The 72,089-nt window shown below is 35.1% G+C and overlaps 1 long non-coding RNA gene across 1 annotated transcript; it reads left to right on the top strand.

Annotated features, from left to right (window-relative positions):
- Positions 1-21,980: 21,980 nt before the first annotated feature.
- Positions 21,981-61,555, top strand: LOC149550565 (uncharacterized). Its single transcript, XR_016354533.1, has 2 exons — positions 21,981-22,086; positions 61,082-61,555. It is a non-coding gene; the product is annotated as an uncharacterized LOC149550565 (long non-coding RNA).
- Positions 61,556-72,089: the final 10,534 nt, after the last annotated feature.

The following is a 72,089-nucleotide window of genomic DNA, read 5'->3' as shown; positions in this document are numbered from 1 at the left end:
GTTTAGATATATGCTCTATTATATAACAACATAAGTGTGAGTGTGTGTGTGTGTGTGTGTGTGTGTGTGTGTGTGTGTGTGTGTGATGTTCCTTTTATATAACAATACTACTATATAGTACACATAAACGCACAACAAATAATTTAAATGTTCAATGAAAAAATAATATAACCAATAAACAATTAGGTTTGAAGTAATATGAGTTGAGACTAATGCATGTTAAAGAAAGGGTATTTCTTAGCTATTCCAAAGTGACTATTGAAATTTCTCTTGAATCAACAAATGTATTATGAGGAGTGATATAATCTAAGGCTTGATATTAAAATGATGTCAAATTATGGATTTATATTAAATTTTTTTAGCATCAAAGATGTATATGTATTCACATTCTATTTGCCCCAACATGATAGTGTCCTTCAAGTGTGTTCCTATTCTCAATACCTACCAAATTTGTAAAGTTGTTTGTGTTTTCTTCTATCTATATCAATAATGTATTGATCTAAATGGATATTGAAAAATGACAATTCAAATACGTGATTTTGAGTTGATAGTCATTTGATAGTGTTGTACATAGAGAGAAAATCATAGAGAATGCACCATGATTCTACAAGTCTCTTAGAAAATATCATACCTACAAAAGTGTCTATTGATATCTATAATATGTCAAGATCCAAACAAACTATTTATTGTTTCTATCTTATCAAAAAAATATTATTGGGCATAGGTGGTGCAAGAGCACCTAGGGGTTACATGTTTTCAACCCTCAAAATTTGGTTTGTAAGATCCAATGAGGATCATGATGTGAATAAGGGCTAGTCAAGAGTCCTCTAAGTGAAGTTTGAAGGTTTAGAAGTTTTTTATTTGTGTTTTCCAAGGTCAGGAAAATCTTGTCAATATGTTGGCAAAAAGTTGCAATGTAAGCCAAACTTGGCCTAGTGTAGGAAATGGCTCAAAATGGTCTAGAAAGCCATGATTTAGATATAGACAGGTTTGATAGGTGTTGAGACATCATTCTGTATCATTGGAGTGAAAATGTGTTGAAGGAGACAAAAATTTACATTGATAGCAAGAATTTGTCACGATAACTTTTACATTTTGCGATGTTTTCATGACACCATTTGAACAACATTATGCATTTCACAATAAATAGTAATGGGTTTGAGATAATAGTTGGGACATGATGGGATGACATATATAAGGCTTAAAAGGCATTGTATAGAGGTTGGATGAGATTTTGAAGTTTGATAAATATAGTTGCAAGCATTCTTTTCTGGAAATTTGGTCATAGTCTCATTGCAATTGGTGTAATTTGTGCCAAATGGATTGAATCCTCAAGTTTTGCATTGTAAATAGCTAGAGTAGGTTGTTTTCTTTTATTGTGTGCTTCGATGTTGGATCTTGTACAATTTTTATTGACTAAATAAAAAATCAAACTCCTGATCATTGTTCATTGGTTAGTTGAGGGTTTGGTCTAGAATAATACCTTAAATCTCCACCACGAGAATTTCATGGCTATCGGAGGTCTGAAAGTGGGGCCTATGTACATAATGCTCCTTTTTGTTGGAGTCCAAAAAACCATGTTTGCTATTTTTAAGCTCTAGTCTTAGGCGAGCTCTACCACAACCCGACTAGGGAAGAAGAGTAACGAAAGTCAAATACTTGCAAGAGTTGATTGGATTTATCAATCAAATGATGTTAGTAGATGTAATAGGTCCTAATGAATCCTTGGTAAAGACTAGTAAGTTGTTTGAATCCATTTGAGGAATTTTTCAACTTCAAGATTGGTTGCTAGTCTATTTCCTTTGCAAATCACCCATATTAGGGTTTGGTGTTGCACAAATAGTCTAAAAATAAAAACTTCAAAAATATCAAAGAGAATAAAAAAAGGGTATCTTGAATGGTAGTTTTTATGTGGTTATTTGGCATGTTTTCAAGCTAGAGGCCAAAAATCTAAAATAGGGGCCTAATTGTTGTCCTAAAAGGGCTAGTTGACCTAAAGAGAAAAACCAAGAGATTGGTAAGGAAAAGGTTGTGGAAGAAAAACAAATTGAGTGTTTCATGTTTGAATTGGTTAATTTGGAAGCCCTAGACTCTTGCAAGGTAAATGTGGAAGGGATAGTAAGTGAATCTTTAATTTATTATAGTGAACTTGAAGAATAAGGGATTGTGTTTTGAATTGATAGAGGAGCTTTGAGAGGGGAGGGAGAAAGTAGGTCAAGCCTCCTAATCTCTAAGGAAAAGTTTGAATTCTAGACAGAGCCATTCTGTACAGAAAGAGTAGTCAGCAGTTGGACAGAGGATCCTCCAGTAGATAAAGGAAAGTTAAAATCTATCATAGTGGTCAGTCACAAGGAGTATCCAAAATTGACAAATGATTTAGATTCCACTAAGAAACAAAAATCTAAAGGGAAAATAAAAACATCAAAAATAAGTAAGGGCTGGAGCAAGAATGGAGACAGAGCAAATCAAGGTCCATAGGAACATCAGATATATAAAGAGAAGGAAAAAGGAACTCTCAGCACTACTACAACCAAGCATAAGAAGGCAGAGGCTACACCTAATGATAAAGACACAGAGTTTAAGATATTTATGCTAGCAAAGATGTCAAACAAAGAGAAAAAGTTTAGCAAGCAAAAGCTACACGGGATAATCAAGAGGGCAATATAGAGGAAATTGAGAATTCTTTGATATTTAATTCAATTGGGAAAAATGAAATGCAATTCAATATTTAGAAGGAAATGGGACAAATGAAGCACTATTAGCCTCAGAAGCCTAATAACAAAATGGAAACTCCAATCACAAAAAACAAGTTCTGGCAAACTCCTGGTGCCACAATAAGCTCTCCATTTACACCCATCAATATTCAGCAAAATAGAGGAATGAATACAAAGAGAGAAAATAAGGTGCCGATAAATGAATTTTATGACTTCTTGAACAAGGATAGTACTTTGGATACTATAGTGGAAAATTTGAGTGTTTCAAATCAGAAGAAGCTAGCCTGAACAATCTAACTAATGAATTGATCCAAGTGTTTTATTTTGAAAATATCGATAAAAGCACTAACGTTCAAAAGGAAGAATTAATGTAGAGAATCCTCAAGTTAGTTGGGAACAATTATACTTATGAAGATCTAAGAAAAGATTTATTAAACATTGCAAGTGAAGACAATAAATTGAGCCAATCCTAGATGATAGAGCTTGGTACAACTACGGAGCAAGAGGGGAATGATATTGTTGGTTTGATTTTTCACAGTATAGAAAAATTCTAAAAATTTGGGTGAAAAATCATTTAAGTCTTTGAATTAAGTAGATTAGGGTTTTCATTCCTCATATTTTCAAATTTTTAGGTTACCCTAGTCGTGCTCTGTTTCATGTGTTGTCTTTTCCTTTTAAATTCTCAAGGTTTGTCTCTCAGCTTAGTCATTAAAATACCCTAAGTGTGAAAAACCCTAGGTCTCTTTTTAAATTTTTGAAAAGATTTGTAGAGCGCTTAAAATTTGCCTTTTACGGTCTTTTGGTGTAGGGTTGAGCAAGTGAGCACAAAGGGTTTGAAAAGGCATTCCCGGGCATATGCTTAAGGTGATTTGCGAGTAAGCGTAAGGGTTTTAAAGGAAGACGTTATATTTCTTTATGGGGATATGAGTAAACAGTTGAATGAAAGGGCAGAGAGGTATTGAGTTATGATTTACACATATATGTTTCAATGGATAGCGTAAGGGCGTAATACCCTGACATGGTGTAAAGCATGATTTGAAAGGGTGCATGAAAGGTTTTATGGTTCTACGGGTAAAAGGATTCCATAAGAACAAAAGTAAAGTTCAAATGTGATTACGTGCATACATTTTTTGAGCTCGTGGACAATCGTAAAGCCATGTTTTAGTAATAAAAGTGTCGAGTGGGACCTTTCGAATTGTTAGATGGGCCCTGGTGCAACCGAATCAGATGAAGACACGACATCCATGTCAGATGGGTCCAGCCCGCGTGGCATACAACTTAAGGTTTGAATTTTGTATGTGCACAAAATCAACTGCGATGTTATTTTTTAATTTTTTGAGATCAAATCTGGGTCGTAGATACTTGAAAAGGGAAGTTTTATCATTATGCCATTACGCTTGCAAGCTAAGTGTATGAACAAAGAGCCTTTTTATCCTTTCTCCATGGTTACGAGTTGAGTTTCAGCATATAAGTGTTGTATGCATGAATATTTGGCCTCTTCTAACACACACACTTCAACACGGTTATTGTATGCGGATTCATCCCGAAATGAACATTAGATTGTTCATCCAAAAATTAGCCTGCAAAGGGACCTATTGTCTTCTATCTAAAGAGATTTTGCCTGTTAATATCCTCAGAATCAAGGTGCAGGCAACTAGACCCTGTAAGAACGAAGGATTTGAATGCAATTTAAGCTATATTAATATGCAAGTAATCTAGATGAAGTACAAGCAATTATTCTAAGAAATAAAAGACATTAAACTAAAAATGCATGCATTATTAGGCTAGATGAATCTAAACTAAGAATGCAAGATGTATGTAAAAATATGAGCAAATGTGAGTATGAATTCTAGCAGTAATTCAACGCAAATTCTCCAAATTCATCCTCCAAAATGAAGAGATGAGGGTCTCTTAAATAGACTTTCCTGAAATTCATCAACGGTTGAGATCAATTCGGATCAATGGTCAGGATTGAAGATGAGGTTCAATCATAAAGGGAGATTCCCAAATTAAAGGGAGTTAACAGATTTAATTTGAGTAAAATAAGGAGTTAACTGATTTAATTTGAGTAGAAAAAGGAGTTAACTAATTTAACTCATTTTTAATCAATAGTGAACTGAAAATTTCCCTTTTTGAACTGAAGAGAGATTTTATTGAGATATTTAAATTAATAAAATGAGATATGCTCTCATAATTACTTTTTCTATTTAATTAAATAATCTTTAATTAATTAGAGACACTTTTCTTATTTAATTAAATAACTTCATTTACTTAATTAGGAATGGCTTCCCATTTAATTAAATAACTTTGTTTAATTAATTAGAAGTAAGTACTCCATTTAATTAAATAATTTCATTTAATTAATTAGAAATACCTTTCCCATTTAATTAAATAATTACATTTAATTAATCAAGATAGACGTATTTATTAAATTAAATAAATTTAATTCCATAGTAAATTAGCCTTAGGATATTATTTAATTTAATTTAAGTATAAATACTTAATAATTAAATTATAATTAAATCAAGTAGGTTTAATGCAACTAATATGAGTATGTACTATAGGAATTAAATAAGAAATATGATGAATGTAGATTAGGGTTTTTCTGCATCTGACAATTAAGTCAAGTAGCGAATAGCAGAATGAGAATTGCCTATTAGAATAGGACTTAGAAATTATCAATTCAAATGGACCAGAATTGGTATAATGGCAATGAGCCAATTTTGGGGTATTACATTTTGACCCTCTTTGAATGAATGTACAAGCAACACGTTCAATTAAAAGATAATCAAAAAGTATGATGCAAACATGAGATTGGTTCCGAAGGTGATGATACAGAGACCAATTGATAAGCTTTCAAGGACTATCTCTAGAACAGAGCTTAATCCTAAGGAATCCAAGTAGAGCACTTAGATACCTAAGATTGATAGTATTTTAAAGATTATCTCCAGAACGGAGCGTAATCTTTAAGGATCTAGACAAAACATCTAGATACCTAAAATTGATAAGGATTTAAAAGGTTTCTTCAGAACAAAGTCTAACCTTTAAGGATCTAGATAGAACATCTAGATACCTGAAAATAATAGCATTTAGAAGAATATCTCCAGAATAGAGCGTAATCTTCACGGATCTAGATAGAACACCTAGATACTTGAGATTGAAAGCATTTATAAGACTATCTCCAGAACGAAGCTTAACCTTCAAGGATCCATATAGAACACCTAGATACCCAAGAGATTGAAAAAAAGATAACAAGGTCCAATCATGAGTCATAGAATCATCCCCAGAACGAGGCTTGATCCTTAGGAGTCAGGGTTTAGATTATCCCAATATCCGTCTATCGAACTTTGAGAAGAGTTGCTATAAGGTTGATCAATTGATGAAAAGATAAGATACATGGCAAAGATGCTAGATAGAAGGGAACAAAATGCCCCGAGTGATGAGATGCCCCAAGTGATAACGACATAAGATGGGAACCAGATGCCCCAAGCAATAGGTATTCAATGATGTAATCATCCTCCCTCCTCGGGAGTGAAATTGAAAGATGACACACCAAAAATAGATGTGAAGCAATATATCATGAGATATAGAAGAAATTTGAGATTCAACAGAATGTAGAAGAGATCAGAATGATCTGAAAAATAAAGAAGAGATCAGAACGATCAAAAGAAATATGAAGAGATCAGAATGATCTAAAGAAATATGAAGAGATCAGAATGATCAGAAGAAATATAAAGAGGTCAGAATGATCTGAAGAAATATAAAGAGATCAGAATGATTTGAAGAAATATGAAGAGATCAGAAGTGATTTTGAGATCCGAAGGACCAAGTTTGAGTTGAAAAGATACCAATAATTGCAAAGTATCAGAAAGATTTGGATTGCACAAAAAAAATTAAAATGTATTTTGAGCCACTTAAGTCAATGCAGTTCGCCTTGTAGAGGGATTGTCTGCTACGGTTAACCCTCTCTAAAGGTGACCGACTCACAATATTGTATCACAAGGGGAATTAGCTTCCAAATTCAAGGTTTTGACACCTTTTCACTTTTAGCCCAATCAAAGCAGACAGATTAATCCGACACGCTAAACTAAGAGTATCTCTTAAAGACCTATGATATCAACTCCCAGTGATCTATCAACCTCTCCAGAGAAAGGATACCTTAATCAACAAGTTGAAGATTCATCTATCTACGAGATGCTCAAAGTATCCTCCCCGCCTACAAGGAATCCATCTTAGAGAGGAGTTTCACTAGGAACCCACTCCCTCAAGATCCACGAATAGTGTTCATGGGGGCTTAATTACTATGTGTGTACATATGTTAATTCCTGAAAACAAATCTATCCAAAAGCAATAAAAAAGAACAAGGTGGTACACTTAACGCTTTAACTAATGTGAGGTGAGTCCAAAGATGTGGAACATTTAACCTCTCACACAAGCCAAAACGAGTCCACAAATCAGAAATTAGTGAGTTCTAGAAAGCACAAAAGGGTTGCCTTGTGGAGCCTTTAACGCTTATGTCCTGTAGAACTCTCCCCTATTTAATGTGGTGTTGAGCTTGCAACCGTGGGGTGGAACGAGGGGCCGACGGATTAGCGAGTCCAATAACCCAAGATAGCTAATTAGATCTATCACTAAGACGAAGCCTGCTAGATGAAACTAATAGAGATCACAACCTAGTATCAAATTATGCATGTGTCGTAAAATGAGAACATGAAAGAAAATACACACACAAACTTGACACAAGAGATGTTCATTTTAGCTCCAAATGAAGTGTTATCAATCAAAAAGAATTACCTAGTAATCCTCGCAACGTGCTTAGTAGATGTTTACCTATTTCTGACAACTTTAGCATGCTTTTCCCATTGTCCTGCAAACCGTTGTTATGCTATTCCAAAAAAAATCAGAAAACATAGAAACACGAGAAACTGCGAACAGTCAGCAGAAAAACCAGAAAACACGAAAAATAATGCAAAAAATTGTCTCTGTCAGTAGAGTTTCGCGCGAAATTCTTGACAATCCACACGCAGAAGTTTTACGGCCCGTGCGAAATTAAATTCGGCTCACGCGAAATTATATTCGGCTCGCGCGAAGAAACAGGTTTCACGCACCAATGAACTTTCTCGCGTGATGCGAAAAAAATCTTCGCGCGAAGATTCTTGATTCTCACGCCAAAATGTATAGTCTCGTGTGAAGATTCCCGAATCTATATGGAACAGTATGGACAGAGAACAAAAAATGATTAAAAAAATACAGAAAGAGGCTAGAAAAACTAATTTTTGAGCCCTACGGTGGGCGCCAGAAATGTATGCGTGAATATGTGGCCTCTTCTAACACACACACTTCAACACAGTCATTGTATGCGGATTCATCCCAAAATGAACATTGGATTGTTCATCTAAAAATCAGCCTACAAAGCGACCTGTTGCCTTCTATCTAAAGGGATTTTGCCTGTTAATATCCTCAGAATCAAGGTGCAGGCAACCAGACCCTATAAGAACGAAGGATTTGAATGCAATTTAAGCTATATGAATATGCAAGTAATCTAGATGAAGTACAAGCAATTATTCTAAGAAATAAAAGATGTTAAACTAAAAATGCATGCATTATTAGGCTAGATGAATCTAAACTAAGAATGCAAGATGTATGTAAAAATATGAGCAAATGTGAGTATGAATTCCAACAGCAATTTGATGCAAATTCTCCAAATTCATCCTCCAAAATGAAGAGATGAGGGTCTCTTAAATAGACTTTCCTGAAATCCATCAACGGTTGAGATCAATTTGGATCAACGGTCAAGATTGAAGATGAGGTTCAATCATAAAGGGAGATTCCCAAATTAAAGGGAGTTAACAGATTTAATTTGAGTAAAATAAGGAGTTAACTGATTTAATTTGAGTAGAAAAAGGAGTTAATTGATTTAACTCATTTTTTATCAATAATGAACTGGAAATTTCCCTTTTTGAACTGAAGAGAGATTTTGTTGAGATATTTAAATTAATAAAATGAGATATGCTCTCATAATTACTTTTTCTATTTAATTAAATAATCTTTAATTAATTAGAGACACTTTTCTTATTTAATTAAATAACTTCATTTAATTAATTAGCAATGGCTTCCCATTTAATTAAATAACTTTGTTTAATTAATTAGAAGTAAGTACTCCATTTAATTAAATAATTTCGTTTAATTAATTAGAAATACCTTTCCCATTTAATTAAATAATTACATTTAATTAATCAAGATAGGCGTATTTATTAAATTAAATAAATTTAATTCCATAGTACAATCGCCTTAGGATATAATTTAATTTAATTAAAGTATAAACACTTAATAATTAAATTATAATTAAATCAAGTAGGTTTAATGCAACTAATATGAGTACGTACTATAGGAATTAAATAAGAAATATGATGAATGCAGATTAGGGTTTTTCTGCATCTGACAATTAAGTCAAGTAGCGAATAGCAGAATGAGAATTGCCTATTAGAATAGGACTTAGAAATTATCAAAAATAGACCAGAATTGGTATAATGGCAATGAGCCAATTTTGGGGTATTACAAGCGTAAAAGGGTAGATAAAGGAGATGAAGAGAAGGCTTTACACTTCTACGAGAAAGGGTAAACGTAAGAGCAGGATATCATCTGAGAAGGCTCTTCAAGGTTACGAGGTAAAGGCAACTCGTAAGGGCGTAAAGGAGAAATAAAAAGGGTAAAAGGAAAGCCTTAGCAAGGGTTTTATGCTCATACAAGGAATAGTTGAATCTTGAGATCAAAGGTGTCAGTAAACAGGTTTTTGATGTTGCGGTGTAAAGGGTTGCATATAGGTGTAAAGGGTGAAGAAGGCTATGATAAGGGTTTTATGCTTATACGATGAAAGTCTAAATCATAAGAACGAAAGTATCAAGTGAAAAGGTTTGAGGTCATAGAGGGTAAAGGTCATCATAAGAATGTAAAAGGGATTTTCAATATAGTGCCAAGACATCATTACGTTCTTACGATTAGGGTATGTTGAAGCGTCTTTGAGTGAACGTAGAAATTCATCAGGGGTATCTCCGGTGTTACGAAGATTGAAGTTTGACTAAGCGTAAGAATGGGAGACCATAATTTGAAAGAAAGCAGCTGATGTGTCATGCCAAGTAAGCAGGAAAGACAAAATCGCCATAGCCAAGTAAAATAGAGCTTTGAAAAGTACATCAGAATCAAATTCCGTAGCTGATATACCTTGATGACAACTTGCATGAATAGTTTTAAAGCTCGTGCATGCCAAATTTATTAACAAAGCTAGTAGTTGCATGATTAAAACATCAAGGGTTTAATTAAATAACAAAACATTTGCGACTTCGAAGAATTTGTTTTCTGTTCCATTCTGAAATCTACCAGTTGCAGAATTTTGTGTATCCTGTGTAAAGAGTCGCGAGCATACTTATAGAGAAGATGGCAGACAAGGAAGTTGAAGAAATGCATGAAGAAGAAGTCGAAGTTGAAGACGAGGGTGACGATGTTGTAGAGGTCACACTTGAAGGAAAAAGGAAGAAATCTACTGCTAAGACTAAGAAGAAGACAAGGGTTAGGAAACCAAATAAGCATGCTGAGGATTGGCTAAAAATTCTCCCAGGATCATCAAATGGGATTTCAAAAAATGATCATGTTTTCCAAGACCCATATATTTTTGTTGGAGATGCTAAATTCCCTAGAGTGACTGGTTATGATATTTGTATGTACTACTATTAGAATAGAATAGAAAATGTGCCAGTGTGTAACCCATGAAATAGAAGTATGGAAAAATTGATATTTCTAGAAGTGTTCATTGATGTTGATTTTTTGAAAGCCCTAATGAATTCCTACAATACAATAACCAGAACATTCCATAAGCATAATGGGAGTATACTATGCATGTTGGACAAAACTTCTTTTGTTGAGGCCTTTGGATTAATGGGACAAATGGATGTACCTATTGACATTGCATATTTACAAGGAAAGTTTGACAAGAATAAAACATACTTTGTGAACAATGTTATGCTGCCACATATTCCTTACAAGGTAAAAAAGGCAGGGTTACTTCCAAAAAAGGTGGGGGATTTTCTACCTTCGAGTAGATTTAAGAATTATTTCAAAAACATAGTGTATGGGTTGCACAAAGTGATGGGAAGTGATGGTGCAGAAGATTGTGTGTATGGTTTCGTTTTTCTGATGGCATGTGATATACAAGACCCTTTCCACTACAAGGAGTATGATTATGTAGCCTTCATCATTAATAGTATGCATATGCAGATTTGTAATGCAAAGAAGGGAGAGATGAAAGACTTCAAGTTCCACCATTATTCACTGCTGATGCACCTTATCTTATATAACAACATTGGATACATCAGCGGGGACTTCATTGATCAAATTTTTGATGAATTTGGTGAGTTACCTATGCAACTCTGGACTCGTATTCGGCATAAGGATTTCTATTATTCAAATGCCCTTGTGTTCTTTAATTTTTTTAGTTCTATTATTATGAGGATGGTAGACCATACCTTTTTCAGAGCACCAATTGTTTTAAGACCTTTTCTTAGACCTACTTTCCTAGATGAGAAAAATAGGATAGATCATAATTGGGGGGACATCTTTTTGTTTAAGGAGTACACATCATTTAGGGTATATGCATGTCCATAGCATCCTCACATTTTACCCAAATATTTAGCCCCCAGATTGGCCATTATTGAATTCTTTTGGCAATTTCTATTGATGAACAAGGAAATGATCCCCCCTACCTTACACAAGCATGCATTTGTTTGTAGAACTTTTAGAATAGGGGATTTTGAAATTGGGAAAAATGCATATGAGTAATTGAGTGAGTATTTCAGCCAATATAAATTTGCTACTGGGCCATATAGGATGTCTGACCCTAAAAATTATATTACCAATGAGGTTAAGGCCATTAGGGGATATGTCCTGCCTCCAAGCAAACCTACTGTTGAGGATTTGATTGCAAATATAGTAGCAACAGGAGAGGCTAATGAGCTACTTGAAAAGTATGGTGAAATTAGGAAGGTAGAAGAGGCTTTGAGGAGAACAAATCCTAATTTTAAGGGTTTTTACACATAAGTGCCCTATCCTAAAAATTTAAAGAAAATGGTGGAGAATTTTGACTACATAATATCCCAAATGCCACATGAACCAGAAGGAGAAGAGCCCACTGTAAATAGGGAATCACCTAAACTAGATGTGTAGCTGAAGGATGAGTTAGAAGAAGAACAACCATCAATCTCAACATGGGTCCCTAAGGGAAATAAATGACAAAAAACAATGCATATCTTGGAGAAGGTAGTGAGTAGAGCTTTGCAGGTAATCCTAGGAAATGATGAGTATTTTTCTGAAATTAGGCAAAATTATCTATATCAACAAGCTACTAAAGTAGGAAAGGCTTCCACTAATTTACAAATTGCAACTTCAAGATTGGATGACAGGCTCATCCGATTTGACAAATTATAGAAGATGGTGATTTTATTAAATCATCAGAGTTTAAAAATTTCTTGTATAAAATAAAACAAAATGAGCACACTTTGAGCCTTATGCTAGGAGAAGACCTTGAGAAGAATAAAGAACCGGTGGACAAACTGCTTGCATATGATCCTGAGACTGAAAGAATGACCCCTGCAGAGGCTAGGGAGTGGTATGATTCTTATACCACATCGGGATATTGAAAGGGCATTTGTTTTGGATCAAATGAGAAGACAAGACAAAGCTATCAGTTATGAAGCCTCTAGCAGTGAGGGTTTTAAAAGAGGGCCAGGGTTTAATATAGACAGAAAAACCCTAGCAATGTCGACTATGGCCCCTAACACTAAAAATCCCAAAGTGATGGATATAGAGGAAACTCCACAAGGCAACATGATTGTGTGGACCTTGGAGAACACTACTGGGAAAGAAATCTCTAGCTTAGTCAAACACTTTGCTCTCATGAATGAAGTAAAGGTGGAAAAAATTGAAGACAAGCTAGCTTCATTGTATAATGAATGTTTAGATATAAGGAAGTTGTATGAAGAAGAGCTCATGATGAGCCATTTGCAAAAACAAAAGATAGAAGAGTTGGAGGGGAAGATATAGAATTTAGAAGCAGAAATAGTATCCCTCAAGGAACAACTCAAGGTAGCTTTAGAAGTAGAACATGCACCAAGGCAGGAAATAGAAGAAAGGCACACTGTAGAAGTAGAGGCCCAAACAAAGGAGATATCTATAGGGGTAATAGTGCCAGTGCCTATGATTAGTGTGGAGACAGGAGCTTCCCAATCTAACAGTGCCACCAAGAAAAATGCTTTGATAAATGTATTAAATCATAGAATAAGCACTCTGAAAAGAATATCTCAAGATGCTTATAATGCATTCATCAATCTACAATTTGTAGAACAAGTATGCAAGGATGCAATTGGATGGCTTGAGCCTATTTTTCAACAATGGGGGCCATATATGCAATTCTTTGATAGGTTGATACCCTTGTTAGCCAAGAAGCTAGATCTCCTAGATAAAGTTATTACTATGAAGGAAGGTATGGATAAACTGAAAGAATTATTGCAAATTTTCACAAGGAAGATGGCAGTAATTCAAAGCAAAATGAAAGTGCTGACAAATGGTTTTTATTCTTTAATTCTTCTTGTTACTAATTCTAATGACAAAATGAAAGATTTCAATGAATGGTCTAATTATTTTGACCATATTGTAGACTTGCCACAGGTGGCACCCATTTTTCAAAATGATATTGATGAGTATGTTTTTAATGAACTAATTGATACCCTATTCAAAGTTGAAACTGAAATGAATAGGTTTGACATAGAAGGAAGGGTAATTATTGATGCCAGGTGGCAGAAAACTGTTGATGAACTAACAAAAGTCAAGGAATGTAAATGGCCCACCAAAAGAGAACTATTTGTCTAGGAAGCGATTGCAAAAATCAAAGCCATACCAACAGGGAACAGTTAAAGAAAAAGACAAAATTAAAGATCTTATGCTCCAGCTGTCATCTACAACTATTTTTTGTTTCTTTTTGAATTAAGGTGTCCAGATATTTTTGAAAAAGGTTGATGTACTCATTTTTGTAAAAGGACACCTATCAATCACATTTTCCCTTTGCTTATTGCAACTCATGCCTATATAAATGAGTTTTCAAGGCAATGTGAGGGTCCAAAAACTTGTATAATTTTTGTGTTTCTCAAGAAAAGCACAGACAATCAGCCCAATAGTATGTAGTTTTTTTGAGTTTGCTTCCACTTGTACTCTCTGATGACACATTGGAATGACAAAAATAGCAATCTATTCTGGGCTTTCAATTGATTTCTATTGGTCATTATATTAGTCATCTGGAAGGATAATACAAAGGGGTATTTACACTATATTTGTGTCATCAATTTCTATCTCCTTTTTATGGGTTTGTCTACTTTGAAGTCATTTCAAATAAAGTTTAAATTGGCTGAATGCAATTTGGATGGGTTGTATGCTGATATCACCGTTTCTTTTAATTCAAAGAATTATAGAAATGCTTTAATGAATCAGTAGGGTTTATGAGTTTATAGAAAGGATACTTCATAAGAATGGAAATTGGTGATTACAATTGATTAATTCATTTACAAGTTTTTTTTGAATTAGATCTCCTGCCAATAGTTAATTTTATGCCTAATGGATAAGGCACTGGTCACATAAGTCAGAAGTGAGCAAGGGTAAATTCTGCTGCAACATATCAAATCATTTTTAAAAAAAAATCAAAACCATTTTATTCCATTTTGTTTAAAGCTACAAATGCTAGTTACCACTCATTTGCATATAGCTTTCTGAGTCTTAGATAGCCACTAATTCTAGGAATACTAGTAAACCAGAGGAGATTTATAACAAGATCTACTTATAGGGGATGCCTATAGATTTGAGAAGATTTTTAGAGAAAATTGATAAATTGTGTATGTGCCTAAGGGTAAAAGATGAGAATCAGAATGAAACTAAGATAATTTCATACCACAGTTTGCATTAGAATCATCCCTAGGCATACTCACGTTGGTTTAGTGGAGCCTAAAGACTAGAAAACCATTTTTGGTTTTGTTGAAGTTGGGTCAAAGTGGTTTATTCATATAATTGCTATTAGGAATTGGCTATCCTTAGATTGTGTGAGTAATTTCCCTGTGATATTAAGCATTTTGTTGCTCAATAGTTTCAAACACCAACAGATATCAGCAATGACAGCAAAGTTGGATTTGATTTAGACTCAGGGAAGCATTCTAGTCTCCTAAATTAGACATTTAAAGAATTTGAAAATGAAGAAAATGAAAAGAATGTTGTCGAGAAGATGTCTACTATTCAAAAGGTGAAATCATGTTTAGATCAGCTTGGGATTCATATGAATCAAGGTCTCAAATCTCCTATTAGTGGAAAAATGAAAGGTAAAAGAGGAAGAAGATCATTAAAAGAGCTCAGGGAAGCAGATGGACACAATAGAGAACAACAAAAGATAGAACAGATTTTCAACAGTGGGAAGCGGAAGTGCCTTCCTGAGGAGGTATGAAGATCACCACATGGAATGCTAAGGGTCTTAATGCCCCTAGCATAAAGAGGTTATTAAAACATAACTTCAAAGCCTTTGAATCTAATATTGTTCTAATTCAGGAAACTAAATTAAATAAGCTAGAAGGAGTTAAACTAGATAAGATGTTAGGTCTTTGGAGTTCTATTTTTCAAGAATCGTTAGGGGCTTCTGGGGGTTTAGGCATCCTTTGGGATCCCATGAAGGTTTGTATAAACACTCTATATAATAGTAACAACTGGATTAGTGGTAGTGTACAAAGTTTAAAATCAAATCTTAGGTTTATTCTCATTAATGTTTATGGTCCTATTAGCAATCTCGATAAAAAATTAGTTTGGGAAGATATTGGCCTATTCATGAATAATCATAAGGGCAGTTTGTTTCTAGTAGGGGGTGACTGCAACACAATTTTAGATATTAGTGAAAAGGTAGGTGGCAATAAACAATTATCACAAGCATATAAAGACTTCAAAGATTGGTGCTTTTCGCATAAGTTGATTGATATTCCAATTAGTAATGGGATTTACACATGGAATAATAGGAGAAAGGACTTCACATAAATTGCTGAAAAACTTGATAGGTTCTTGATTAAAGGTAATTTGGATAATAATAATCTAAATATTCAATCTACTATGTTGCCTATTGCTGGGTCAGATCATTTTCAAGTCAGATTTGAATTTTTAGAGCCACATAAACCGGCTAGGAATTCATTTAAATGTGAAAAAATGTGGTTCTTAGATCCAAGTTTCACCAATAATATTAAAGAATGGTGGGCACAAGATAGTTTTGAAGGCTCAAAGATGTTTTTTTTTGTCTCCAAAATGAAGATGCTCAAGGAACGAATACTTAAATGGAATAAGGAACATTTCAATAACATCTTTAAAGAAAAACTAGATATAGAGAAGCAACTAAAAGATTTAAATGTGGAAGTAATTAGTAAAGGTACGAACAATGACAACTATCTATTAGAAAAAGATTTATTAGGAAGGCAAGAGGATTTATTAACTAAAGAGGAAATTTTTTGGAGACAAAAATCAAAAGAGAGATGACTAGCTGAAGGGGATCAAAATACAAAATTCTTTTATAACTCCACTTTATATAACAGGTTAAAGACTAGAATAACTTGTGTCAAAAATCACTTGGCCATTCTAACTAATAATCCAAGTGAAATTGCAGATACCTTGATCAAATACTATCAGAATATTTTAAATAATCACGAAGGTTCAAACAAAATAGTACAAGCTAATCTTCTTAAAGTAATCCCAAAAATTGTTACAACTGAAGTTAATAAGGTTTTAAACAAATCTATAACATTGGAAGAAGTCAGGAAGGTAATCTTTGATATGAATCTAGATAAATCCCCAGGCCCAAATGGTTTTCAGGCCTTCTTTTTCCAATCATGCTGGGATATTATAGGTTCATATCTATGGAAGGCAATTGAAGCCTCTAGGAATGGGGGTGCTCTTTTATCAAAAATCAATCATTGTTTTCTCACTTTGATCCCTAAAAAGGCTAATCCTGAGACCCCAGGTGATTTTAGATCGATCGCACTTTGCAATACTGTGTACAAAGTTTTTTCCAAGATCCTAGCTAATAGGCTTAAAGGTATCCTTCCTAAAATAATATCAGAGGAACAAACTAACTTTACACCAGGAAGATCTATTCTTGATGGAATTATTACCATTCAAGAGACTATTCATTCAGTGTGTAAGAACAAAGAGGCGTGCATGTTCATGAAATTGGACATTCAAAAAGCTTATGATATGGTTGATTAGAGGTTCTTATGTAAGGTTTTGGATGCCTTTGGGTTTTCCCATCAATGGATCAACTTCATTTTCAAATTTATATCCACCCCCAAAATCTTAATCCTCATAAATTGAATGCTGGAAGGTTTTTTTGATATATCAAGGGGCATTAGACAAGGAGATCCACTATCTCCCTCTCTTTACATCATCATGGTAGAAGCATTTGGGAGAGCAGTGACTGATGCACATAAAAAGAAAAGGATTTCAAGTATTACTATTACTAGAAATATGCCTAACATTACCACCAACAATATGCGGATGATACCATCTTGCCCGAAAAAAATATAGTCAAAGAGGCGCTTGGCTAAAAACCATCATAAAAATATATATGGAAGCCTCCAGACAGAAAGTCAATGAGCTTAAATCCAAATTTTTCTTTATCAATACGAGACTAGATATAGAGCAACAAATATGCAAGATCATGGGATATAAAAAAGGTTTATTTCCCTGCAAGTATCTCGAAATTTCCTTAGAGAGAGGATTGAAATCGAGTAAGGCATGGTGTAACACCTTGGAAAAAATGGATGCTAAGCTTGGCTATTGGAAGGATAAATGGCTTACAAAGGCTGAGAAAAGCACCAAGATTAGATATGTGTTGTCAACCATTCCAACCTTCCCGTTATTTTGTCTTCCTATATCCAAATGACACCTCCTCAAATTCAAATCCAAATTGCAAAATTTTCTTTGGAAGGATTGTGAAGAGGACAAAAAATTGGCGTTGATCCAAAGGGAGAACATTTGTAAACCTAAGGATTTGGGTGGGCTAGGGATCAAGAATCTCCTATGGCAAAATGAAGCCCTAGGGGCGAAACTTATCTGGCATCTCTATAAGGAAAGAGAGCACAAATGGGTAAAAAATCCACACAATAAATATCTTAATGTAGAGGACCCGCTTTCGATTTTTAGAATGAAAAATCCTCCTACAAGATCAGAAAGTTGGAACTTTATGTTAAAATGCCACCATTTAATCTGTAAGTTTTTAACGTGGGATTTTGGTAAGGGTGATGAGGCCTTTTTTTGGGAAGATTCTTGGGATGGACATCCACCCCTATATCAGAGCTATATCCCAAGGGATCTCAAAGATACACTTATTAATCTGTGGGGCAACAAAGTCTGTGATTACAAGACTATGGTTTATGTTGATGGTAGTCCTAAATGGGTGTGGAAATCTTTGGAGGGCATGGGTATGGATAGTGAGTCAGTTAAAGTTTGCCAAAAATTATTACGAGATAGGAGGACTAAGCAATCAGAAAAGAAAGATGAACTTATTTGGGTAGCCTCTAATGATGGGAAGTATTGCATTAAAAATGGATATAGGGCCTTATTAGATTTCCAAAATTGGGACAAAGTGGATATCCTGCTACAGTTGTGTTGGGATTCTTCATGCCTTCCAAAAGCAGGATTCTTTTTATGCTTGGCTTTCCAAAATAGAATTCTGACCATGGACAAGCTTTGTAAACTCAATTTTCAGGGTCCTTCTAGATGTGTTCTCTACAAACAAGACAACGAAGATGCTGATCACATTCTTTTTAATTGTTCTTTCTCCCAAAGCTGTTGGGAATGGCTTAGGCACATGCTGGGATGGTCCACCCCTTTCCTGAAATCACTATGTGATCTTCTTAAGGGATGACCCATGAATTTAGTCAAAGGTGTATATAATAAGCTTTGGAATATTTGTCCCTCCATTTTGGTATGGGAAATTTGGAAGGAAAGGAACCATCGTATATTCCTTAACTTAGAAATGAAACTTGAAGAATTAATTATAAAATTGGAAGCTAGCATTGTTGAGACTACTAACTTGCATCTTAGAAACTCTCTGAAAGATGAAGGATTCTTCTCCAGTTGGGATGAGCAGATGAAGAAGCACTCACCAAACTTGATTAATCCACCTCTATTCTATCTAATGAATAGTAAGGAGGCAAGAGAAAACTGTAGATGGGCTCCTCCACCAAATGGTTGGGCTAAACTGAACTTTGATGGTGCCACTCAAGGTAATCCAAGTGCAACTAGTATCAGATGCATCATTAATGATGAAACTAGTCACTGGGTAGCAAAAAAAGTTATGTCTATCGAACCAACCTCTAATAATCTAGCGAAATTGGAGGCTCTAAACCAAGGTCTTCATTTATGCCATATGTTAAAACTATCTAAAGTTGTCATAGAAGGTGACTCACAAATTGTCTTAAATGCAATTAGAAAACAATCTACGCCTAATTGGGTACTCAATTCATAGTTAGAAGAAGTCCTAGTGCAGTTGGACAAGCTTGAAGATAGTAGGATCTGCCATATTTTTAGGAAAGGTAACTAGATTGCAGTTCATTTAGCAAATTTGGGGGTAGATGGGATCAACTCCTTGATCTTCAAAAATGGATCATCCTCTTCATGATTATCTGGATTGTAAAGCATATTTGATGATCAATTCCGATCTTCTTTCTTTTATCACTCCTCTTACATTATATATGTTTTATTACTAACTATATATATATTCTCACTGTCATTTGTTTTATTCATTATTTGTATTTCTCCTGTTTCCTATTTTGTCATATCACAATAGTCTCATATTCTATATATATGACAGCCTACCTTAGTGGCGATTCTTAGTTATTCTTTATGCAATTGTTCTCATCATGAAATGGGATGATCTTATAATTGTCCCTGTATTCTCGATTGGAAGTAGCCTTTATTCTATGATAATATCATTATTTAGTGGCTAGGGCCAGTTCATAATGGATGACATCATCTCATAGCGTCATACTGGTCTATTTCTAGGAGCTTCTTTTCCCTTTTTAACTAGGTGTCAGATCTTGTCTCCATCATCTGTCATTTTCTGTCCCTAAATATGGATTCAAATATCTTTGTGTTTCATGCAACTAAAAATTGAACTATGGCATTCTATGGAAATGTAAAACCAGAGAGATGGAACAGAATTCTCAACCTGGTTGATGATATGACTCAGATTGTCATCAATAGGGTTATTCGGGAAGGGGTCTTTGACTACTAGTTTACATGGAGGACTAACAACGAAATTATTGAGTCTTTCATTGGATGCTTGGCTAGAGAAAAAGTTGAGGTAGGGGACATAATCAGATTTTGATGTGACCTATTTGTTCCAACATGGATAAAGGGATTGGAAAAAGCATTACACAACATAGATGATAAACTGCGAATCCCTTTGCCAGAACAATATATGAAGCTGCCTTTGGGGTCTCCTGGTTTAGTAACTACATATCAACGTCCATTATTGGTAATCCGTGAGAGCCTTGCCTTTTATTGGGAGTGGCCTAAAATGGAGGTGAGCATCCATTTTTTTGCTTCATTGGAGAGGGATTATTGTGGATGAGAGAAAAGACTGGTTAATTAATTATCTACATCTATCCAATGCCTACATTCAACTGGGAGTGGTGTTTGATAACCTTGACACCCTGAATTTCTGCACATTGAACTCCAAAAAAATGAGTAGGGCCAAAGTCGACTTTGAATTCCTGCCTAACTATTATGAGGAGTATCTAATGATATTCCTAAAGTGATTATAGTCTACTAGAAGTAAGGTGATGACTGATGGTTTTTTAGAATTTTGCGTTTGTTTTAGTACTCTGGTAGCAGATAGGTAACTAGTTCAATATTGTTTTTTGCTGGACTTTAGGACTGATCAATCTATTATGTTATCAATACGTATGAACTCTGTTTACTATTAAGAAGCTTAGAGACTTTATCGAATGTATCTATTGATTGCGATCTATATCTTTTATATATATTATTCAGAATATATGAAGTTTATTAGATTATTGTTTCTTTGTGTTGATTACTACATGAATATCTATGGGATTTTAGTTTTGAGGTTATTTGATTCTTGATTTTAGGGCTTGTTTCTGCACTCATGGTAGGTTACAATTCGAGATTAGATATTAGGGTTTCTTAAATTGTGGCTTCAATATTCTTGTCCTGTATTTTTTTACTAATGTATGCTCGTTTTAATTTCTCATACGACTGAGATAGGATAACTTAGCTATCTGTTGTTCCGATTAATTAATGCTCTGTATCTAGGACACTATATGATAAAGCATTTTTCACATCATAACCATGTCTAGAATAATCTCTTCAGGATGCTATATTTTGCATAAGTAGTTTTTATCAGTATTTCCTAATTCTGATTGCATTATCCAGGGTGTTTTGATTCAATCATTATTACAGTTTGATTCAATTGTCACAAAGGGTAATTGTTTGTATTCTGGACAAGTAATTCTGATGAGGGTTTATTTATGGTAGGATTGGTTTCTGAAGCATCTGATGAGTTGTTATAGGGGAGTATAGCTCATTTGCATGCTTTGGAACCCTTTTAATGGGCTAATTCAGAATTAGGATTTAGGCTGATATTCTATGTTCTATTACCCATAGTGCGAACATAGGTTAGTAGGGTGTCAGTTTTGTTTGGATAATCTTCGAATCTTAAGAGATTTGATTTGGTTGAATGGTGCTTTTGATTTAGTATATGGACTCTCTATTCGAATCTATATCTCTTAGTTTAAGGCTTGATTGGTTTTTCTTTATAAGTCATCTTTCATTAGTTTTATGACTTTGTTCATTGTTTAGTGTTGTTGTAGTAGTTTAAATATCTTGTTAGGTTTATAGAGTAGTCTAGTTTATCCTTGATATGGTGTTATATAATGCTACTTTAGATGGTTTTATATTTACTTCGTATCAGATGGCGCCACTGCCTAAAGTAGTGTGCAATATTATATGATTAACCTCTTTTGATTGGCAAGATGGTTAGACAGGTAAGCTCATTTCTGGCACCTATGCAAGAGTGTAATGCTCGCATAAGATAGGGACTCACATAAGACACGGACTCCAGGTCAACAAGAACTCTTGTTTACTTCACATTTAGATTGTGTAACATCATCAAGTCTTGATGGAGGAAGAGGACGACGCCAGGAGGGAGGCAGCGATGGCAGCTACTGATCGTCTTCAGACTAATTTTCAATCCAGTTCAATCTCACACACCCAGCTATGCAAGCTCAAGGTACGTCCAACCTTAAATTCTTCATTTCAAATAAATTTCACTATAAACTTTTGTTTTTGGCAAATCGTTGAGATTATTTGCTGTGCAGTAAGTGTTTGAAAATATTCTTAAGATTTATAAACATATGTCACACTCAAATGCATCACAGGATTGTCTGATGACAGCCTTACTAAATGTTCTCCACCTTGGGGATTTTTACAATTCGGGGGAATTTGCATCATCTAAGTAATTTAAATTGATGGACACGGCTTTAGGTCATGCGAATTACCCTGAATTGTAAAAATCCCTAAGTTGGAGAACATTTGGAAGTTTCTGTGAATTTTTTATTACTATTTCAAGTGCATTTCTTTTAAGCATCGAATTAGGATTGACATATAAGAACTTATAGCCAGCATGAATGCACTCATGCCTTCTTTTTTTAGCTCATCGAGCACTCTCTGGTAATGCATTCATGGCTTCTTGGTATGTTTTTTTTTACTGTGTGTTTACAGGCTGTGAATTGAGATGGAATTCAAAAGATCCATGCTACAGTGCTTTGACTGTGGGAGGGATTCCCTTTGGCATTGCTATTTTGGATTTCGGGTGATGTACTCTGCACACATGACCTTCCATTTGGGGAAGACTTTTAATCTAAGTTGAGCAATTGAATTTAATTATCTTTAGAAATTCAATGGATTCTGGGTAGGATCATCCCTACTAATGAGGTGATTTGTTCTAGTCCTCCAAATATTTCAGTCTTTCTAGATGTGAATTCTGCCCCATGGTTGCAATAACAGACTGAAATGAATCCTCTCTTCCTATGGGTGGCGTCGAAAGAACTAAATTGTCCTTCTCCTTGGAACTTGTATTTCAAATTGACCCCAGTTCTGTGTCTGAATTAGGATTGTTATTTGGTTTGTCTGATGTTTTTGTGGGATAGTTTTTTGTTGTTTCCTCCTTTTGGATGACGTGATCAGTATCTCTGTTTTAATATTTTATTATTTTCTTGTTTCATTGTGGCAGATGGTGTAGAACCTACTTCTGTTCACCCTTGTAATGCTTTTATTCCAAGGGATCGCAAGAAAAGACTCCACCAATAAGAGATGCTAAGTATGCATTATCTTTGATTTAGACCATAGCATGTCACACAATTCTATCTTTGCCTCCAATATAGAAGCACTTGTTTCCCTGTGCACAACCTCTTTACTCTAGCTTGTCCCTTTACCTGCAATATAAGGAATACCTCTACATTCAACTATTCGTTTTACTTTCTACTTCCAAGGAGCTGATTTTATAGTTTTGTAAAGAGGTTGTATGCGGCAAACTTGGCATCCAAACATGACTCTTTATTCTAATCTCAACCTTGATTTGCTTCCTACGAATATCATAATATGTAGGATATAGGTTTTGGCTCCAAAAATTTCCCTTTAACCTAAGCAACCAAACATGGAAATGAAACATCACATGGCATATAACAAATGAAGGAATATGAAGAGATACTTGTTGCCTCTTTCCAAATGCCCACTTCGAGAAGCCCATAGTCACTCTTTTGTACTTGTCACTTGTCTTTTACCATCGCATTTGAGGCATCTCATATGGAAACAACATTAATTAAATATTTATGTACACGAGTCACCTTTACCATTGCTACTAGAACCCTTCGTCCTTTATAAATATATTATAAACAATGGTGAGAATACATATTATAATTTTTTTTCATATACACCCAAGTGCAGAAGGATACTATCCAATGATGTTATAATAATGCATTGTTATGTAGGATTTTTAAGGTAGATGATATCTTAATCCTAACATTCTCCCACTTGATATTATATATTGCAAATACACCTATAGTAATCACCAATTAGGGAGAAACATCCCTTCAAGCAAAAAAATCCTCACATCATGTCACCATGATTAAACAAGGAACATGCCAAAGTGTAGCATGCCAATTGTCATTGAAATCTGCACCAATATTTAGATGAGTACAAGTGTCAAATTCAAATCATAACAAATGGCTCTGAGTAATTGCCTTACTCATAGTAGTTGGACTTGGAATAGCAACTACAACAATTTGCAACTCATCAAGCTAACCATACTTCAATCTATGGTATTCAAAACATCATAGGAAGAACTCCATGTTATAAACATATCAACCCACAATCAGCCAAAAAGTCCTTGTATGTGACCACAAACAAGGCTACGTAAGGTCTGCATTAGTGCTGAATCAATCTTGTGGGTACAGACAATTCACATTCGAACCATCCTTCTCTAATAAATAGTCTATACACACCTACAAATTTCATACCTCATGTATCCAAAATAAATACAACGAGAAAACTCATCATCACATTAGTATCTTGCGAACCAAAGTAACAAGGATAACCTACCTATGAACAAACAACATATCCCAAAACTCCTGCATGGGTAATGTCAAATCTGAAAACATGATCAAACCATTACACAAGTTTGCCTCTTGTAGAGTTCATAGAGGATGTGGCTAATCCCTCAATCACATAGTGCAACGATAATCTCTAACCAGTAGTCTTCATAGCTCTCCCAAGTTCTCCACACAAAGAGATCAAGTAACCTCTATGTTGCCACCCAAGAATAATGAACAAGTCATGACCAAAAACATACTGATTACCATGGCTTCCCATAAATATCAAATCCAATGTAATGTGAATACAAACATTGACAAAGAAGAACAAGATTAAAGAAAGAACCTGGAAATCAAACCATATCCTTATACCGCACTAACATGTGCCAAGCTATGTGAAGTAAGATATCTTTAATATCCAAACATGAAAGAATATCAACAGAAGTAAGATATTCTTTAACATCCAAACATGAAAGAATATCAACATGTAACATTCAGATTATGATGAAAACATGGCAGCAATAGATGTAAGTTCCTGATATTGACGGTAGATCAAAGAAGCCAAACATTCCCACATTATAGAGAATATGCCCAAAGCAACATACCATTTCTTGTACCTCTTCAAATAAGTCATTAGATATAGATCCATAGCTCAAGATCAGGAAATAAGGAGAACAAAAATTCATTAAACCATGTATCTTCTTCTTAACAAGTCTTTAGAAATTTGATATTCAAGATTGACCCATATGAGAAGACAATGGTATAAATTGAAGACTGCATTTGATGTTCAAGTGGGCAATACCTCTTAGATCATTCACTCCTTGAGTAGACCAGAAGGGTGCCACAAGATTGTCTTACGCGTACACTAGCAAGCAATTGAAGCTTTATAACAAATGCCAATATTTTCTTTAAGTTCATAATGCATTATCTTATGCATACACCACCAAGGAATTAAAGCTTATGACAAATGCTAGTTTTCTCTTTAAGATAAGATTAGATAAGATAATAGTATTAATGTCCAACAAAAGGCCACAAAGGGTCTGTGGGACTGAGAGCTTACAACAAGATAGTTAACAGAAGCAGGAGCACCAAATGGTGCCCGGAAAAGCAAACAAGAAACAAGATACAAGAAGAGAAGAGAAGTGCCAAGGCAAGGACTAGGAGTCCTTTGTTGACAAAAAGAAATCGGTTACAGAAGGATATGATTGTGGGTGATCATGAGCCCTGAGTTGTCTATGTGAGCTACTAGAGGAGTGTCGCTATTGAAAGAAATTGCTACGGAGTCTGACAGACCTGGAGTGACTGGTGGTACTGGATGACCTTTTCACATCCCGAGACAAAGATAAGGGTGAGAAAAAGGCAGTAATGAGCTGAGAAAAGGTATGTAGGGAAGGAAGTAGTGACTGTAAAGTACTATCGTGGAGCAGGGTAGCCTCTTGAAGGTAAAGTGCAAGACACTGCTGGTCAATGTAACCGAAGAAAGCTGAAAGAGAAAAACACTCATGGAAGAGACAATGAAATCTCCCCTTGATCTCATAGAAGATAGAGCAACAAAAAATATAGTGAGTCTTTTTCTTGACGTCTGCTAGAGTACACAACTGACAGATCCGGTCTTTGCTATCCATATGACAGTCAGTCTGGGCCCGAAGATGGTGAGAACCAACTTTGAAGGAGCCCAGAGAGATATGTAAGGCATTACAATGTCAAGATAGGTAGCTAGGATGAACAATAATCGCATCACGGATCTCTAGAAAGTGCTCAACATAGAAGGCCATCCTCAGACGTAAACCTCTAGGAGGGTTAGTGATAGTGGATTGTCTATAGGTATCAAGTTTGACATGCTCATTCAACTCCTAACAGGGAGGGGTGGAGATGAGTAGGGGCATCCAACGAGAACTGATATGGAGGGAGGCGGTCAATATCAATCCTAATCAAACTTAGTAGAGAGGTTGCTTGAACATACTAATATTGATCTCAAGAGTTAGTATTAGAACTCGCAGTCATACCAGAAGAGTAGTAGGCAAGGTAGGAGCATATATATCAATCTCTAGTCAAATCTATAGTAGGCCAGGTAGGAGTATCTATATCTATGTTTTAGTATCATGATGGATTCACGTCCCTAACTAGGTGTAGGCTCTTTGGTCTTTTTGTTAAAATACTCATAGCAAGTAACATTTCAGCACACATCTCTATGCAGAAGAGATACTAGCTATTGATCTCCAAGTCATGTTGCCTATCAGTGTCAAATATTTAGTCATTTCCTAGGCAAAGTTGGCCAATCATTACTAGGACCGACCCACCTAATGAAGGCGCAATGCTGCATTTGAACTTGTTCACATTTTAGTTTGAGCCGAGCAAGTCTTCGATTGTCGAGCACCCCAATATGTACTGAGTATTCACGTGCCGAGTAAACTAGTTTTGGTATATGTGTTTGGAAAGGCACAAACACTTATGTAAACCATTTTGGCTGACTTCTATACATGATTTAATGATTATTGAGACAGTTAAGGAGTTGTTTACGCATTTTTTCAGAGCTCATTAGTCCCTATGAAGGCAGTGTAACCAATCAAAAAATGGAAGGATTAAGCGACAAATGGGAGAAATTTGGATCATTGATTATGATCCAAAACCCTCTCTAGTTGGTTATTTAAGGAGGATACAAACCGTAAATTAGAAGAGAGAGAAAATGAGTGAGTGAAGGAGAGAAGTGTGTATGCGAAAGGGGCTATGTTTGAATGTTAGAATCAAGAACCAGGTAGAGAAACCAAGCAATGAAGTACATAATAGAGTTTATCAGATCAAAGAAAGGATAAGGAAAATGAAAGAGGAGATCTGTAATCAAGCATCAGAGTGCTAACTGAAGGATCAGGTACTAATACATTCTAGCAAGTGAATTAGGGTAATTCTCTTAACAGAGTGGTCCTAAGAGACCTGTACACTTAGTTGTAAGTTTAAATCCTTTAATCAACGTAGACTGAATAAGTCTTGTAAGCTCTTAGCAGGGCAGATCCCTTACCGAGTAGATCATTAGAAGTGATCAAACTCTGTAGCCTTATCAGACACACTTTATTGCTGCAATAGTGAAGATTTGTGAGTGTCATCCCCACCCCAGTTTTACCTTCACCTTGGAGGGTTTCTAGGTAACCAAATCTTTTGTGTTATGTGTTTACATTTACTTTCATGTTTATGGATGTAATGAATAATTAGATCTATTTCATTTTATGGTTATATGATTCATGATGCTGATATGAGATGGGTTAATGGTGAATGCATTTGATTTGTTTGAAGAAGATAAAAGTTTTATAGATCTTGATTCACCCACCCCTCAGTATCTTACTAGTTTCACCTAAATCTCACTAGTCTCCATGAGTATCTACCAATCATTCCATGCAAAGGAAACCTGCAAATCTTGAAGCTCAAAGAAAAACAATTAATACCAAAGGAAGATGATGGCAGATCTGGAAGGTAAACTTGGAGAGGGACCCCTGTAGGTCACAAAAGGCAAAGGGGAAGATGAGGAGACTGATGAAGATGAAGAAGATGAATCAGAAGGAAAGGAATTAGTAGTTGCCAAGCCCTAGGCACCAAAATGAAAGACTGTTGCAATTGTAGATCCAAAGGTCAAGAGGAATCTAAAGAAAGGGGTTACACCTCCCTCCTCTACAGCTCAAAGGAGAGTAACCAGGCAAGGATCTAATGCAACATCTCTTGTAGCTATCAAGCCAAAGAAAGGGACTGTAAAGATTACAAAGTTAGTTAAGGGAAAGTCCCCAACAAAGAGGAAACCAATAGCTAAAGGGACTGAGCAAGGTCAGAAGAAGAGACTGAGGAGGAAACTAATAGTAAAGCATGACGATGAAGAGGAAAATGAAGGAGAAAGAACCAAATTTGATGACATGAGCAAATTTTAGATTGTTTCCAGGCAACCTCCTTAGGAATCACGACAAAGTGTTTTTACCACTAATGTCAAAGGAGGAGATTGTTGATCTCCAAGTCATGTTGCCTACCAGTGTCAAACAGTTAATCATTTCTTAGGAAGAGTTGGTCAGTCATCACTACAACCAAGCCATCCATTGAAGGCTAAATGATGCATTTGGACTTGTTCACATTTCAGTTTGAGTTGAGCAAGTCTTTGGTTATCGAGCACCCCAATATGTACTGAGTGGTAGTTTATGTTGAGTAAGTTAGAAGTCAGTAGACACCGAGCTAAACAAAGATAATTCATGCCAAGTTAAACAGTTAGTGCAGAGTAGTCAGAAGTCGAGTGACAACATGAGTATTAGTCATGACTGAGCATTAGAATATTCATGTGCTGAGAAAATAAGTTTTGGTATATGTGTTTGGAAAGGCACAAACACTTATGTAAACCATTTTGGCCAACTTCTATACACGATTTAATGATTGTTGAGACAGATAAGGAGTTGTTTATGCTTTTTGTTAGAGATCATTAATCCCTATGAAGGAAATGTAACCAATTAGAAAAATGGAAGGATTAAGCGACAAAAGGGAGAAATTTGGATCGTTGATTATGATCTATAACCTTCTCCATTTGGTTATTTAAGGAGGATCTAAACCCTAAATAAGAAGAGAGAGTGAAGGAGTGAGTGAAGGAGAGAAGTGTGTATGCGAAAGGGACTATGTTTGGATGCTACAAAACAAAGTTTATCAGATCAGAGAACGGACTAGGAATTGGAAAGAGGAGATCCATAATCAAGCATCAGAGTGCTAACCAAAGGATTAGGTACTGATACATTCTAGCAAGTGAATTAAGGTAAATCTCTTAACAGAGTGGTCCTAACAGACCTATACAAATCTCCTAACAGAGTGCTTACTGAGTTGTAAGTTTAATTGCTTTAATTAAAGTAGATTGAGTAAGTCTTGTAAGCACTTAACAGGGTAGACCCCTCACTGGGTAGATTACTAGAAGTGATCAAACATTGTAGGCTTAACATGCACACTTTATTGTTGTAGTAGTGAAGATTTGTGGGTGTTATCCTCACCCCAATTTTACCTTCACTTTGGAGGGTTTTTGTGTAACCAAATCTTTTGTGTTATGTGTTTACATTTACTTTCATGTTTAGGATGTGATGAATAGTTGATCTATTTTAGTTTATGGTTATATGATTCATGATGCTGATATGAGATGGGTTAATGGTGAATGCATTTGATTTATTTAAAGAAGATAAAAAATTTATAGATCTTGATTCACCCCCCTCTCAGTATCTTACTAGCTTCACCAAAATCTCACTAGTCTCCATGAGTACCTACCAATCATTTCATGCCAACTTCAAATGCAACCTACAAATCTTGAAGCTCGAAGAAAAATGATTAATACCAAAGGAAGATCATAAAAACAACAGCTTAAAAAAAACTCCAAGTCCTTCATGGAAAACCAAGATGTCAGCCACTTCCTGGAATGAGCTCTGATCAAGAATGCAAATCTGAATAATCTAGATTATTCTAGAAACTTGAAAGAGATTGAATCCAAGCAATAAGATATAACTGATATGCAATACTGTACTACAATTAGGAGTTTACTGATATTGATTCTAGACTGTAATAACCAGCACACGACAACACACTCACAGCTGGGTGTTAAAGTTATAAGTTAACATGACCAAACACCACATTGTCACAGATATAAGAAAATGTGCACACATCAAGAATTCTAACTTCACTACAGCAGCTCAATGATCATAGGAAAACAAATGTATCCAATTTGTAAAGTACTGGACAGGATGAAATACATGATAGCCTAGGGTGTGGTCCACCCTCAGAACTTGGTCCAACCATGGAAAATGGCTCCTTATCTAATCAAAAATCTAGCAACTGCAAAAAACTTCTTCAGAATGAAATCGTTGGTCAATCTCATGCTTCAGTCCTCCGTCCATCATGCTTGGCTCGCCCATAGCACCATCTTGCTAGAACTTCGACCCTGTGAATATGCCTCCAGTTCAAGCATCCAATGCTGAAGATAATCCATGTCTCAGTTCCTAAACAGTTGCGATCATGTGAAATTCATCCAATGTTAATGCCCCATGAATGCATAACCATAAAATTAATTGGAAAAAGAATTGAATCCAAATAGGGGCTATGTCCTATTCATAGTTCAGAGCAAAGATTGCCCCTCAGAGAAATGGTAATTCACCTTAGTGAGAAATCTGTTCTTCACGCAAAAAGTGACTTCCTCCATGCTTCCCATCCTCAAGAAATGGTCGGCCCACTCCATCGAATGCAAGAATGGATGTTATGCTGGGTGCAACATGTAGCTCCAGACGTTACAAAGTCCATGACAGAAGGTGTCTATGGTGGCAGTCAGAAGGAAGGGAGTTGGCAGTCAAGTGCCATATCAGATAGGGGACCACCACTACTGTAGAATCAATAGAAACAACATAGATACAATGGAAGGTGGGTAACATTTGATATTACTAATTTTCCACCTCCACACCACAATACCTCTAGTTTATAACTTAGGCCTATCGGGGTGCAGAAATAGGCTAAGTTTAAAACCATAGGCTACTGAGCGGTAGGGGAGATGACCTCTCCAATCACTTGAAGCTAACCATCCTTTGTCAATAGTATCGACAATGTCAATGAACTTTCAAATAATAGGGACTCTTAATGAACCCAATAGGGACTCTTAATGACACGAAAAATCATAGTGAAAGATCACCCATCTCTTAATCAAAGATACCAATAGAACAAGATGACCAAGAATAGTGAATGAAACAGAAACTTAATTATGAAGTCCACATAAAAAATAGATTTAACATCTCATAGTAATATGGATATTAAAAACAACCAGAGATCATAGGGAGGTTCCAAGACTTAAACAATAGATTATTGCTAGAATCAATTTGGCTAGCCAATCTGCAAATAAAGTGACCATAGTTTTAGGGACCTAGGTAGGCAACCATGCAAACCTGTAACTGTCTTCATCTAGAACACACTAAATGTCAACTTAACGTAAATCTACATACCATAGATTCTGGTTAATATGTAAAACCTGCAGAACTATCTTTGTAAATCCATGTAATACTTGTTGTTTTGTAAAAATATGCAAATTTACAATTTTATACTCTTTGAACCTATTGTGTTTCTTTCTTGACTTTTATTAGCTGGTGAACTTATTTCAAATTGTATCCTTTCCAAATGTGAACTTGGGCATGAACCTTGTAATGTAGCATACAATAATGTACCTTTGTGGAAATGTGATATTCAGCCTCAGTCTAAATTGATGTCATCAATAATTGATGCAAATTGCCATGAATATTGTGATATTGTTGGGATTTTGATAACTGTCTACCTATGAAAGGAGGCTGACTTCATAATTCAACCACATTTTTAATTGCATTTTGATCCAGGGGTTTTTATTAACTTTTCTCTTTGCTTGTGAGTGATGCGAAATGTACGTCATCTTTCTGATTGCTTGTTTTATCTCCTTTGTTCAGGAGTTACGTAGGAGACATTTACAAATTAAGAAGAATTCTTCATATTTTAAAAAGATGAAAGGTACAGCTACAAACAAGTTAGTAGTTATCTGGAACCATCCACAAATTAGGCTCATTGCATAATGTATTTCTTTCAGAATATTTTTTTCATTTCTAAGTTGCAATCTATATGACTTGTAACAATAATTCTGAAGGAAAGACAAATGGAGAGAGGACCAATGTGGTGGGTGAAATTGGTGGGAAGAAGGATATTATCCAAATAGAGTTTCAACAAAGTGTTGTGCTAGAGGAATCATTTCCATGTGCTAGGAATGAGTGTCACAATACAGAAAGCATGGTTAATAACTGAAGATTCACAAACATCACATTTGAAAATATTTGTTAGAGATAAATTTGAGTGTAAATCAGAGAGATTTAATTAAAAAAAGAAGATTACTTACTTTTTCATCTTTACTTGTTTTACTTACCTGTTGTAATCTTTTATTTAATCACAGAAAGAGAATACATCATTGCCACGGAAGAAGTAGCAGAAGCTACACTAGGGGTTTGCTTTTTCCATTGCTTCATATAGCTAGGATTCAGGAATATATTACAAAATGAAAAATGTTTCTTGATAAATCATAAATACTAGGTATATTGATATTTGATAAGAGTTGCAAAAATTGTTAAAAGCATTAGTGAGAAAAAGTTTTAATTATAAAGAGTCCTTATAGGATATTCAATATAACGGGGGCTAAAGGCAAGAGCTGGAACCAAAGAAACACCTGACCAGTGCACATCCTATAGAAAGGAACTTGGAGGGTATCCCTGTGGCTTACAGAAGTGGTGGAAATATAGACTAGATCCATATGAAAGTTAGAATTCAAATGTCTAGTGGAAAACATGTTACTGCCATCTAAGAAGATTGTTACTCTTTCAGTGGCTTGTGGAAATTTTTAAGATAATCCATTAAAATTGGGGAATTGGGTGGCACCAGCATTCAACAAGCCTGTAAGATTTAGGCATTTCACTATTGGTATTGCAGAGGGTTGTATTCACAAAGCTTGATAATGTGCCTGATATGGTTACTGTGAGTGTAGGCTGTTTGAATACTACGGTTAGTGTGCTAGGTGATCCTTATCATATTGAATCACTTTTGTCTTTAGCTGGATGAGGCTTATCCAAACTTCGGATGAAATACACCTCGGAAACTTCTTCTGCACTCTTCTTTAACACCACTTTTTGAAGTGACTTGTGGTCATGTTTATTATAATTCATTCTATTGCATAATACCATATCTAAGCAACAGGGCTAAATTGAAGTTATGGAGAGGAATGTTGTGAAAGAAAAGCCAATATTTGTTTGGATGTTTGACACGTTATTGTTATCACATTGAATGAGTTTTATGTCTTTAGCTGGATGATACTTATCTAGCATGTTTGTCTGAAGCAATGGTTGCTTTAGATGAAAGACACCTCAGCAAATTCTTCCCAACTATACTTGCTTGTAAAACTGCATTTTGTAGTGACTTGTGGTCATGTTCATTAGAGTTCATTTTTGCATAATAGTTGGCGGCAAGCCTCTGAACCCCTGTCATCATTAATCAGCAGTAACCTTATATTAATTCAAGGTTGAGACACCATTTTCCTAGAAAATGAGAGAATCATTTCTTCCAGCAAAGGTGTTTCACATCCCTTTCTTTAATTTGTATTCTTTATTTTTTTAATAGTGCTCAGCATGTGGCACCACACATTAATTCACAAGATTTTGTCACTACAAAGCCTTCTTCAAAAAAAAATTTTGTCCCCTAAAAAACTCAATTATATATGGGATCTCATTCTCTTTAAAGGTTGGTTCATTTCTCCCAAAACTTACCTCTAAAATGCTCCTTTTAGGACTAAATTTTTATCTAGTATGGTGTTATTTTTAACCTTTGTCCACAATTATATAAAATCTAGTTTTAAATCTGCATTGTCCCTACTAAAATTCAAGAAGAGGTATTTTACATTCCTCTATTTAATCTGCAAAATAGTCATCTTTGCTAAGTGTTCACACTCATAATGCCTAGCCAATTTAAAATAATCAATTCAGAACTTTGGATGTGTGTATCTGGTGCCAAAAAAATCAAAATTTTAAGTAACTTTCACTAGGAGCTTGAAAACATCTGAAAATTGGTGAATATGTGAGAATATATCCATGTTGACTGCTACGAAGATGGGAAACTTCTAAAGAAATCATCTAGGGGAGACAAGTTAGAGAGACCTTATTTGGTGCTATCTGGACGATACATTAATAGAGCTGCTATCAAGGGGAAACACTTCTAGCAAAGCCATTTGCCATATTCTAGACAAATCTATGAAATTTAAATTTTTCATAAAACTGTTTTTAGTAGTTACAGTCAAAGAAGATTAATTTCTTGAAAACTGTGAGGAGGAATTATGTCTTGAATTCTTTAGAACATTTTCTGAAATTCCTTTATTTAAATTCCCCTCAAAGAATTTTTTTGTAGCCTTCACCAATTCTAAAAATTAATTTTGTTTTTAAAACAACCTATAGTGAGTGAAATCTGCCTGAAGTAGAAAACTCTAATTTCACAAATTTGTTTTTGGAAAATGCATGATTACCTGCAGACCCAGATGCTCTTGCATCATTTTCTCCTGGTTATGTGAAATTTTCATGAGAAGGTGTACTCCAATGATACAATGAGGTCTGAGTTGTTGCTGGAATGTACTATGAGTCTATGTGCAACTTCATGAGTAGTTCCTAATGCAAGGAACAAGCTGTGTTTAAAAGCCTGCCTTTCGAGAAAAATCTGTCTGAAAGTCCTTAGCCTATTCATAATGGGCAAGTGCTCGAAACTGTTGGGAAAGACCCTATTACTAAGGTCTGTGATGCTTGAAAGGTTAAGAGGGAACTTAGTATTACGATTGGAGAGTCCTTTATGAGTTTTCTCCTCTGAACAATGAAAGAAAATTCTACTCATCTCTTGCCTTTCTTTAGAGGCCTTTGATAAAGTTTTGTTTCATGCCACCTTGACCGACTAGTTTCTGGCCTGCTATTCGGCAGTTGCTCACAGTTATGCTCTTCTGCTGGTTCTGATGTTCTATGCTGGTCTCTGTCTCATTCCTTTCTTCACACCATCTGTACTAATTCCCCAGTCAAGGAAGACAATCATCCAATGTCAATAAACATGGTGTATCTTGAATCCTTTTCATATGATGTTATTACATTTCCCATGTCATTCATCTCAGCTACCATTTCCACTTATTTAATAGACCTTTATTTAGCTTCATTGTAGCTGTTCAATGCATATCCCCATCTGGTAATGCTGGGCACCGTTATGTGTGATCAACTGTGATGAAGTTCCTTCTAGTACACTCTACATGCTGAAAGAAATAAATTATGACAAGAACAACATAATGTGAAAGACCTGTGTCTCCTTACATGAAAACTCTCTTAACTAAAGCTTTGATCAAATTTAATTTTACCAAAGGCCTTTGACCTTCCATTCTATGCATAGGCACAGTTAACCAGTTACATTGTAACTGAAGACATGCTGTCTTCACAATGAACTAGTTTCATTGCAACTGAAGAGATACTGTCTTCACAGTTAACTAGTTTCATTGTAGCTGAAGATATACTATCTTTACATTCTAATATCTAAGATTCATCATTTGAATATTATTAGTCCTGATAGCGCGTTAATAGTTGACTATCTAAGATCAATGTGAGTTGTCAAAATAAAACTGATATCTTGCAACTCACACATTCCTCCATATGATCCATGTCAATAATGAGTATTAAAGGAATCATTTCCAAATCTCTTAATAGTTCGCAGAGTCCTATGTTACCCTTGACAGTCCCAAATATGATAACAATGCCATAATCCCTTTTTGTTTGGTGTTATGTTTGTGAGTTGTAATAATTCTCAGTTAAGAGATTGCCTTGAGTACTTTTCAATGTATTACCAATAGTTGATTTGTTAAATCTTGAGCCCACAGGTCAATGAAAAAGAGTAATAAGAAAATAGTCAAAACTAAAACAATAAAACACTAGAAATAACCTGAGAAAACCCTTCTAGAATGAAGGGAAAAACTCAGCCACACAATAAAAGATCTTCTTTATTGATAATAAAATATTCAAGTGTACAATCCTTTCACTTGAAGCAAAATTATATAACCAATAAAGAGATCACTCAGATAACAATCAAAAGTCTCTTCAATTTCTCATGACTCCTATAATTAATTACAACTCTTCAAATATTGGTGCCTCAACACATATGAATGACACATGTCATTTATAGTTAATATTACAATAAATGTCATTTTCAGCTGTAGGTGACCATAATGGTAATGACATCCAGATTTTGAGAGATAAGGATCTCTATTTCACATACAATTGTTAACACTCCCTCTAAGCAAGAGAGAGGTCTTTAGTTGAATAGTCACACAGAGCTGCAACCAAAATATCAATCATGAAATCTAATTACATAGATCCTATACAATTCATGGAATCACTCAACATGAAAACCTATAACAATTACTCATTCATGGAATCACTCAACATGAAACTTGACAAAAATCATAATAAACTATCATCACAGATTCACTCAACGTGGTGCTGTCATGGTATCTTTCAACATGACAAGTTAGTAAGGTTTACAATCAGCATTTTATCGTGGACTCTCTCAATGTGATCTGTCATGGAATCTCTGAACATGACATCCAACTCCCATCACAGATTCACTCCACGTGATGTCATCATGTATTCTCTCCACATGATGGTCACTCCCAGAGTGGAAGAGTTATCAGATTGTCTTGACTAACAAATTATGAATAAGAACTTATAGTCAGCAAGACATGCAATCATAGTTTAGACTCATTTCCATTATGAGTCTTAAAACCAAAATATTATAATGTAATTTTTTTTATAGTGATTCCATAAATTCTCCTTCTTAATCAAGAATTATTTTGAGCACAACAATAAGCAAGAGAATGTAACCTTCCTATGAGGTTGTACATCTCCTTCTGAAGCACAAGCTCCCTTTGAATCTCATATGCAAATTATTTCAATTTAGTAAGCAACATCCTCATCTCATCTTGTTGCATCCTACAAACAAGAGAGATTAATAAAATCAATCTATCATAAATTATATATACATTAATGCAAAAAATCATGCATTATTTTCCATGATATGATTACCAACTAATTATTCAGGGATAAAGGAAATCTTATCTCATGTTTATCTTTTCTAGATTTTGATCTTTATAAAATGGTAGGATACTATGCCATTGCCCAGTATTCCAACTTTGCATGCCTCTTTAATCCATCCAGTTTTGCGTGAAATTCCAAAATTTGTCGATATCCTTCACATCTCCCTTCAACTTGTTGTACGATGTTATTCGATGATAAATTTGAATTCTCCAAAAAGCTTTGAAGATTGGTTTGCTCTGTGTGAATGAATAAATCTCGCTAGATGTTGGATGTATTAAAGCCTTCAGTAAAATTGCTGAATTGTTCCCTTTTCAAACTTTCCCATCATTTCATACACGAAAATTTTAACGCCAGATTGAAGGCTTTTTCCTTGACTTTGAAATAGTCCCTTACAAGAGCCTGATACAAAAATAGTAGAAAAAACACTACTCCTGATTAAGTATAGGTCTCCAAAAGAATTATGAACAAGCATCCAACTTAGAATGTATAGAAAACATAAGCTTTACTCGATACACACTCAAACATATAGCTCAAGAATAAACCAAAATATAATAATCATTAGATGAGAATTGTTGCTAGAAACAAAACATGTTATTATCTCCAAACCATTGATCAACAAGAGAGAGATGCGAGTCCCAGAACAAGAAATGTGCAAAAGAAGTTACCTTGCAGTTGATGTAAAGGTGAAATGGGAGCAAAACCATCTTACTATACCATCTTAAATTGGAAGAACTCTAATTTAATGAAGGTTTAGCACCTATTTAATGCGAGATCATCATTTTCCCCCTCTCTTTCATTTCTTTTTCCCTTTTCCATCATTTCTCCTAGGTGGAATTGGGGTAAAACCTAATAGATCCTCTTTAAAGCTCATATTTTCATGGTGACAAGCTCGAGATAGGATCTATTTCCCCTAGGTCCTTCCTTTCCATCCACCTTTCCACTTGGAATCTACTCCTTGCACCAAAATAGAGTTTCCTTAGAATTTGAACTTGATTTCTGGGTTACGACACCTATTTTGGGGTCCCTAGATTGTTCCCAGGGTTTGTGCACTTGACAATCAAGGGCACATTGCACTCCTGATGCATCAGGGGCGCACTGCACCCCTGATGGGCTAGTCAGGGGCACACTGTACCCTTGATGAGGCCCTATTTTGGCCCTTTTGTCTAGGTTTCATGTTTCGGATAATCGAGTGTTAACTTCTATGACAGCCGGCTTGCGGGAGTTAGTTAATTTTGATCTCTATATAAACCCCTCCATTTGCTCCATTTTTCATAGTAATTTAATAATCAAGCGATCAAACATCCTAGCATTCAAGCTCTTGAGCGTTCAAGTTTCAAGCTTTCAAGCATTCCACCATTGAAGATCAAGGATTCAAGCATTCAAGTAATTGAAGGAGTTTATCTTCAAGATCTTTTTTAATATATTCAAGATTCTTTGGCACATCTTCTACATCCATCTATGTTCATCTTCTTGGTCTAAATCTATTGGTGAAGTCAAATACATTGCATTCAGTTCAAGAGATTCGCCTTTGTAAGGTGAATTCATACATTTACTTTACATTCATGCTATTTCAATTATTCCTAAATTGGGGTTTGACCAAGGCAAACCCCCCATCAATAACAAAAACCTCTTTTTATTGCAGGTTGCAGATATCAAACTGATGAATAGGTTGCTGATTAGAGTACCGTTTTTGGCTTTCTTTGAAAATGTGAAAACAAAATCAATATTGGACATAGTCAATTAGGGTCGCATTGCACTCCTGATGCACTAGTTCGCCCATGATGTACCAATTTGCCCTTGACAGATCGTTGAAAGATTTCTGGGTTTCGTCTGTCGCACAATTTCAGGCCCAAATTTGTAGATTTCCTCCCATTTTGATCACTACAACGAGCACAAAACAAATTTCAAAAGGTGAGTTCCCTTTCCTTTCTTTGTCAATTCAACACATCTATATCTAGCACATATACACATATTAAGGGTCCTTAAAGATTTTAGATATCTTTCCCCTATTCTTCCTAGATCCAATTTGCATTAGTGCTCCTTATTTGTTCTTTTAGCACTAATCTCTCTAGACCTAGTCCTCTAGAATTGGGATTGAAAGGTATCTTGATGCAGAGGTACACCTTATAAACATCTTTTTTGGGGTTACTACTCAAGAGGCTTCAACAATGCATTCTTACACATTAATTAAGGAACTTTTACCAATTTATTCATCTAGGATAGAATATAAACTCTCCAAAGAACCATTAATAACTTTCACAAATGAAGATATCAAACCAATTCCTTTTATGAGAGTATATATATCAGTTAAACACGTTTTTCCAAAGTTATACTTCAAAATTATAACTAGAATAAAAGTTATATGTCTTCTAAAATTGCTTACACAAAAAATCAGGTTCAGACCAGTCTACACTCAAATGCTCATAACTTCTTCAAATCACAATGAAATTCAACCAAACTAAAACCAAAAGAAAGATAACTCAAACAACTTTCCAGAAATATAAGTTTTAGGTCTGTATCTTTTCATATGAATTTTTGCCAATAGAAACAACAGTCAGGTTCCTAGAAAATTACACAGAAAATTAACATAAAACTTGCAAGACAAAACCTTATTTCATTTTTATTCAACTCAAAAAGTTATCCAACCATTCAAATCTGTAAATCATGACCATTACATGATATTTTAATGTCCTTTAAATTTCTTTAACCTATTGGATGTAAAGTTTCTACAAATTTTGAACAACCAAATCTGATATGAAGCCTTTGGACTTTGCTGAAGATGATCTTTATCAACACTAGCCGGTATAAACAGTATCCTTTATCTGATGTATAATTCTGCAAATATATATTTATATCTGCTATTATATATTTATATCTGCAATAATTTGTAAGAGGCAATGAATGCTAAAGGAGCAGACTTAGTATTTCTTGTGTGTCCTTTATCCACATTCACTCCCTATTTAAATATAGTAACCAAGGGGCATGTCCTTAGAAAGGACACATCCCTTCCAAAATTGGCCTTCATTGCTCTCTTAAAATCAATGACTTTACAAGGAGACATATTGTTAATATATAAAGCAACCAAGATGATTAGTTAGTCTTTAACTATGTTGGCCAAAGGAGATGCTGATATCTAGTAAGGAGAAGACAATTATTTATAGGACTAACTTACTAAGGGATTCTATGCAAGAAAAAATCTGTACGATCTCTAATTAGACCAGTATGATATACTAGTGTTACAAAATTAATGCTTCCACTTAACTTGATAATTATACTAAGAGATAACATATCTAGCAACATCAATTAAGATGAATAAGCATATATTGATACTCCATATCTATCTGAATCTTCTAAGCATGTGGTATCATTGAACACATGATACAATATCATATTACTATACCTATGATATGCATTATCACTTATACTAGTGATAACAATATTGCATGGAATGCAACATATAGGATAAAATCCAGAGAATGATTAATGTCTTCTTTTATCCAAGTTGTGACTCATAGGTACTAGCAGGCCTATATCACAATATGACCTTGAGTTAAGATCTACCAGTTCACAAGATAAAATCTGGAGAATGATTAAATTCATCCTTTATCCAAGTTGTGACTCATAGGCATAAAAATGTCTATATCACAATATGATCTTGAACTCATCCAGATCTGACAGTGGTTCTCTACTTTTCAATACATTATCTAAGAGATCGTCATCTCTCATAATGTCTTTTATACAAGTGTTTATTATCTCAGAGATCGTCACCTCTTAAATAATGAATACAAGTGGTGGAGCCCATAATAGTCAATAGCCCGACAATAATAATTTTAACTCAAAATTATTTCATTAATAATTGAAGAATACAAATGTATCATAATTCAACCATATCAAGTCTTTTCTTAAAGTGATTCATCTTCACTCAAGAGAGAGGTTTGGTAAGAATATGTACTATCTAATCTGCAGTGCAAATGTATTCTAATTTTACAGTATTCCTATCTACCATATCTCTTACATAATGGTAAGGAATCTCAATATGCTTGGACTTGTCATGGAAAATTGGATTTACATAAAGCTTGATGGAACTCTGATTATCACAGTGAATAATAGTAGGATTCATGGTTTGACCAAATAATCCCACAATTAACTTTCTAAGCCAAACTACCTCCCAAGAGGCCATTGTTGCGGCAATGTATTCAGCTTCTGTAGAACTCTGTGCTACTGATGCTTGCTTTTTTCATATCCAAGCTATCGTCACTGAGCCTAAACTGAAACAACATCCGAAAGTGCTTTTCCTATAAGTAACACTTCCAGCCCAATCTAAGTCCATGTACCCATGTAAGTCCAAGTCAAATTTCTCATACTTGAGCCCAAGGTTAAGAGTGCCTTGTAAGTATCTCATAATGTGTTTGATTGCAACTAGGTGAATCTTCTTAGATTCACACATAAACTGACTTGAAGCATTAACATCATAGCAAATATTAGGGTTTGCATTTACCACCTACATAAGAGACCCAATCATCTGTCTATAAAGATTAGAATCTATGGAGGGTGATTTTGCAATTGCTTTCTTAAGTTTGTGTAGATTAGTCTTTGTTGGAGAAGACATAGGTCTACAATTCCACATTCCAAATATCTTCAAGATGTCTAATGTATACTTTCCTTGATTAAGTATGATGCTGTCAGAATTCTACCATACTTCCAGTCCTAGGAAGTAATGAAGGAGTCCTAAATCATTCATTTCAAATTCTATGATTAGATGTTTCTTGCATTAATCTATAAGATGATCATCACCTATAATTAATAATCATCAACATATAGTATCAAAATTATCATATCATCTTTATCCTTTTTATAATAGAGATTTGGATCAACTTCGTTCTTGGAGAATCCTAAACTGGAGAGATACTTATCAATTCTTTCTTACCATGCCTTTGGAGAGCTTTCTTGAGCCTACAAATGAAGACTTTAGGGTTATGAGTTTCAAATCCTTCATGTTGTTCCAAATATACCTCTTCTGTAATCTTTCCATTCAGAAATGTTGTTTTCACATCCATCTGATGTACTTCCATCCCTTCAATGTTGCAATAGCTAGAACTGCTCTTACAGAGGTGTATCTGGCAACTGGAGCAAAGGCCTCTTCATAATCAATTCCCTCTTTTTGAGAGAATCCCCTAATAATGAATTTGGCTTTATATTTTTCAATGCTACTTTCAGTAGCATGCTTGATTTTAAATATCCACTTAGAAGAAACAACAGATTTTCCTTCAGGCCTTGGAACAATTTCCTAAACATTATTTTTAATAATGGATTGATATTCTTTTGTCATAACATCTTTCCAAGCTGTATGCTTAATAGCATTTGAAACATTGGTTGGTTCTCATTTAGAAAAATCACTCATGTTTGCTGCATAACTAGAAAATCTTTTGGGTCTTTTGCTTTCTCTGAAGTTTCTAGATGGTGTAGTGAAGTTGTGTGCTTCCTCTACAGTATTAATAGTCCAAAGTGGTCTTTTCTTAAGATTTTGAGTTTCTTCAAGATTAAGATTTTGAATTTCATCTTCAATTTCTTCAATGTTCTCCCTCTGAAACTCAGATTCATGCTTTTCTTTAGAACTAGGTAAATGTGTGGGATCTTCAGAACTAAGGGCTCTTTTGAATGCTAAATCTTTTTCAAATATTACATCCATACTAAGTTCAATGTTTTTTTGACCAGGTATGAAAATTCTGTATGCTTTAGATGTTTCACTATACTTGACAAAAATACCTTTCCTCCCGGAGGGTTCTAACTTAGTTCTCTTTTCTTTTGGAACGTGAATGTATACCGAGTACCCAAATATCCTAAGATGGCTTATATTAGGTTTAACCTTAGTAAAGACTTCTTCAGGAGTTTTATCTCTAAGGTGAGGGTGAGGACTTTTGTTTTGAATATAGACAACAGTACAAGAGGCTTTTTCCCAAAGATAATATTCTAAGTTTTGATCAAATATCATAGCTCTTGTTGCTTCTATAATTGTTTTGTTCTTCCTTTCTGCTACCCCATTTTGCTATGGTCTATAAGGAACAATGTACTCCCTCTTAATTCCTGCTTCTTTACAAATCTTTTTAAACAAATCTGAAGTATATTCCCCTCCATTATCAGTCCTAAGAGTTTTAATTTTGTGTCTTGATAAGTTTTCAGTTAAGGTTTTGAATTCTTTAAATCTCTTAAGGATTTCTTCTGATTCTTTACATTTTAAGAAGTAAATCCAAGTTTTCCTAGAGAAGTCATCTATAAAAAGTATATAGTACTAGAATCCTCTAAGAGAAGGAACAGACATAGGTCCACATAAATCCGAGTGGACTAATTCCAAAACATTGTTAGTTTTTCTAGTGCTATCATGAAATGGACTTTTGGTGTTCTTACCTAGAGCGCATCCTTTGCATATGCTTGAATGATCTTTATTCAACTTAGGTAAACCAGTAACCATCTTCTCCATTGTCGATAATGCTTTGAAATTTAGATGTCCTAACCTTTTGTACCATATTTCATTTATATCAGCAACTTTATGAATTAAGGCTTGAATAGGTTGACTAGGTTCTATATTTAGTTCATACAAGAATCCCTTTCTTTGACCAACAACTTTGATTTCTTAAATGAAGAGTTCTTAGACTAGGTCATTACTTTATCATCCATGAATGCAAAATTATGTCCATCATCTTCAAGTGCTATAACAGAGATTAGGTTCCTCTGTATTCTTGTTACTTAGAGTATTTAAAAAGTAGAAGAATACCTGACTTTAGTTTCAATATGTAGTTCCCAATTTCTTTGACTGAATGAGAGGAATTATCACCTATGGTAATTTCGCCATCAACTTCTTTTAATATTGATTCTAGTACTTCTTTGTATCTTGTAATGTGTCGAGATGATCCACTATCAATTACCCATGCTTTCTTGATGCTTCACTTGATAGTGTAGAATACAATACACGATTCTCAGGATCATAGTTTTCTTCTTTGCTAGTAACGTTTGTACTGTTTACTTGCTGCTTTGTATTCTCAGGGCATTTAGATCTTTAGTGTCCAAATTTTGCATATTTGAAGCATTTTATTTTGGATAAATCTTTCGTAGGTTTGTCTTTTCTTTGATTACCCCTCTTCTTCTTGAAGTGCTTCTTCTTACGTTTATAGGAATTTGTGTTGAGAACATGAAGTTCTTCATCTTTAGTTTTCAATTTTCCTCCCTTCTTAAGTTTCCTAGATTCTTCTTGAAGGCAATATCCTTTAAGTCTATTGAAGTCTGGGAGATTGTCTCTAGCACTTACTCCTTGTGAGAATGTTTCCCATGATTCTGGTAACCCATCTATAGGCATAAGTATTAGCTCTTTGTCTTTAATTATGGTCCCTATACTTGCAACTTCATCTCTTTGACTAGCCACCCTAAGGAAGTAAGAATTCATAGATTCTCCCTTCTTTATTTGTATATGATTTAGTTGCCTCTTTAGGTGCAAGGGTTCTAGTCGCATTATTAACCTCATACATTTAATAATGCATTCATCATATTAAATGCTGTCTGATGTTTCATTAGCATAGGTACTGTTTCATTTTTAACCCCATCTAATATGAGTTGCATGGCTTTCCTGTTTCGTTTAATCCATGTAGTTTCATGAGGATTAGTATCATGTCTCTTGGATTCTTTATCAACAAACTGTATTACATCATTTTTCATGTCAAGTCCACGATGATTGGATCTAACTATTTCTACATGCTATGATGACAATCTTCTCGCCAATGTCAAATCAACTTGGCATGAATGGGAGGCCTGTGTTGGCTGGGGTCAATGCATGGTTTACCAAACCTCTTGTCATCTAAAGGGTGCAACAATTTTTGCAATGCTCAATATGATGATCAGGATGTTATCCAAGTCTTTGATTTAATGGGCTTGTTGGATCACGATCAGGATGTGGGCTGCAAAAAGTTTGTGAGCCGGTTTAATTTGGTATCTACAATTCTGATATGCATGTCACTTAAATTGATGTGTTGATGAGATGGATGCCAAATCACTAGAATGTGGATCACTATGTGCTCCAATCACCTTGACTCATAAATGGAACTATTACAGATCGTCATTCACCAAAGGAATGCACGAATAGTCATTCAATCACGAACAACTCTCTAATCAAACCTTGATTCGATTTACATTTGCAACTAGGCTGTGATACCATGTTAGGTTTGGAGTATTGCTGCAAATGTACTAAGCACTACCATAATTTGTGGTATATGTTTTCCAAATTCATTAATCTCTTTGAATTTGTATGAGGAATAAATTGAGAAGAGAAGGGACATGTCTATTCATCAATGCAATTAATATAATATCAAACTTAATTTTATATATATATATAAATCAATGTAATTATATTAACTTCTCTGTGATCTCATAGGTTTATCCTACTAAAGCAACCAAAACATCAAAAATAGTTCATATCATGAGGTTAGATCTCTTATTGTCTCCTTGCCTTGTTTGGTGTATGAGCTTTACTACTTTTAGTGTTCCTTATAGCATTCCCGTTAGGAGAAGTCGTAGACTCATGGCGCTTTTGTATCTAGATTCTTCTTCTCCTCTTCTTTGAAAGCTTGGTGGCCCTATGGTTTCTCTTGACCCTAATCCTTCTATGGAGCATTACTCTTCTCACTCATCTCATGATGAGGATGAGGCTTTAAGAGTTCCCATGAACAAGTTGATAGGTTTGGTATTAAGATTGATAAAATGCATAATTGTTTTTTACAAGAAAATCACAACACTGAAACTATTGTTGCTTTTGATTCTCTTAAAAAACTGATCCATAATGATGTTAATCTTTTGTATGGTCTTACTCATCTTGTCCATACTCATGTTAAAATTTTGAATCAAATTTCTTTTGAAGCAGGATTGGCTCCTCTTGTTTCTACTCTTGAGCCTATTTTGCCTGCCTCGATGCCTATCTCTAGCATTTCCATTTATGTCCCTCCTATTATGACTACTTTTGTTCAGGTATCTAATCCTCTTAGTGGTCTTCCTATTGCTTCCTTGCTTGTGAGTGTTCTACCCATTTCATTTCCAACTTCACAACCTTCACTTATCCAAACCCTTCTTCTGTGATTCCCAGTGTTCTCCTTGTAGTCTCTTCCTTTCTAGCCAATTCATAAACTTTTCCTAGTGTGTTGAATGTGCCTATTCCATCTGTCTCTTCTAATGATTCTACTATCCTTAGTTTTTCTTAGACAATGTCATCTTTGCAACAACTTGCTTCTTGCACTTAAACTAAGTTCAATATTCCTTCATGTGAAATGGCTAGTCCTTTGTCTTTTGATATTATCCATACTGCTTCTCCTTTAAAGCTGATATACCTCGCCTTGATACTTAGAATGGTAAAGGTGATCCTGTGACACACCTCAAGACTTTCCAAGTTCTATATAGTGATTATGCTCATGACGATAGGATTTTAGCTAAGTTGTGTGCTCGCACATTTCGTGACAAAGCTTTGCAATGGTATTTCTCTTTGCCACTTTATTCTATTGATTTATTTCATAAACTTGCTAATGCATTTATAAAACAATTTCAGAATAATATTGGTCCTTTTGTTTCTATGACTAATTTGATGCATTGTAAATAAGGTCCTAAGGAGAAAGTGACTGATTTTAATGGTAGATTTAAGCATTTGTATGATTATATTTCTTATCATATGCCTACTATTGATATACAACATATGTTTATTGCAAATTTACAAAAATATATTAGAGATAACATTCTGCTTACTGAGTTTACCTCTTTTTCACAACTTTGTGTAGCACTTCATCATTATCAATTACAAGTGAGTCAATTTGAGAGCACTTCTCTAATGGCTCATGTACCTACTAATAAGAGTGATGCCACACCTAACCTTAACAAATTCTACAAACCTAACAACTATGTCAAGATCAAAAAAACCACGAATACAGTAGATGATCAAGTGTTGTTGCCTCTCGGAGTGCCACTACTTCTTCTTCTGTTTCTCAGATGAACTGTAAGTTTACTTCTCTCTCTAAATCTCTGTATTCCATTATGACTAGGTTGGTTAGTGCTAATATGATTATGCTTCCTCTTGTTAAACCACTTTTTCCTTCTACTACATCAAGTCCTGACTTTAATCCTCAAGCTTTTTGTCAATTTCATTGCCAGTCTAGACATGATATTGAAGCCTGTTATTCTGAAACATAAGATTCAAGATTTCATTGATGCTAATGATTTATCTGTTGCAAGTCAAGATAATGGGAATAAATCTGTGGCACCTCCTAATTTAGATCTTCAAATCTACACTAATCCTTTACCTCAACACACTACAAACACTATTGTTCAACATCTCTCTTCTTTTGTTCCTATTGAAGTGAATGTTTCTAATAATACTTTACGAGAAGAAAATGATAATATTGTTAATGCCGTGGAATGTGTAGTTCAACCTCCACCTGTGCCTAAGGAAGACATTCCTTCTACATCTGATGATCAACCTAAACCAAAATGTAAGCTCAGTAGAGACCTTACTATTTCATTCATTGATGCTGATAAGTTTAAGGCTCCGGATGGCCCTCTCTGTATTGCTATTTTGATTGCTAAATATCCTTCTTATGGGTGTCTATTTGATCCTACTTCTATGGTTAACATCATCACTGAAGAACATCTTTATAATAAAGGGAAACAACATAACTTTTATGACTCAACTGATACTTGGATTTAGACTTGTAATGGTTTCTTGTACCCTCCGCAAGGTTCCATCTCTTTTCCTAGTTGAGCTCTGTGGTAAAGTGTTGAATAGTACCTTTGTTGTCATTCCTACTTTCGATCAGTTTCAAGTGATGCTTGGCTTACCTTGGTTGACTTCCATGCAAGCTATAGCTTCTCCTATTCATCAATGCATTAAATTCCCTTATGATGGTGAGATTAAGAAGATCAATTATAGTCTTTATCATCCTTCTAGACCTCGACATTGTGCTACTCTTGACTTCTTTTGGCCTTCTCTTCCTACTACTCCCCCTACTTGTCCAGATGATATGTTCCGTTCATATCAAGAATATAAATTTCAAAATATTGCCAAGTTAAGTAAGCTCCGTAGTCTTTTTCCTACAATTTCAACACCCATCTCTTTAGATTCGTCTATTTCTATTGATCAGCCAACTCTTTCATCTCTTGACCCGTTCCTTCTTCTACATCTCAGCCTTCTATTGTTCCACCTCTTGTGCCATCAAAAGGAAAGGAACCTATGGTTGTTCATCCTCCTTCGTCTTCTCAAAAAATTTCTAATAAAACTAAGCGTAACCGACATGATTGGGAATGTCAAAAGAACCGTCAAGCTTGTGCTAAAGCTCGTATGAATGCTTCTCAACAGTCCACATCTGTTGAAGAGGTTAATAATATGCATATTCTTATTTTGTATTCTATAACTATTAACTTATATGAGGAAGATATTTTAGATGGTGTGTGTGAGATTATTGATATTGATGTTGATTTACCTAACATGCTTTCTACTAGTTTACACTTACATCTACACCTCAGCATAGTGACTCTCCTAAGAGTCCTTTGGATTTAGCTATTGTTACTATTGTGTTGGACATAGCTCCTCTTGCAAGTTATCAACCTTCTCTTAATACTACTAACCAAGATAGGAGAGGAGGGAATCATGCTTGAAGTGAGTGCTCTAGCATAGTAGCTTTTTGTGTGTTTTCTTGTTGTTATGTGCTTCCCTTTTATCATAATTGTACATTCAGATTTCTTTAAACAACCCTTGTTGCTTTGTCGATGTACGGTGATAAAGAAATCACAGCGTTGTGACATTCTTTTATTTTACTACTTCTATTTGTTGTTCTCTGTTATGTTGTACATGTGCTATTGTTTGTACTTGTATCCTTGTGCTGTCTTCTTGGATTTGCAACATGGTAGCACCAATTCTTTTTGGTGTTTGTGCTAGTGGTCCAAATAGACTCTTCTTTGTAACTCCTACGTGTATTTCTTCCATTGTGCTGTAGTTTTACTCCCTTTGGGAGATGATGACATGTCATACATGGTTTAATAATTATTATCAGATGATCATACTAACCCTAGAGTTAGTAGATCGCTTCTATGCTCTTGCATGTTATGTTTTCATTTCCCTTGATTTTTCTGCTATTGGGGGCATCTCATAGTGGAAACATATTTCAATCATTGTACATATACTCTGTTAAATCCATTGCTCCCATTAAAGTGTTGGCAATGACTTTAACGTGAGGGCATATGCTCTACTCATCCTTGCATTCCAATCATGGGGTAGTGAATATGGATTATGAATCTAGTTTGAGGTATGTTAGCCTTAGCTGCTTAGTATGCTTTCTAAGTACCACATTACTACTTCATCCTTCTCTTTCAATGCACATATTTCATGAATCTCTTTATGGATTATGCACAATCCTAATGAGATGCACACATTCAATCTAGAAAGTGAATATCCTTGACATCGAGTCTCTCTTTCCTTTATATGCACATATGCTAAATCTCATCTATGGGCTACACATAACAATTTGCTAAAGTCCCATGTATGGGTAACTCAAGAATGTTGACCTATGGGTGGGTCCTCCGATGGGTTGACTAGAGGTTACCACCCCATTACACTATTTCAATGCCATCTTTTTCAGCAACTCTTTCAGTGATTCACAGTAGGATGGACATGCTACTGGGCGAGACAATCACCCCTTTTCTTTTCAATCAATGATCTCTCTCATTATAATTTGGCAGTTACAAAGTCTTAAACCCTTGGGGGTTTGATTCTTTCTTTCCTTGGGGGCTTGATTCTTTCTTTCCTAGATCTTAATAAGAGTATCTTATGCCTCGTGCTCTACTTTACCAAGAGTTTGGATTGAGTCCAACCTCTTGCTAAAGTGGGGGCTAAATGTATTGTCTTAAATTGGAAGCACTCCAATTTAATGAAGGTTTAGCATCTATTTAATGAGACATCATCATTTTCCCACTCTTTCATCTCTTTTTCCCTTTTCCATCCTTTCTCCTAGGTTGAATTGGGGTAAAACCTAATAGATTCTCTTTAAAGCTCTTATTTTCATGGTGATAAGCTCTAGGTAGGATCTATTTCCCCTAGGTCATTCGTTTCCATCCACCTTTCCACTTGGAATCTACTCCTGGCACCGAAATAGGGTTTCCTCAAAATTTGAGCTCGACTTTGGGTTTTGAGACTTATTTTGGGGTCCCCAAATTGTCCCAAGGGTTTGTGCACTTGATAATCAGGGGCATGCATCAGGGGTGCATTGCATCCCTGATGGTCTAATCAAGGGCTCATTGCACCCTTGATGAGGCCCTATTTTGGCCCTTTCTCTTTAAGTCCTATGTTTTCGATAATCGAGAGTTAACTTCTATGAGAGGGCCTACGGGAGTTAGTTAATTCCGACCTCTATATAAACCCCTCCATTTGCTCCATTTTTCATAATAATCCAATCATAAAGTGATCAAGCATCCTAACGTTCAAGCTCTCAAGCATTCAAGTTGCAAGCTTTCAATCATCCATTCAAGCATTCCTCCATTGAAGATTAACCATTCAAGCATTTAAGCAATTGAAGGAATTTATCTTCAAGATCTTCTTCAATCTTCTTCAATCTATTTAAGATCTTCAAGATCTTCTTCAATCTATTCAAGATCCTTTGGCATATTGTCTACATCCATCTATCTTCATCTTCTTGGTCTAAATATGTTGGTAAAGTCAAACGCATTGCATTCGATTCAACTTTGTAAGGCAAATTCGTACATTTACTTTACATTCATGCTATTTCAATTATTTCAATTCAAGGTTCATTCTTAATCTAGGGTTTGACCAAGGAAAACCCCCCATCAATAACAAAAAACCTTTTTTATTGTAGATTGCGGGTGCAAATCAACAAACAAGATGCTGATCAGAGTACCCTTATCGGCTTTCTTCAAAATTGTGAAAACAGACAAAATCAACATCGGACACAATCAATCAGGGTTACACTACACACCTAGTGCACCAGTTCGACCCTAACTAATTGTTAAAAGGTTTTTGGGTTTCGTCTGTCACTCAATTTCAAGCTAGGATCTGAAAGATTTCCTTCCGTTTCGATCACTACAACGAGTACAAAATAGATTTCAAAGGTGAGTTCCCTTTCACTCTTTGTCAATTCAACACATCTATATCTAGCATATACACACATATTGGGGCTCCTTAAGGATTTTAGACATCTTTCCCCTATTCTAACTAGATCTAATTTGCATTAGTGCTCCTTATTCGTTTAGTTAGCACTAATCTCTCTAGACCTATTCGTCTAGAATTGGGATTGAAAGGTTTCTCTTCCTTATTTACCCCTTTCACACACTTGCATATGTAGGTGAGTTATCTGATTAACTTAGGGTTTGCATCCTTGAGTCGTATTTCCCACACAACACGTATAAAATAAGAGATTAAAGAACCGATGAAAGGAAGATGACAATTTCACCAAAAGAATAGACTCACCAAGAGAAAGATTCCTTAAAAATCAATCACTGTCTTTGAACTCAAGCAAGGAGTAAAGCATAGCGATGATGTTCAAGAATGACTCCAACCAAATTTTAAGAAATATTGCGATGGTTTTTCCTTAGATTCTCTTTCAAATGACATGATCAAGGCAAGAGTCCCCAATAACATTTGCCAAGTCAACATTTATAACTGTCGACCAACTCTACTTAAAATCGAATGCATATATATTTTGCTCAAAAAAATGGAGGAATTACACACTCAAATAAAACCGCTAATAAAGACGATCCCTGACAAATTATGAAGAATAGATCTTTGAAGGAATTGCAAACGACAATGTCTACCCAGATAACTATGGTCCGAACATCACCCACAACTCTGCTGAAATCATTTGAGACATGGTACAATGTCCAACAATAGTGATGCCATCTTCTCAACGACATGTGATGGTTTAGTCCTCTGCATCGCGTTCCTTCTTGCAGTCAAGGATAGTCAAAGGACAACTAGGAATCCGGATGCCCTTGCACTAAAAAGTGAAGGAGGCACCGACTCTTTAGAGTAGACAATCGTGACAAAGATCAAGAGCTCCCGCAAAATGTCATTCATTCATTTGCGTACTTCTGGGATCATTTTTGCCACCCTAGTCTATTCCATGGCTGACCAAAGCTCATCATTCTGTGCATTGGTTGCCAGCATCAAAATTTTAGGGAATAGCCTAATATTGAATCCTCATAGGCTAATGAGGATGGTTAGAGGGTCTTTTGAGGATTGATTCATTTCCAACATTCAGTGATTTATGGATTTGGCCTTTGTTTGATGTCATTTGGACTCCATTTACCATACTTACTATGTCTAGTAAGTCAAGGGTAATAGAGATGGACCCTTTCTATTTTTAGAAAGTGTATTTGGTCACATGGGGAATTATGAGGAGAGATTCTTATTTCAGACGGCATGTCAATCAGACAAGTATTTCAAGAGATTTTAAAGTTCAAGTGACTTAAGTGATTTATTTAAATATTTTAATGTTATAAAGTTAAGTGACTAAAAGAGAAAATTTTCTTTTAATCCCACATTGCCTAGTTATTTGTGTCTTCCCTCATATCGAGATTATAAAAGTGTGGAGCTACATTGGGATTGATACCACGAATATATGTTATTATTCAAAGCCTAATCCATTGCTTGAATGTGACTATGTCTTCTTAGGGACAAAAACCCTTAAGAAAGTTTGAGAAGTTGGATGTAGCCCTGGCCCTCTTGGAGATTTCAATAGCTGCAAGTAAGGAGTTACAGATTATTACGTTATATCAGAAGTCTACGTTAATATAGGAAGGCGGTATGTATTTCTTTGGTTATTCTAGTTGGTGATAACGTATGATTAGATGGTTATTATATTCAAAGTTGAATGAGGGATTGTAGTGCACTAGTAGACACCTACAACAATCGCCAAATCATTTGAAGAAGAAGAAGGGTAGAGCTTAAGAGTAATTACATGTTAGAGGGTTGACGGTTCATTTAGACCAATCACGTTGCTTCCCAGCTGTGTGTTCTACCCGCACCTAACAGTCACAGCCGGATTACTGGTCTAATCATAGGAGTGTAGCATGAGAACAAAATATGTTCAAATACCCGTAGATGGTAGGTTCTGGATAGTGGGAGAGCCTAGGTTGAAGCAGTTATCAGTTGGATGATGTAACAAGGGGTACATTGACTACAGTCAGGAGAGGACTTAACACCACTATCAGTCTTCTTCAAATTTGTGTTAGCTATAACTGGAGTGTAGACGGTCCACATTTGTGGTCTTCAAGCTTGACTAAACACAATACAACACCAGTTGAGTCACCACCTTGGGACAAGCTAGTGTTGATAGAAGCCATACGTTTGGAGAATTGCGAGAGATCAGATTGACTTGTATGCATTTGCATGGTTCGAGGTTTCATCATTTCTTGTTTGCAGTTTGAAAGACTATCATTAAATGTTTCAAATCATTGCTAAGGCCATATGAATGAGTTTAACTTTCTTTATTTAGCATCCAAAATAGTAGACCATTCATGGAGTTGAATTTGATGTTATTGTTTTAAGCATTGTCATTGTAAGTGTTTCATTTTAATTTGTATGAAATTCTCTGCCATTCTCGCTGTATTATTGGAAATCAAAATATTTTAGTGGCATTATAGCATAATACTTGGATTACAAACCAATTGTTTGACAAAATATCACTAGTTCTAATTTGAACTCTTTGCTCAAAACAACGGGGACTATCATAGTGGAATCAGAGCTAGTCTTCCTGCCAGCCTGTGGATTTATAACAGAGGCAAATTTTTATAAGGATTTATCAAAAATAGTTTAAGTTGAGAGGTGGAGATTGTGGAGTGAATTTGTAAGGCATGTTTATGCTAGTAGAAGCCTGTTTGTGAATGCAATAGTGCAAAATCATAGTTTTGGGAGGTAGTGGTATTGTGATTTTTGCTATCATCACAAAAGTAATAAAAGCCAAAAACCAATAATGCTTATGAAATGGAGCATTGTTCAGTAGCAAGTATAGGAAAGAGGAAGTGAAACACGTACAAGACACTCAAATGGTTCGTAATGAGAATGAACAAGGACAGGAAATGAGGGAAACTTTGAGGGCTATTAGAGATGGGTAGAACAATATAGCCACTACACTTCAACAGCTTACAGGTGCTATGTAGCAGTTAGCTCTGCCTCACAGGGCAACCTTGAGTCATCACAGGGGGAGTGGTAGTGTGGTAGGATCACCCCAAGCTGCTAGGGCCCCCACATGGAACATTGACAGGCCTTTGATGCTCATTTTTAATGTAGAGGAAGTGGTAGCACCACTTGCGGCACCAAACTCACTACCAGATAATGTTATGGCAATGTACGATGAATGAGATTTATTCCCTGATCCGGTTAAGTAGAATTTGTCCTTTTTTCAATACTTAAATCAAAAAATGGAGAGCTTGTTAGATCCAAAGACAGTTGAGAGGACAGTGAGGTAGACGGTTTCTACTTGTAGAAGGCCGAAATCGAGATTGCAGGGAAGGAAACTTGAGTTTTACCTGACACCTGCTAGTCCTATCTGTCATGTTGATGATGGTTTTACATGACACCTGCTAGTCCTATCTATCATGTTGATGATGGACCTAGTTCATAGAGATTAGAAAATGTGTCAATACCCTTGGTGGATAGCGGCACTAAGCATCAGCATGTTGAGGCCCCTAGAGATGTTGCAGTTAGTGCAAAGACAATTGATGCAGTTGTTACTATTGATACTTCGGGCTCCCTTGAGGAGGGAATTATTATTGGAGATTTGTATGGGAGTTGTCATTAGTGTAGCTCCAGTGCAAGAGTCAGTTGCTTCTTCAGGTAGGACCGATGCATGTATGGAGTCACCCTACTATGATGCCGATGATTTGGGTGTTACAAGGGAGTTAGTAGATGTGGGTTCATGCTCTAGCATTATTGATTCATAGCCTGGCATAGAGCCATGTGTGTAGAGTTAGGTGACGACAGTTGAGACCCTATTAGGTGATGGGGATGCAAGTAGTATGGACACCTCTGTTGATTTTTTGGATGATGCTATGATTTGCACTGGGTATGATACCCCTTGTCAGATATTGGGTGATGACTCTTATGAGATTTTGGATGAGTTAGGGGATCAATTTTTATAGGATCTTACTATTGAGGAGGAAGCTGAGACATGTGGGGAGATTGAGATTGCGAGGGCTTTTATTTCTTTAGAAGAGTTGTTTGAGGTACATAGTAGTTGTATCTTGGATGCAGTTTTGTGCAAGGACTATAGCACATGTATGAGTGATCTTGTGGTGGACAATTCTAATTTAGTTCCTTATCATAGTACAGTTAGTGAGACATAGAGCTTGCATAGGAGTCAGGGGTTACAAAGGCCTCATGTGACTTATCAGCTAAAGCTGAGTGATAGTGACATTGATTCATCTCTTGATCATTATGATGGTATTCAACATATGCTAGCTACGTCTAGTTGGGGTGCCCCAGTGTTAGATGAGCATGGTGATAGTACTCTTTCCCTAGCAGATGCTCATGTGCTTCGACAGAGTGTCAGGATCTTGAAGCATAGTTATTCTCAGTCAGTTGATGATAGAGATCATCTTCTGGAGTGGGGTATCACCTACTATGAGGCATTTTTAGGGAAAGAGGAGGAGGTGGCTAAGCTCACTTGGGAGCTTGAGGTGATGGTGAGCTCTCTTCAGTATACTCAGTTGGCTCTTCAGATGTCAATCATAGTTGAGTGAGGTTACCATGGAGTTAGAACGGGTACAGTCGACACTAGGCCCAAACCCTATTCAGTTACATATTGTGGTTGGTGGTGAGTTTCCTTCTATAGTTCAGAATGAGGGAATTGATGATGTGGTGAACACATTCGTCCAAGATATTAGTGTAGTATGTACTGAGGAGGAAAGAGCATCAGTGGAGATGGACTCTTATGGTGATTTTCTTCCTTCTACTGGAAGTGAATCTATTTCTTCTTTTCACACAACTGGTAGCATCGAATAGTTGGCATTGTCACATTTTCAGAGAGATCAGTTGTGGATTGTGGGGGAGCAGATTGATGCTTCCACATATAATTTCTACTATACTGAGTCATTCATGAAGTATTTGCTTGAGAGCTCAGATTTGCGGGAGGTTTCATACAGTATATCTAAGGGTGCTCTCATTCGAGGCTCTTGTGCTATTCAACGATTGGTGAGAAAGATTGTAGAGACCTTGGTTGCAATGCTTCCTAATAGGGATTTTTTGGTTGAGCTTGTTGAGAGGGTTGCCCAAGATCTTTCCCAACCAATAGTTTAGAGTCATAGATTGGAGCCATCTTCTAATTTCCAATTTGATGATGATGAGCCCTTAACAGAGATTGGGAGTTTTTATCGGCATTACACTATGAGCAGTGCTCATCACTTTTCTTTTAACCCACAGGTGGAGGACTTGGTTTTCAGTGTTATGGATGGTGATAGAGGGTTTGGTATTGTGAGATTATGAGATACAGGGTATTGTGAAACAATTGGATGTGCTAGTGAATGAGATGAATCAAAATCACAAACAGATGACCCAACTAATTTCAAAGCCGAGATTTGAGTAGAGAATGATATCACTTTTTCTGAGAGTGGAAGGTGATGATACAGTTGCAGCTTCAGATTTGCAGGACATTTCTTATGAGACACTGCATGAGTTTGGCACAATTGAGGTGGAATGTGATGAGGATTTATGTCAGATTAAGTCAGATGATGCAATTGTTGGCATGAGTTCCCTGGATCATGTATTTGATGGAAATGCAACGATAGTGGGAGTAGGAGCATGCAATGATACTGTCAGATCAGCAACCACTTCTATGTTAGTTGATCCATCCAATGAGGAGTTTAGCAGTATGCAAGTGGTTGTAAATGTGTGCTCTAATGGTAGTACACTTGTTATTGTGGATGAGGTGAGCAGTGTAGTGATAGAGTCATGTTATATTGTCGATCAATAAAATGTCGATGTTCACTTTATGAATAGCCCTACGTTTGACATGGGTACAACATTGTCTTATGACAATCCATTGTTTGAGGTTAATTTTGATCACTCACTTGAGTGGAGTTGGGCTCAGTTTCACCATCTGTAAAGATTCAGTTTTGTGTAGTGGTAGTTAGTAACATTCCTGTGTCCACAAATTTTGACATGGCTATACTTATGGTTGATACATTGGGGATGAGTGCATATGGTTCTCTTGTAGCTATGTCTCTTCAAGGGATTGTTGATCTCAATTCCAATCTGGTTTATATTATATGGGTGAGAACCAGGATGAAGATATTTCTTGTGAGGGATTCTTCTAGTGTTATTCTAACTCCTGCATCATTAGCACAAGTTTAGAGTGCTATTGCAGATTATGTTGTTGGTCCTGATCATGTTAGTGGCATGCAGTTGGTTCAATGTTAATAGGGGTGTCACGTACTACTTCATTTGGGATCCAGGTGGAGGTTGGAGTTCACTGTTATTGCTGGATTGCTTGAGGGCAAGCAATCTCAGGAAGGAAGGACTGTAATGGCCCCATTGGTTGCCAACATCAAAATTTCAGGGATTAGCCTAATATTGGATCCTCATAGGCTAATGAGGATGGTTAGAGGGTCTTCTGAGGATTGATTCATCTCCAACATTCAACAATTTATGGATTTGGCCTTTGTTCGATGCCATTTGGACTCCATTTTCCATACTTGCTATGTATAGTAAGTCAGGGGTAATAGAGATGGACCCTTTATATTTTTAGAGAGTGGGATTTGCAAATTTTGAGTGTGTTTTTGCTTCCTTCAATTTGTGCAAATTAGTTTTGATGGGTGTAGACATGGGTCTACATTCCAACATTCGAAACCTCTTCAAAATGTCAATAGTATACTTCCCTTGATTAAGAGTGATGCTATCTGACTGTTGTCAAACTTCTAATCCATGAAAGTAATGTAAAATGTCCAAGTCCCTCATGTCAAATTATGAAGCTAGATCCCAAATATATTGAGAGATTAGGCAATCTTCTCTAGTGATCAACATGTCATAAACATATAAAATAAGTATTAATATCACCATTAATTACCTTAAAATAAAGGTTTGGATCAACATCATTATTGGAAAACCCTAGTCCCACAAGATAGTGAGCAATCCTTCCATACCAAGCTCTTTAGGTACATGAATGTAGACAAGATACCCAAAGATTATTAGATGACTTATATCAGGCTTGATGTCGGTGAATTCTTTTTTAGGGGTTTTATTATCTAGGGGTGAATGGGGACATGGTATCAAAGCCTCGCTAAGGAAGATCCGATTAGATTTGAGAGTGCAAACTACCTAGAATATAAATGTGCTCTTACAAGAATAATCACATTCCATTCTTGAAGGAACATCTAACTTTGTATCTTGTAAGTTCAGAGTTATGCTAATACTGAGAAAATAAACAAGACTCATTTGTGAACATAAACACATTTGAACTAGAGAATGATCTTGAGAAAAGTCAATGGAGCGAGAACAATGGAAAGGCTATGAAAATAATTGTGGATGTAGTTAGGGACCATATAGTACCAATTATATCAAAATATGATACTGAATACCACATGTTCAAATCACTTGAAAATACATATGAAATAAACAACAGCAGCAAAGCTCTCATATTGAAAAGACAACTCCATCCTGTGAAGATGAATAAGGGAGAAACTGTCACAACATACTTTATGAGGATCACTGAATTAAGATATTAACTTTTGACAATTGGTCCTCTGATTGACAATAAGGAGTTAACATTGATGACTCTAGGTGGACTCCTGACATCATGGGAATCATTTATTCAAGGAATAAGTGCACAGTCAAAATTCCCTAAATTTGATTGGTAAAAAATAGATTGCTTACAAGAAGAATTCAAACTAATCACTAGAGGGATCAACCAAAATACCATCAACGAAGATATTTATGTATTAAACACTAACACTCATAAGAAAGGAGAGAAGAAGAATTTCAAAAAGAAGAAAAATACCTTATGGAAAAGGCTCTTCCAAGAAGAGGAAGGACATATCTCAAATATAAAGTCTCAGATGTGATAAGTATGGACATTATGCCATAAAGTGTCTTGATAGTATAAATCAACAAGCCTCCTTTGCTGAAGTTGGAAAAGCAAACATAGAAAATGGTTCAGAGAAACTTGTCTTCTATTCAGCCTTGTCGAGTTTCAATAAACTCAAAATTTGGGTGATTGATAGTGGATCCTCATGCCATATTATAGGATTCAGAGAACATCTGGACACTATGGCAAAAAATAATGATGAGGAAGTAACTATTGGGGATGATTCTAACTACATAGTAAAAGGGATTGGAACTTGCACCATAAATTTGAAACTAGGCATATCTCTTCAACTCACACGAGTATTATTTGTGCCAGGAATAAAAAGAAATCTAGTCTCCATTTTTTCACTTGAAGATAGAGTAGAATAACCTTTATAGATGACAAAGTTTTGGCATGGCCAAAGAATTCCACTATAAAAAAAGCACATACTATAGGAATAAGACATGGATGTCTTTGCAAACTTTGCACTAATTCAAATCATGCCCTCATTTATGAGACTTCTAACTCAACTGAGATTTGGCACATAAGACTAAGGCATCTTCACTTTTGTGCCCTATCTTCAATAAAGAAAATGGTGACTAGCTTGCCCAAACTAAATCAAACACATGAAGGAGCATGTGAAGGTTGTGCTCTAGGAAAGAATATGAAGTGAACTTTTCAAAATAGTGTTAGTAAAACCAAAAATGTACTTAAACTAATTCATTTTGATCAATGTGGGCCCATGTCTATAACCCCCCATGGGAGGATTCTTATACAATATAATTTTTGTAGATGATTTCTCTAGGAATACCTAGATACACTTTCTTAAATGTAAAGAGTTTGAAGAAATCCTTAAGAGGTTCAAGGATTTCAAAACTCTTATAGAAACATGTCTAGGAAGAAAATCAAAACATTAAGAACAGATAATGGAAGAGAATACACTTTAGACATTTTTAAAGAGTTATGTGTGAATATTGAGATTAACAGGGAGTTATCTGTACCTTATAATCCATAACAAAATGGAGATGCAATGATATTTCCTACATAAATATTCTTGATATGTTAATGCTTCAGTTAGTTCAGACTGTGAAACAAATTTTGAATATGTAGTTTGAATGCTAATGACTTGCACTCATGGATTTTGGTACTTGTTATGATTCGATATGCATTGAGATATTTATATTTTTTGGCAAGACATATCAATGTATAGACATGTCTCTCTGAGACATGCACCTATCCTGATAATTATATCTCTTCATTATCAGTGATTAGTAGATGCACCCTTTCAAATAAACAATAAATTATCTCATTCTCAATAGTTTTTGGTAGTATAACAAGTCTTAATCAGATTCATGATCAATGCTATTTTTCTATTTATTGATTAGATATCGATGCTTATAAATGGCAACGATAATGTTTATCAATATCGATCAAAATGCAGATCGAAAACTCAGATTATACTTGGAACAATATAAATGATAATAAGATCATTATGGATGACGATTGGTTTTACAATATGATCAATATAATGATATATGGTTAAGCATTTAATATGTTTGTATATATATCAATATACACAATGTAGATTATTATATATACATGCCTATAATCATAGATCATTCTATTGATAATTATCGTCCATAGCTATCAGACCGAAGCTATCATTTCAACAGGTAGTTAACAGTCTACCATTGCATTTTTATCAACCTAATAGTAAATTAGCAAACAGTAGAATACACAAGAAGTCCATTTTTGGTCTATGTAATAAAAATGTTTGTCTGTTCACTTATCTTCTCAAACTCTAGGCTTATTCTTTCTTATATTTAAATAGTTGATGTATTTAGGTCTAGAGCCAATTATAATTAACAATGGCTTTATTTATGTTTGTATTATTTGAATTATGACAGGCTTGACACTAAGGAATGCTGGGAATGGAAGGGGAACATGTGATTCGCTAGCACATTCTGTGCTTGATTCTCTCAAAGATTGCATACTTGTTAGATTATTTTCAAAGTAATTTGGTATTCATGTCTAGCCGCAATGCAAGGAACAAGCTCTAGTTGAAACTGAACTATGTTCATTAGCGAGTTTCTCAATCACTACATGATTCAACTCTCCAGCTTCAAAGGACTAGCAACAGCGAAAAGTACATGTTTATCATTATCTGTAAAAACAGTGCAAATAAAGTGTTTAGTTATGTGTAATATACATTAAGCTGTAACAGTTTAGCTTTAGCTTTGCTAACACTTATGTTTGGACTGAGTGTAAATAGGGATGTTGTTGGAATTTGTTAATGTTTAGGTTAAATTTCCTTGTGGAGGCTGGTTGTAAGGGTTAAATACTTGAAATGCAGATAAATAGAATAGTTGTGTAAAGATCTATTTATCTTAATGTTTTCATTCTTTGTCCGTGTCAAATTGTTGAAAGGTGCAATTTGAACATGAACTTTTGTTATTTAGGGTCCTCACCATCTTGATGGTATTTGCTGAATCAGAATAACCTTGGTGTTTTCTTCAGTGTTGTTCCTAATGATAATGGTTCTTCCACAATCATCTTGAGGGAATTCAAAGAATGTTTCCATGTTAAGTGAATTTATGATGATCTTGCTTCTCTAATGATGGATTTGACATTGATATCTACTACCTCATCTAAACTACATCTTGCCTTTGAGCAAGTTGTATTAAATCTAGATGTTTCCTGGTTTTTTTATTACCAGATGAACTTTTTAAATTTGTAAATCCTTAGTTTTGGTTATGCTAAATTTAGAATCATACCAAACTTATTTCTTGTGGCACAACTTCAAATATTTGTATCTGAAGAACTTGACCTCTTATAATTATGTTTAGAGGTATAAACTATAGTGACAGGAGGTGGAGTAACTTTCATATTATAATCATGAAAGGAAAGCTATTTAGAACAAACTTTATAAACACATCTAAGTTTTAAAACAAAATAATATGAAACTACTAGAAATTAATATATGAAGCATGAAATGTTTATTATACTTATAGAAACAAACAAAAACAAAATTAAGAAAATGAATAATTGTAGCGTTTTTAATGGACAATACAAGTTTTCCAAACAAAAAATGCAAATAAAACAATATAATACTTAAGCAAATTATATAAATTAAATATCTCAAACTCGCAACATTAATTGCAATTGTTTGCATCAGTATTTAGGTATTGTAAGATTTTGCATGCTATCCTTGAAGAACTGCATAGAAGTCGCAAGTAGGTTTATGGTTTGAAATTAGTTATCTAGGGGCTACGTATAGATTTCAAATGCTTGGCATGCTAGTGATCCATTGGTTTGAGAAAATTATAGATAATTGCAATCATGCCAAAGAGTAGTGAGTTTTTTTGTGTGTACATGATGGAATTCAATAAAGTCTCAACTGTTTGAAAGACTCCTCAACTTGTGTTGACTACTCAACAGTCTATGCTTTACTCGAAGATAGTGTAATGATAGTCAACTTGTTGCAAAACCAAGTGATCATTTCAAAAGCAATATGGTAGATGTAGTAAACAATTTTCTTGTAATCATCAATGTCTCCTTCAACTTTGGACATGCATAACCTACTAATTGTGAAGAGTTCCCAAAAGTATATCAAATGGCATATTGTAATGTACATCAATTCTTCTATTGTGTTTTTTTGAATAAATTGCAAAGTCATGCACATTTGTCTGTCAAATAGAGAATATTACATAAATTGGATCTACAATAAATATTTAAAAGGAAAGGAAAGTTGTGATATTGTTGTCCATGTTTCATGAATAGTGGTCTACTAGTACCCATCTTTCATGAGAACGAATGTAACACTTAAACACTTATTGCATCAAGGTTATGCTCATAGAGGTGAAGCACCGAATTCTTAGAAGATCACCCATTCCAATACTACTCTAGCTTTATTGAACATGGCTACATGGTTAGCCCACTTTTCTTGTAACACCATTTGCAAAAACTTCAACAAGTGTTATCCCTTATGAACCATTCATTAGAAAGTCCCTTAATTTCATCAACTGATAAGTAGGAGATATTTTCTATAGCAAGTCAAATAGTCATATTGTTATTAGGATTCAACTATGAAATTTGTGAGTCAAACTCATTAAGTAGTGGTTCACAAGAGCTTATCTCTTGTGAGAATGAATGGAACACTACACTTATTGCATCTAGGTGATGCTCAAAGGGGCAAAGCATCAAAACTTCTTGGGAGGTCACCCATCCTAGTATTACTCTAGTTCAAGAGCTCTTAGTTGTGGAGTTTCCTTCATGGTTAAGTCTACTTTTCTTGCAACCCCATTTGCAGAACCTTAAAAAAATGTTGTGCCTTATGTTCCATTCAATAGAAAGCTCCTTAAGATCATCAATTGATAAGTAGGAGATATTTTCCACATGTCAAATTGTGATATTGCTATTAGGACTAAACTATGTAGTATTTGAGTCAAACTCATTGACCAATGTTTCACAAGTAGTGGTTCACAAGAACCCATCTCTCATAAGAATGAATGGAACACATAACGCTCATTTAATCTAAGGAATAATCTCAAAAGTGAAGCACCGGGACTTCCAAAGAGGTAACCCATCCTAGTACTACTCCCTCTCAAGCGTGCTTAACTACAAAACATCCTCCATGGTTCACCCAACTTTTCTTGCAACCCCATTTGCAAAACCTTTAGTAAGTGATGTACCTAATGAACCATCCATTAGAATGCCTCTTAAGCTCATTAATTGATAAGTAGATTTTTTGCACAATAAGATAAATTGTGATAAATGTATTAGGATTCTACTGTGTAGTTTTTGAGGCAAACTCACTAATCCTTGTTTTATGAGTAATGGTTCGCAAGATTCCATCTCTCATGAGATAAGATACTATATTAATGTCCAATAGGAGACCAAAAATAGGTCTACGAGACTGGGAATACAAATAGGAGGCAGAGGGCAAACAAACCACCAAACGGTGTCAGAGAGAATGAATGGAACACTAAGGACTTATTGCATTCAGGCGATGCTCACAGAGGTGAAGCATCAAGACTTCCTAGAGGTCATCAATCCTAGTTTTACTCTAGCTCAAGAAAACTCAAGTAAAGTGGGCCTAACCATGGAGGAAACTCCATAGTTAAACATATTTAAGGTTGAGTAACATTGGAATGTGTGATCTCCTGGGTAGTCCTAGTGATCTCCGAGGAAGTTGTAGTGCTTCACCTCTGTGATTATTACTTAGATGCAATGAGTGCTAAGTGTTTTGTACCTGGCATGGATTAGAAGTTGTGCTACTAGTCTACTATTAGTGGAATTTTTTGACCTTGTAAATAATTATTCTAGACAACCCTTGGGTTGTGGTGTTGTAAGGGTCAAAACAATATTAGATATTTTTAACAAAAATAAATAATTTAAAGTAGGGGATATTTTCCACAACCAATCAATTTTTAGTATAGTTATTGATAATCAATTGTGAAAATTTTGTAATGAATTGTTCATAAAGCACAACACTTGTTGAAGGTTTTGCAAATGGGGTTGTAATCTAAGAGGGATTAACCTTGGAGGATACTTGATGGTTAAACACGTTTGAGTTGGAGTTGTGCTAGGATGAGTGACTTCCTAGGAAGGCTTACTAATTAATCTTTGTGAGCATCACCCAGATGCATGAGTGCTAAGTGTTCCATTTAGTCTGATGAGAGATGGATTCTTGTGAACCACTACTCAAGATTGACTCAAAAACTACACCATTGAATCTTGATAGCAATATCACAATTTGACTTGTTGTAGAAAATATCTCCTATTTAATAGGAAAGGAAAGGTTGTTTTACAACCCAAATACTAGTTATGTGTTTTTGAGTCTACATGTGACAACAATATGGAGCTATCTCGTATTACTTGCAGGAGGTACTTAGTTGTGCTACAAACAAGGCGCACACACCCTACCCCTAGTTTGAACTTGTGATTTCTTAGAATGCAAGAACTCCACCATTGGATCAACTCAAAGGAAAACACAACTTTTAAGTTGTTTCCATATAAGGTACTAATTGCTATATAAGAATTGGTTAATACAATTATATAAAGATCTTTTACATTTATCACATATTTCTCAAACATCTATGCTTATGACTCAGATTGAAAGGAATTTGGATCTCGTTTACAATCAAACATTTTAAAGGATCTATGCAATTTATTCAACAAATTACTTTTTACAACTTTTATAGAGGTGAAGAGGAACAAACCCTCCAACTTGGGAGAATGCTTTTACTTCTAGAAAATTTTTCATTAGTGGATGATATTCATATATTATGGTCCATCCCACAATGCATATTAATTTGAACTTTAAAGGTATTATAATATTTTGAATTAAAGATGATGAAAGAATTGTAAGTTGGGGTGCTATAAAGTGATTCTAATAAATGATAAATGAGAGTTGTTTTTTATTTCTTGTACTACATAAGATAATTTGGATGAGCTAAGATAGGGATTATTTTCCTTCTTGTTCTTCTAATAATTCTTTATTTAAAAAACATAGAAACATACAAAATAAGAGAAATGGAGAGAGGAAGAGCTTTTGGCTTGTAGGTCAATGAATGTTCATATGTTTTAATATTTCTCATTAAAACACTTATGAAAACTTTGAAAAAAATGCTAGATTTTAATTTTTTTATAATTGTCAATACTAATACAAGATCAGCTCCTCTCTTCATTTTTCTTGTATACTTTACATTTGGAAATATGCACAATCTGATTTGTTGAAGATTCAAGATTTAAAAATGTTGGAAATGTCATATTCTTCTTTTATCTCATTTTATATCATAATAAATATGGTCTTACATATACTTTGCACAATTGATGTCCTCAACATAATATTGTTGGAATGCTTTTTCTATTTTTATTTTACAATTGGTTATTTTTTCATTATTTTTTTTTTGATCAAGTGACACTGTTTTACCAAGGCGTGTACAAAAATACATGTTACAATATGAGCTGTAGGAAATCAACAATGAATTGGTCACCTATTTATTCACATTTTCTAATTTTGTCTCCATATCCACTTCATCTTCTAATACTTCTTTATTTTAAAGAGTAGAGGCACATGTAATAAAAGAGATAGAGAAAGAAGGAGATTTTGGCTGCCAAGTTCACGAGTGTTTGCGAATTTTAATATTTCTTGTCTAAAACATTTAAGAATATTTAGTAAATAAAGATAGTAGATTTTATGGTTTCATAATATCTAACGTTGATACATGATTAGTGCATCAATGGTTCTTCTTCTCTTTTTCCTTGCACTTTACATTTGGAAATTCAATTCTATTTCACTCCATTCTTCTTTTATCTCATTCTATACCATAAGGATTTTGGTCCTAGATATGACTTGCACAAATTCTAGGAATGTTTTTTTTGGCTTTAATTGTGCAATTGACTATTTTCTTTTCATTATGTAGTTTTTCCACAAGTGACACCATTTTACTAAGGCATTTAAGGATATACATGTTACCATATGTCCCATGGGTAGTGGAAAAAACAAACGAATTGTTCATCTACACATCTACCACTAAATTCAAAATATTGATTTCTTTTAAATAAAAGAGGGGTTAAAATTTATTCAAACTAGAAGAAATACAACACAAGGGCATCAAACAACCCTATCAAGATCTACAAAGTGGTCAAAATGATGTGACAAACTCAAAGGTGATTGACTCGTATCTACATTATTTTGAGTTTGCATGTAATCAGTAGCCCATTTAGCCAAACAATCACTACACCATTCTACTCCCTAAGGACATGAGTGAAAGTAACAAAATCCAAAGGACACAGATCAAGAATCTGATTAACAATCAAAGTTAAGTGGCAACAAATGTCTCAAACTAGAAAAAATTCTCAAATCTTTTTATACAAAAGCCATAAAAATTATGGGTAAATCTATCAAGCATTGACTATCAAAGTGTCATCTTTTTCATTAAATAAAGTGATGCAAGAGCATCGTAGGCTTTCTTGTGATCCAGCATGTTGGGGGTATTTGGCTTTAGAGTTGTGGACTCAGACACCAAAGGAGTAGTGCTCGGTCATTGTTAAAAGTAGTGTTAGCTGAGGTACTCAGTCATTGAAGGGGCTCGATCACTAAAGAGCTCAATAGATATTGTTTCTCAGCACTTATTGTTGTGCTTGACATGTGTTGGCTGTTCGGCATGTGTTGGTTACTTGGCAATGCTTGGGAGTTTACTGACACTCGATAGTGTGTTGGTTCCAACTAGAGTTCTTGGTGCATTTGGCATGTGATCGAGATGTAGATTGATCTAAAAGTTTGTGTGGACCTATGAGTGGTCTTGGTTATCTCTTCTATGTTCATTTAATCTATGTTGTAAACTTGGGGCTTTTCCTAAGTGTTTTGTGTGTTATCGCTTGTTAACTGTAGGTTAATGTGAGGGTTAAAATTTTGTATTTAATGTTTGTTGTGAGCCAACTTGTGGCCTAAATATGCATTTAATGCAAGGGTTATTATTTAATTTGTAATTGCTAGATCGACTTGTAGTTTAGTTGGGTATAATTAGGGGATTTTGTGGAGTCTTTTGTCATTATCATCCATCTTGGTGAAGGAGATGAAGTGTAGGAGTGAACTTTGAAGAGCTAAAAGTTGTGGCTTAGAAAACAAGGAGATTTCTTGGTGGGCTTGCAAGCACAACTTGAGATCTTCCTTGGAGGTTTCTACTAGAGTGCAGATCAGGACTAGCTAGAATTAGTATTCCTGAGTTGGATCTTGCAAAACTATTATTGTATTTGCTATTGTATTTGGCCCTAACCCGGAAGGCCTTACAACCTAGCATATTGCATGTAAACAATTATTTTATAAATAAAGAGTTGTGATTTGGTATCAGATCTTGCATATGTGTTGCATTGTTATTGTGTTTCCGTTGTGTGGTTATTGCTAGGGGCTAGGACATCTCCTTTGGGGATTCTCCTACCTTGCCACACATCATAAAGATGGAAAAGCTTTGTTGAAATTAAATGATGGCTGCAAACATATCCATGATCATCTAGCTTAGTAGATTTGGTAGCTCAAAATTTCCTTCATTTAATCCTCCTTGATACAATCTAGGTGAAACATGGAGCCTTGTGTTGGGATTTAAATTTGTAATGTCAAAATTTTTAGTGAGTCCTTTCCTTTTTGTGTCTTAGCCATATTTGACCCCATGGTAGATAAAAAAAGTGAAACATTCTAAATGTTTCTCCTAAGTATGAAGAAATTTAGAAATCCATCAAAATTCCAAGTCTGGATTGTTTCTAGTGTCACCTCTTAGTTTTTTGTATATTTATCAACCTTGAATAATTTCAATGAATTACATACCAATATACTTTATGTACCAATCTTGACAACTTTCTCATGCCCTCATATAATTTGTTTAGGTGTTATTTTTTTGGAATTTCAAACTTTAATGCCCTTATGTACCCATTGAACTTGTCATTCTAAAAAAAATACATTTCCCCTTTAAATAAATTTATTTGTTTAATAATCCCATAATGAAATACCATTCCAAGCACATAACTTGTTATTGAACCTCAAGCTTGGAAACATATAAAAAATGTAGTCCTACAATAGAAATTTCATATGTATATGAGATAGTTTAACTATGATGCTAGCATGATTAAAAAATTATTAGTTTTGAAATACTACTACTACGCTCTTTGATTAAGTAATATAAATGATCACGACTCATTGAAAAATATAGAAATGCAAATTCTAATTATGAAATACATTGCGTATTTTTTGTATATGTGCTTATTGCGAATATAAATGGTGTAATGATATTATGAGTGTGTGTGATGTTAATGCAAAGTGTAATAGATGAGTCTATTTTACATTGTAATAGAGTTTATGTTGAGACATGACGTGTTGATTTCAAGCAAATGAGATGTTGTCAAACTAGTGAATATAGTTGTGTACCTCCAACTTGATGTTGTTAAGAGTTAATTATCACTAGTGGTGGCCTCTCATATGTAATTATTTGATGATGTATATTTCATTTTGGAACTCATCAATTCAAATTAATGCACAAATATTGAATTAGTAATAGTTGGTAGCCTCCTATTTATAATTTAACTAATTGTAACCTTGTGACATTATTATTGGGATTCAACTATGTAGGTTTTGATTCAAACTTATTGATCCATCACAAGTTGTGGTTCATAAGAACCCTTTTTCTCATGAGAATGAATGAACCACTTAATTCTCCTTGCATCTAGGTTATGCTCATAAAGGTGAAGCATTCGGACTTCCTAGGAGGTTACTCGTCTTGGTACAACTCCAACACAAACGAGTTTGATTGTTTCCTCCAAGGTCACGTCCTATTAGCTCACAACCCCAATTTCAAAATCTTTACCAAGTATTTTTCCTTAAAAGAATTCATTATAGAACCCCTTTATCAAATTGATTGATAAAGATAGTATCCACAACGTGTCAATTTTGAGTCAAATTCATAGACCTATAGGGTCATGAGTAGTTGCTCACAAGAACCCATGTCTCTCATGAGAATGAATGGAGCACTTATAACATCTAGGTGATGCTCATAGAGATGAAGCATTGGACCTTCTTGGAAGGTTACCAATCCTAGTGCAACTCCAAATTAAGCACACTTAACCTCCAAGATTAAGCCCACTTAGATTGAAACCATGCCAACAAAAACTTTAGCAAATGTTATTTCTTATGAACCATTTATTGTAGAACCCTTTAGCTCATCAATTATTTCTACAATAGGTCAAATTATGATATTACTAATATGATTCAATAACATTCATCATTCAATCACTAAGATGACACTTGGAGCTAGGGTTTCTTCCCATATAGGATCATTTGGGTCTTGAAGATATGGTTTTATATCTTGCATTGCTACAGTGCCACCTCCTCTGCTTGGAAAATGTGCTAGTGTAATATATGTTGGTCCCTTTGTGTCTTCTATTGACCCATCTCCTTTCGCTACAATGGTGCCTTCTACTCTTGCATTAGCGCCTGTGTTTTCCCATCTTAATGTTGCTTGGTCCTCTCTTTCTACTAAGGTGAACAAGGATGAATCATATAGGGGTATTAGATCTTTCAATTAATTCTCATCCATTTCACTTTTGGGTTGTTGCTTCAAATAGGTCACTTAGTGTGGCAATGCCCTTTGCCCTTCTCTCATGGGTATGGGTGCCTTTGCTAAGGTCTCTTCTATCATGGTAGTTGGAGGAAACATCCTAGTGCGGTCATTACGGATGTTGATGTTGATGCTAGGGTCACAAATTTTTAGAGGCTTAAATCGGACAATAATGGAATAATGAAGAAGCAAATTGCTAAGCATGCATTTTTCCCTATTTAAAATCTCATTTACATTAGAGGAAGTAAATCATAATACCTCTAGTTTCTCCATCCATGCTTCGATCTATTCATGTTGAATGTTTTGGTCTAGCCTCCCAAAGATGCACGTTTGGAGATGAAAACCTTGGGAACCCCTCCTTACTGGTATTGTGCACATTTACCCTATGGCCAAAGGTTTTTTTTTTGCTAAATTTGAAGAAGTTGAGGGAAAAAAAAAGAAGAAGAATTTATGTGATCGTTTCTTTAGCTTGAATATATATTGATTCTTAGGGTAAAACTATCATGGCATACTGATTTAAACTCTTCCAAACATTGGATAAGATTATGATATGGGTTCATCTACCTTATCTCCACATTCATCTTTGGATTGATTCTCTTCTAGACGAAATCAGAGATGTTATTGGAGATTTTTTGGTGGTGGATGATGAATCACCTAATATTCTTCATTCCACCTTTGTCGATATTCTAGTTGATATGGATGATTCTAAAAGGTTTCTTGTAGAGATCTTAATCAAATATTTTTAAGGAAGACAAATTTGAAATTTGTTTAATTAAGGGATTCCCTTTAGGTGTAGATGTTTTAAAGTTGGACATTTAGCTGCTCAATGTGTATTAGAGAAGAATAAATCTCTGACTCCATGGTGGATATGTGCTTTAGTTCAACATAATATGATTGAGAAGACATCTAATTACAAAAGAAGTTTCTCCCAGGTGGTTGTGTAGGATCCTTTGTGCTCCGTGACTTCTACTTAGGAAATTCTAGTTTCTGATGGTGGAATTTCTAAAGCCATTGTGCCTTAGGTTATTATTGTGTTTTCTTCTCAGGCTGATTTGGTTTTTGGTGGAGTGACAGTGGAGGTTGGTTCTAAATCTCTTATCCTTCTTGATGTTTCTTTGGATGAGTGTATGAATATACTCTTGGTTTCTACATCCTATATTAGTGCTATGCCTATCAATTCTGGTAGTACCCTTTATGTTGCCTCTAAGGTTGTGGCTGTTGTTGGCTCTCTTTCTTAGGGTGGGGATGTTTCAGCGATTGGTTCATTGGATTGGTAGGATTTTTTTTGCTAAGTTGAAGAGGAATATTAAAGTAAAAGGAAAGAAAACAAAGACATCTTTGCCTTCTTTTGACACAAATCTTGATTCCCATGAGGGCAAAGCTAAAAGAAATCTTGATGATTCTTTTTGTGGGTGTTCGGGTTGGAGTTTCTCGAGTCCTTTGGTTTTATGGTTGCTTGCAAGATTTTTGGGTGTCTTTTAGTTCAAGTTGTGGGAGCTTTTTGGTAAAACTCATTCGATGTTCTTTGTTTTGTTATTTCTTGTTTCATCAGGGAGCTAGTAATTTAGTTGACTTATCTTTTAAGGCTATTGTCAGGCATTAAGTTTTAGGATGATATTTGGTCAATTTCTTATTTTTTTCAACTTCTCTTCTTAGTGGGGTTTCATACCCCCCTCAAAATCTAATTGTAATGGGTTTAGGGGTCTTTTCAAAACTTTTTTTTTCTTAATCAAAATTGTATAGTTTTTAAGTTTAACTCATTGACATATGTTACAGGAGTAGTTGTCTAGTAGAAGTCCTGGCC

Source organism: Cupressus sempervirens, chromosome 7 (assembly GCF_028749045.1).
Source record: "Cupressus sempervirens isolate cs-2001-9-10 chromosome 7, ASM2874904v1, whole genome shotgun sequence".
NCBI classification, from domain to species: Eukaryota; Viridiplantae; Streptophyta; class Pinopsida; order Cupressales; family Cupressaceae; genus Cupressus; species Cupressus sempervirens.
The sequence above is the reverse complement of the archived record's forward strand: the minus strand, read 5'-3'. Positions and strand labels throughout refer to the sequence as shown.